The sequence below is a fragment of the Triticum aestivum genome, chromosome 7A, assembly GCF_018294505.1.
Source record: "Triticum aestivum cultivar Chinese Spring chromosome 7A, IWGSC CS RefSeq v2.1, whole genome shotgun sequence".
NCBI classification, from domain to species: Eukaryota; Viridiplantae; Streptophyta; class Magnoliopsida; order Poales; family Poaceae; genus Triticum; species Triticum aestivum.
In genome coordinates this window covers 76,995,075-77,067,163 of record NC_057812.1, presented here as the reverse complement: position 1 = coordinate 77,067,163, position 72,089 = coordinate 76,995,075, and the positions used below count along the sequence as shown (strand labels likewise).

The 72,089-nt window shown below is 45.0% G+C and overlaps 1 protein-coding gene and 2 pseudogenes across 1 annotated transcript; 1 reads left to right on the top strand and 2 right to left on the bottom strand.

Annotated features, from left to right (window-relative positions):
- Positions 1-16,602: 16,602 nt before the first annotated feature.
- LOC123147488 (very-long-chain 3-oxoacyl-CoA reductase 1-like) lies at positions 16,603-25,022 on the bottom strand (annotated as a pseudogene).
- Positions 25,023-33,088: 8,066 nt separating this feature from the next.
- LOC123148310 (wax ester synthase/diacylglycerol acyltransferase 11-like) lies at positions 33,089-38,087 on the top strand (annotated as a pseudogene).
- Positions 38,088-55,775: 17,688 nt separating this feature from the next.
- On the bottom strand, positions 55,776-56,488 carry LOC123149979 (uncharacterized). The gene has a single exon (XM_044569770.1). It carries the CDS (start codon positions 56,381-56,383, stop codon positions 56,024-56,026), a length of 360 nt encoding a protein of 119 aa, XP_044425705.1. The 5' UTR covers positions 56,384-56,488; the 3' UTR covers positions 55,776-56,023.
- Positions 56,489-72,089: the final 15,601 nt, after the last annotated feature.

Sequence of the window (72,089 nt, the reverse complement as noted above, 5' to 3'; positions counted from 1 at the left end):
TGACGAGAGGCTTCCCGTACTGGTCTCTTTGTATCTGCACCTCCATGAAATCATAATGTACATCGTCGGGCAGGTAATCTCCAAGATTTCCATAACCGGGCACCATCCTCGGATCATTAGCGACGATGTCACTAGGAACCTCGAGCGGGGGGCACAATTGCTTCGCTTGTTCGCCGAGCTGGGCAATTTTTTCCCAGCTCGTCGTTCTTTCAGCCTTTGATCACTGACAGTACTTCCCGACCGCTCTGCTTCGGCAAATGCCTTTCCAATAATGCGTTCATAGTTGCCTTTTGGCGGAGACTTGGGTGGTTTTGTCAGGGCAGCCAGAGTGCGCTTCGCTTTCACCGGATCTACCTTCTCCTCCGGTGGTGGATGTTTCTTTGCTTTCACCCCTTCAAAGAAGTTCCTTACTTATTCTCGCGCGATCTCGGCGTTCTCCTCCGGGGTCCTCTCGTATGGTAACTTCTCTGGAGTCTTCAGAGAAGGACTGAATCTGTATGTCCTCCCGCCTTTGGCTATACTGCTAGACACCGGCAGAGCAGACGGAGCGGCTGTCTTCTTTACTTGCTTACGAGGCAGAGGATAAGGACTATGATGCCGGAGCAGCCAGAGCGGCGGCGGGTCTCTTCCGCCCTTGCTGACGAGGCGGAGAAGGAGGAGGCTGGCTGCTCGGGCGCGCCGGCGCAGGCGGAGAAGGAGGCGGAGTGCCGCCACGCGCCGGAGAAGGAGTCGGCCGAGTGCCCTGATCGTCACTCGCCGGAGGAGGAGGCGGTGGAGGACGCGGAGTGCCCTGACTCGCTGGAGGAGGAGGAGGAGGCGGAGGCGTCCAGTTCGGAAGGTTGATGAGCTCCTTCCGCCATAGGCATGGAGTCTTCAGAGCAGAACCAAGCCGAGTCTCCCCTTCACTGGTAGGGTGGTCAAGCTGGAGGTCCTCAAATCCCTCCATTATTTCATCGACCATCACCCTAGCATATCCTTCTGGAATCGGCCGGCAGTGAAAAGTTGCACCGGGTTCAGTAGGAAAAACAGAGCCAACAGCCGCCTTGACCTTCATATTAATCCATTGCATCATAAGGTGGAAATTTTGAGACACCGTGATAGCATCCACGGGATAGCTGGCAGGAGCCGTCAAGACATGCTCCGGCTGAAGCAGCTCGGTGGAAGCCATGCTGGTTCTCCGCTGAGATGGCGGGGTAGCTTCAGGGGAAGCTTTGGCAGTTTGCTTGCTGCGATTTGCTTCTCGTTCGTCTATCGCTTGTACCCTAGCGTGCAGCGCCTGCAGTTGGGTCTGCTCCACTTTCTTCCTCCTCTCGTGGCATTTGTAACCACCGGCGTTCGGAAACCCAGCCTTCCACGGAATGGAGCCTGGCATGCCTCGTGTCCGTCCAGGGTGCTCAGGATTCCCGAGGGCCATTGTGAGCTCGTCGTTCTCTCTGTCTGGAACGAATGTCCCTTGCTGTGCTGCTTCGATATAGTGCTTAAGCCTCTTGAATGGTATTTCCATTTGCTCGTCCGTCCAAATGCACTTCCCTGATACAGGGTCCAAGATTCCGCCAGCCCCGAATAACCAAGTCCGGCAACGGTCTGGCCAGTTAATTATCTCTGGTTCGATCCCTTTATCAACCAGATCATTCTCAGTCTTGGCCCACTTAGGCCGGGCTACGAGGTAGCCACCTGACCCCGTGCGATGGTGATGCTTCTTCTTCGCAGCATTTTGCTTGTTTGTCGCCGACATCTTCTTACTCTTTTCCGATGTCTTGTGGGCCACAAATGCGGGCCAGTGATCTCTGATCTTCTCATATCTGCCCTTGAATTCTGGTGTCTCTTTTTTATCGACAAACTTATTCAGCTCTTTCTTCCACCTCCTGAATAGTTCTGCCATCCTCTTAAGAGCAAAAGACTTGATTAATTGATCTTTAACTGGCTACTCCGGATCATCCTCTGGCGGTAGGGTGAAATTTGACTTCAGCTCAGTCCAAAGATCATTTTTCTACATATCATTGACATAAGACACCTCAGGGTCTTCTGTAGCCGGCTTTAACCATTGCTGGATGCTGATCGGGATCTTGTCCCTAACCAGAACCCCGCACTGAGCAACAAATGCGCTCTTTGTCCGGATGTGTTCAATCGGTTGGCCGTCAGGCGCGATTGCTATGATCTCAAACCTTTCATCCGAGCTTAACTTTTTCTTCGGGCCTTGTCTCTTTACCAAAGTTGTGCTCGATCCGGAGGGCTAGAAAAAAGAACAAAGACTTAATTAAGATGTGTACATACCAAAATAATGAATGCATCAATTAGCTAGTCAGCACAGGCTTAACTAATATATATACCTGGCCCGACTCGGTTCGGTCACCGGAGACGTCATCACGGTCTCCTTCTTGCACCGGCATTGGGTCACCGGAGCCATCCTCACGGTCTCCTTCTTGCACCGGCATTGGGTCACCGAAGCCATCATAATCATAGCAAGCTGCTTCCAGACCATCGGTGTCGTTGAGAAACAATGAGCAAACAGCATCACTTCCTCGTGCGATTATGGCCCCAACAACTCTTCTTGTACTTCGTCTCGGGTTGTGTCCATAGTTTCTACAAATATTTACAACATGGCAATTATTATTCAAACATGACAGATGGATATATTAGTGGCAAACGTAGAACTAATATTAATTAGTGGCCTCGACGCTGCTTCTCTAGGGTTTGGGGTGGCCTCGACAATGCTTCAAGGATAAAAAAAGAGTAAGAAGAAGAAAAAAAGAGGAGAAGAAAGAATAGAGGAGCCCACGTCACTTGTGGGACGTGGATATAGTGTCCGACACCGACGGCCACATGTATCTCACACCGACGATACTTGCTATTTAGGGTTTCCTCTACCGCTCGACGACCCTCTATTCTTTCTTCTCCTTTTTTCCTCTTCCTCTTCTTTTTTTATCCTCTTCTTCCTCTCAATGTTCGACGACCCTCGACCCCTCGGCGACCCTAAACCCCCTCTCGACCCTCGACCCCTCGGCGACCGTCGACCCCCTCTCGACCCTCATATATAAAACCTTTTCTTCCTTCTTCTTCCTTCCATTCCTTCTTCTTAAATATATAAAACTTTTTATAAAATGAAACTAACCTAAAATGTACTAAATCAGAGAACATATATAGATAAAACTTTTCTAATTAAAAATCTAACTTTTGCATATATGTATTTTTAAAACATCATTACAATTGAAAAAATACATACATACATACAAAAAACATGTAAAAAATACATACATACATATATGAACATACATCAAAAAATACATATATCTAAAAAATACATACATACATATATATATGAAAATGTAAAAACATGTGAAAACAGCATGTATAATTTAAAAAATTGCACGGCGGCGGCGGCAGACGCGTAGTGCTCGCAGAGGGCGCGGGCAACGGCCGGCGAGGGCGCGGGCGATGGCGACCGCGGGGGCGAGGGCGCGGGCGACGGCCGGCGAGGGCGCGGGCGACGGCGATGGCGGGCGCGGGCGACGACGGGCGCGGGGGACGGCGATGGCGGGGGCGAGGGCGCGGGCGATGGCCAGCGAGGGTGCGGGCGACAGCGACGACGGGCGCGGGCGACGGGGGCGGCGGGGGCGGCGGGCGGCTTCGGGGTAGCCTGGCGGCGTCGATGTGCTCGGCGTCGTCGGGGGCAACTGCGAGGGAAATGTGAAAACTTCCTAAGTGTTGGCTTATATAGCAAAGGCATTGGTCCCGGTTCGTGGCTCAAACCGGGACCAATGCCCCCTTCAGTCCCGGTTGGTGGCACCAACCGGGACTAAAGGGGGCCATTGGTCCCGGTTTGTGCCACGAACCGGGACCAATGCCCCCTTTAGTCCCGGTTGCTGGCACCAACTGGGACCAAAGGCCTTGTGCTGCCCCGCGCCAAAACTTTAGTCCCACCTCGCTAGCTGAGAGAGCTCGAGAGTGGTTTATAAGTGCTGCTGCGCCTTCCCTCTCGAGCTCCTCTCAAATGCAGGCTTTTGGGCCTAACCCTGCGCTGTGTGCCTGTGGGCCTACTGGGCCTCCTGCGGGTCTGAATCCTGGCCCATGGTAGGGTTTCTAGTCGTATTCAGGCCGTGGGGGCCCAGTAGGTGGCACTTTTTTTCTTTGTTGCTTTATTTATTTTATTTTGTTTCTACTTACAACAAAATACTTATTGTTGCTATTTTTTCTAGTTTTTTGTTTTGTTTTATACGTTATTTATTTTCTTTTGTTTTTTACTTTATTTTTAAATTCTTTTTTGCTTTTAGTTTTAGAAAAATTATGAACTTTCTGTTAGTGCCATTAGTTTTCAAATTTGAAAACACTTTTTTTGTTTTTTTCTTTGTTGCTTTATTTATTTTATTTTGTTTCTACTTGCAACAAAATACTTATTGTTGCTATTTTTTCCAGTTTTTTTGTTTTGTTTTCTGCATTATTTATTTTCTTTTATTTTTTGCTTTATTTTTTAATTCTTTTTTCTTTTAGTTTTAGAAAAATTATAAACTTTCTGTTAGTGCCATTAGTTTTCAAATTTGAAAACACTTTTTTAGTTTTTTTGTTTTCTTTGTTGCTTTATTTATTTTATTTTGTTTCTATTTACAAAAAATACTTATTGTTGCTATTTTTATTTTTTTCCAGATTTTTTATTTTGTTTTCTGCATTATTTATTTTCTTTTGTTTTTTGCTTTATTTTTTATTTCTTTTTGCTTTTAGGTCAGCAAAATTATAAATTTTCTATTAGTGTCATTAGTTTTAGAAAAATTATAAACTTTCTATTAGTGCCATTAGTTTTCAAATTTGAATAGTTAAAATTTGAATTCTTTGAAATTTGTGTGAATCACAAGTTTGTGATTAACTTTACTAAAAAAATAAACATAGATGCACCTATAGAGAAAATTCGACCTAAATTCATAGTTTTCAAATGAAGGGAGGAATTTTATGAAACTTTTCATAATCTTCAGACATGTCTGTCTTGCCCTCCACTCCCAGGATGTCCCTTTTTCCTGAAAGAACTATGTGGCGCTTTGGCTCATCGTATGATGTATTTGCTTCCTTATCTTTTCTTTTTCTCGGTTTGATAGACATGTCCTTCACATAGATAACCTGTGCCACATCATTGGCTAGGACGAACGGTTAGTCAATGTACCCAAGATTTTTCAGATCCACTGTTTTCATTCTGTACTATGGGTCTACCTGTACCCCGCCTCCTGACAGATTGACCCATTTGCACTTAAACAAAGGGACCTTAAAATCATGTCCGTAGTCAAGTTCTCATATGTCCATTATGTAACCATAATATGTGTCCTTTCCGCTCTCGGTTGCTGCATCAAAGCGGACACCGCTGTTTTGGTTGGTGCTCTTTTGATCTTGGGCGATCGTGTAAAATGTATTCCCATTTATCTCGTATCCTTTGTAAGTCAATACAGTCAAAGATGGTCTCCTGGACAACAAGTACAGCTCATCACAAACAGTGGTGTCACCTCTGAGACGTGTTTCCAACCAACTACTGAAAGTCCTGATGTGTTCACATGTAATCTAGTCGTCGCACTGCTCCGGGTGTTTGGAGCGCAGACTGTTCTTGTGTTCATCGACATACGGGGTCACCAAGGTAGAGTTCTGTAGAACTGTGTAGTGTGCTTGAGACCAAGAATATCCGTCCCTGTATATTATTGAGTCACTTCCAAAAGTGCCTTTTCCAGTCAGTCTCCCCTCATACCGCGATTTAGGGAGACCTATCTTCTTAAGGCCAGGAATGAAGTCAATACAAAACCCGATAACATCCTCTGTTTGATGGCCCATGGAGATGCTTCCTTCTGGCCTAGCACGGTTACGGACATATTTCTTTAGGACTCCCATGAACCTCTCAAAGGGGAACATATTGTTTAGAAATATGGGCCCCAGAATGACAATCTCGTCGACTAGATGAACTAGGACGTGCGTCATGATATTGAAGAAGGATGGTGGGAACACCAGCTCGAAACTGACAAGACATTGCGCCACATCACTCCTTATCCTTGGTACGATTTCTAGATCGATCACCTTCTGAGAGATTGCATTGAGGAATGCACGTAGCTTCACAATGGATAATCGGACGTTTTCCGATAGAAGCCCCCTCAATGCAACCGGAAGCAGTTGCGTCATAATCACGTGGCAGTCATGAGACTTTAGGTTCTGAAACTTTTTCCCTGGCATATTTATTATTCCCTTTATATTCGACGAGAAGCCAGTCGTAACCTTCATACTGAGCAGGCATTCAAAGAAGATTTCTTTCTCTTCTTTCGTAAGAGCGTAGCTGGCAGGACCTTTATACTGCTTCGGAGGCATGCCGTCTTTTTCGTGCAAACGTTGCAGGTCCTCCCGTGCCTCAGGTGTATCTTTTGTCTTCCCATACATGCCCAAGAAGCCTAGCAGGTTCACGCAAAAGGTTCTTCATCACGTGCATCACGTCGATTGAAGAGCGGACCTCTAGGTCTTTCCAGTAGGGTAGGTCCCAAAATATATATTTCTCCTTCCACATGGGTGCGTGTCCCTCAGCGTCATTCGGAATAGCTAGTCCGCCGGGACCCTTTCCAAAGATTACGTGTAAATCATTGACCATAGCAAGTACGTGATCACCGGTACGCATGGCGGGCATCTTCCGGTGATCTGCCTCGCCTTTGAAATGCTTGCCTTTCTTTCGACATTGATGGTTGGTCGGAAGAAATCGATGATGGCCCAAGTACACATTCTTCCTGCATTTGTCCAAGTATATACTTTCAGTGTCATCTAAACAGTGCGTGCATGCGTGGTATCCTTTGTTTGTCTGTCCTGAAAGGTTACTGAGAGCGGGCCAATCGTTGATGGTCACGAACAGCAACGCCTTTAGGTTAAATTCTTCCTGTCTGTGCTCATCCCACGTATGTACACTGTTTCCATTCCATGACTGTAAAAGTTCTTCAACTAATGGCCTCAGGTACACATCAATGTCGTTGCCGGGTTTCTTAGGGCCTTGGATGAGAACTGGCATCATAATGAACTTCCGCTTCATGCACATCCAAGGAGGAAGGTTATACATACATAGAGTCACGGGCCAGGTGTTGTGATTGCTGCTCTGCTCCCCGAAAGGATTAATGCCATCCGCGCTTAAAGCAAACCATACGTTCCTTGGGTTCTTTGAAAACTCATCCCAGTACTTTCTCTCAATTTTTCTCCACTGCGACCCGTCAGCGGGTGCTCTCAACTTCCCGTCTTTTTTACGGTCCTCACTGCACCGTCGCATCAACTTGGCATGCTCTTCGTTTCTGAATAGACGTTTCAACTGTGGTATTATAGGAGCATACCACATCACCTTCGCAGGAACCCTCTTCCTGGGGGGCTCGCCGTCAACATCACCAGGGTCATCTCATCTGATCTTATACCGCAATGCACCGCATACCGGGCATGCGTTCAGATCCTTGTATGCACCGCGGTAGAGGATGCAGTCATTAGGGCATGCATGTATCTTCTCCACCTCCAATCCTAGAGGGCATACGACCTTCTTTGCTGTGTATGTACTGTCGGGCAATTCGTTATCCTTTGGAAGCTTCTTCTTCAATATTTTCAGTAGTTTCTCAAATCCTTTGTCAGGCACAGCATTCTCTGCCTTCCACTGCAGCAATTCCAGTACGGTACCGAGCTTTGTGTTGCCATCTTCGCAATTGGGGTACAACCCTTTTTTTTTGATCCTCTAACATGCGATCGAACTTCAGCTTCTCCTTTTGACTTTCGCATTGCGTCCTTGCATCGACAATGACCCGGCGGAGATCATCATCATCGGGCACATCGTCTGGTTCCTCTTGATCTTCAGCAGCTTCACCCGTTGCAGCATCATTGGGCACATCGTCTGGTTCCTCTTGATCTTCACCAGCTCCCCCCGTTGCAGCATCACTATATTCAGGGGGCACATAGTTGTCATCGTACTCTTCTTCTTCACCGTTTTCCATCATAACCCCTATTTCTCCGTGCCTCGTCCAAACATTATAGTGTGGCATGAAACCCTTGTAAAGCAGGTGGGAGTGAAGGATTTTCCTGTTAGAGTAAGACCTCGTATTCCCATATTCAATGCATGGACAACACATAAAACCATTCTGCTTGTTTGCCTCAGCCGCATCGAGAAACTCATGCACGCCCTTAATGTACTCGGAGGTGTGTCTGTCACCGTACATCCATTGTCGGTTCATCTGCGTGCATTATATATAATTAAGTGTCCAAATTAATAGAAGTTCATCATCACATTAAAACCAAAGTACATACATAGTTCTCATCTAACAACATATAGCTCTCCAGAGCATCTAATTAATTAAACCATACATTGAAACTATGTAAAACATTTCAATACGAAAACAAATGCGATCATAATCGCAACCAAGGTAACAATTGATCCAACGGCATAATGATACCAAGTCTTGGCATGAATGGAATATTTTCTAATCTTTCTAATCTTCAAGCGCATTGCATCCATCTTGATCTTGTGATCATCGACGACATCCGCAACATGCAACTCCAATATCATCTTCTCCTCCTCAATTTTTTTATTTTTTCCTTCAACATATTGTTTTCTTCTTCAACTAAATTTAACCTCTCGACAATAGGGTCGGTTAGAATTTCCGATTCACATACATCCTACATAAATAAAATCTATGTCACGTTGGTCGGCATAATTTTCATAAACAATAAATGAACCAATAGTTATAAAGATAATATATATACCACATCCGAATCATAGACAGGACGAGGGCCGACGGGGGCGGATACCAAAACCATCTCACTATATAAGATGCAATAATAAAAGTAAGAAAATAATACAAGTATCTATGTAAACATACAAGTAAGAATATTTTTTCATTTCAGAAAGAAGATAAGAATAAGAGGCTCACCACGGTGGTGTCGGCGATGAGCTCGGCGCGGGTGATCGACGGCGGTGAAGACGGGGACGGGGCGTGACGGACCGCTAAACCTAGACAAATATTGAGAAAAATGGAGCTTGGAGGTCGAGCTTGGAGAGGAGAAAGCTTAAGTACTGTGGCTCGGGCATTCCATCGAACACCTTGTGTGCATAGGAGGTGAGCTAGAGCACCACCAAGCCCTCTCCCCCTCGGCCAGAAAAAACAGAGCAGTGTGCTCTGCTCTTACGCGAGGGGGTATACATAGGCACCTCATTGGTCCCGGTTGGTGGCATGAACCGGGACTAAAGGGGAGCCTTTGGTCCCGGTTCAAGCCACCAATCGAGACCAATGGTGGTGGGCCAGGAGCGAGGCCCATTGGTTCCGGTTCGTCCCACCAACCGGGACCAAAAGGTCCAGATGAACCGGGACCAATGGCCCATGTGGCCCGGCCGGCCCCCTGGGCTCACGAACCGGGTCCAATGCCCCCATTGGTCCCGGTTTTAGACTGAACCGGGACTGATGGGCTGACCCGGCCTGGAGCTTTGCCCCCTTTTCTACTAGTGCTAGGCGGCAGCGGCGAGCGGGGTCGGCGGCGGCGCGGCGGGAGGCGGGCGACGGCGGCGGGCGGGCAGCGCCAGGGTTTCGAGGGCTGGGGCGACTTGGGCCTCGGGCCTCGAGGGCGCGGCTTATAAAACCCCGGGCTAAGTGTCCTAGCCGGACACGGCCCGGTAAGTCGGTTCGCACTTTTAAAAAAAAATATTTTGATGCGCAGAAAAATGATTAAAAGAAATACTAAACGGACACCAAAAATTCCGAAATAAAATTTTCCCCATCCTCTAAAAATATATCGGACAAAGTCAACATTTATTTGAGCCTCTAATACAATTTTGAAAACGCATATTTTTCCTAATCCAAGTAAAATAGCGATAAAATCCTAAATAAAAATATACAAATTGATTTTAATATTTTTCCTCCAACATTTCATTATTTTGCAGAAGTCATATTATCTCCTCTCATATAATTTTAATATGAAATATTTTCGGGGAGAAAAGAAAATTAAACCGAAGTGATCCTTGTTTCAATATTTGAGAAAAATTCAAATATGAGAACTAGGAAAATCCCCAACTCTCTCCGAGGGTCCTTGAGTTGATTAGGATTTCGAGAATCGCAAAACGAAATGCAATAAAATATGATATGCATGAATGACCTATGTATAACATTCCAAATTGAAAATTTGGGATGTTATAATAATACGACCCTAATGTATTAATTAACTCAGAAAGGTCCCTTCATAAATTGTTCAGTTTGCTCGGATGGTGTATCAGCCGTTTAGTTGAAGCTTTCAATAGTGTAGTTCGTGGTGCACCTCTGACCCTTTCCCTTCCTCTCTTTGGCTTTCTTCTCTCTTTCTTCTAATTAATTGTCAGCCGAAGAGCACCACAGGTAACTACTATTTCTTCCCTTATCTACCATTCTACCCCTGTGTTTTCAATCTCACCACAAACGCAGTAATCACCCAGCATGGCTGCTCCTCTTCTCCATCGACCCATCTCTGATTGTGTGGTGCGACGTGAGCAACACGATGCAGTCCTCGAAGAGGCCAGCGGTGTATGGGACAAAGGAGCTGACCTTCCCTGCAGTGGCGCCGCTCCTGGCCTAGGAATCCGACGAGGGAGGAGCAGTGCGGCGCCGGAATGATGGCTACAGCGCGCCAACATTTGCAGACAGCGGCACACCGAAAGAGGTCGGCAACGCCGTGCACGCGCGCAAGGATCTCCAGTACGACGTCCTCCGGCAGCCTCACCAAGTCACTAGCGTGTAGGCTTCCGGGTCCCTCACCTATCATCTCTTTCACCGCACTCCGGCAACCTCACCAGCGAGAGCACCGCGCAAGTGTGTGTGTGTGGGGGGGGTATTCTACTTGCATCACGTATGCAGGCAAGCATGATTAATTTTTTCTAATTACCCTATGTACGTAGCCAATGGATCCTAGCTAAGAGACACATCAGATCATGTTGATATCTTTTCGTCAGGATTTCTCCATGGTCATTCAGTTTGTTTTCATTTGCTTATGCTCAACTTTCTTTCTACTATTTTTTGGGGCCATTACTACTATTGAACATTTAACCCCTATAAATTTGTTGAATTTAACTTCTACCTGTGCGTGCTAACAATTTCCCGCAGCAACGCGCGGGGTGTCATCTAGTATACATATAATTGTAGGGGCCTTTGCGACACCTCTATTCCTGAAGAATCTTCTGGTCTCGATCTGTCTGCAAACAATCACAAGCAACTATAATTTAATCAATTCAGCACATATACATAACCGTTTCAGCATGCACATAGCAATGATACACATTATCCCAGTAAAACTCAACCAGATCATCTTGTGTGCATGCTGAACTTCTACTGTACAGCTAGCTTGGGCGAGTCAAAACAATTCAAGCATGCAAGTAATCTACATTCCATAATAAGAACAGAAACATATCAGGCGAAGGTACCGGAATTAAAAAAAACAAAGCAAGTGTAGACTGTTGTCTTCTGTCAAAATTAAATTGTGACAAAATATCACACAACAATTTGCACACAAAATAAGATGGATGCCGTAGTAGAACTGAAGTATGCTGATGCTCCAACAGGAAGAGTGCACTCTACATGGTAGAAACTCCTAAATAGTTGTGAATCTTTAACATAAGATATGGTATTATAGTACCAACCAGGCCAAATCGGGACGAAAACACAGTTTACAGTCCACAAATACGACTAATTAATAAAAGAAACTTAGCAACAAGAAGCTAAGCACCAAAATAAAGAGGAGTTTAGTTGCTTTTATCTATCGAAAACTAGTACACAACATTCATTTAGCACACTTATTGGTGATATCTGAATTATTGCTTTTTTTGCAGGGATATCTGAATTTTCGTTATATGGCCATAACATTTAAGTGATATGTATATACTCTCTTCCACCAAACCAAAAGTGAAGTCAAGTTGGCATCAACCACTAGCTTGAACAGTGACATAACTTTGCAGAGCTTGCGACGATTTATTTATTTTGCTAAAGTATAACTGAAAATACAAATCATTCTTCTTCCCAGCTCATCGCAAAAGAAAGGGAAACGAAAGTAGTTCGAGCCTTGCAAGCTTCGTGTCTTCTGGTATTGGATTCCCTCCGTTTAGGCCGTGGAATGATTTGTTATTCAGTTCACCAGATCCTGCAAAGAAATTATTTCAGTAAGAACAGAGTTGATGGAAGCAGCGATTAGGAGCCCAGTGCATTTGCAGCTAGGCGTGAACAGTACATTCAATTAAAATTGCAAAAAAAAACTTTTTTTCATCAAAGACGCTCTAAGCTGCATGCAAAAATTCATAGTGAAAATGTGAAATGATTCGAGGAGCTTTCATCAAAAGTAAATTAGGTTGTGAAAGAAACTTTCAAAAAGAACGCCACTGAACCCAGTTTTTTTGCTAAAAGCTCCTCAAATGTTATTTAACCACAAAATTTTGCACGCACTTAGCACACTTGAGCATATTGAATGCCAAAAACTTTCTGATACGTATTTCTGATTGTTTTGGTATTTATTCTAAATTTACTGTTCATCAAGAGGATATGAGCTTCGACTCATATAGCAATTACCGAGAGTTGGCTCATTATAGTACTCCTCATTATTTATTATAGCAAAGGAAGGGGAGTACTATATGTTTGTGTGACCATACAAACGCGTATACTATATATACTCCTACTCCCTCTTTTCCTAAATATAAGTCTTTTTAGAGATTTTAATGCATACTATAGACGAAGCAAAATGAGTGAATCTATCCTCTAAAATATGTTTATATACATCTGTAGTTCTTGTTGCAATCTCTATAAAAAGCTTATATTTAGAAATACGTAGAAACCCTCTCGCAAAAAAAAAGAAATACGTAGAAACCCCTCGCAAAAAAAATGTACTAGAAACGGAGGGAGTAGATATATAGCGACTATATGTACTAGAGACGAACACGTACCGGGAGCAGCGGTAGTTGTAGGAGGGGGATGGGAGGAAGTTGGCCCTGATGCCGCACCCGGCGCCGGTGCTGAGCATCGCGGCGTGGCGGGGGTTCACGTTGCCGGCGGCGACCATGACCGAGCGCACGCACTCGCAGAGCTCCCGCCGCTGTTCCCTGGTGCTGGTGGTTGCCAAGTCGCTGATGGTCCGGAGCCCCTCGCAGCAGCGGGGCTGGGGGAAGACCAGGACCGGCCCGTCCTCGAAGCTCGTGACGTAGTCGGTGCATTCGCCGAACGCGATCTGCGCGACGCGGCAGTCGCTCGTGTCCGCCCCCGCCTCGGCGCCCCGGCCGCCGGCGAGCAGGAGGAGCGCCACGACGGCGGCGGCGTCGCCGTCGCGAGGTGGCAGGCAGGCGCCATGCGTGGTTGGGTTGCACCTGTGCAGGGATCGCTGAATGGATGTAGAGATGTGAGCGAGCGAGTGTGCATGCGTGTGTGTGTGTGGCGACGAGACGAGAGGCGTGCGAAGTATTTGTAGGGAGGAGAGACGCTCCGGTGGAGATGGGAAACGTTCTTCTCCGCGTAAACGTACGTGCCCATGGATTAATTTTTACGTTGGCACTTGGCAGACGGTTATGGAGCGGGAAGATTAACTAGATACCGGCTCTAGTAATGGGAGTTTACAGCCTCGTTTCTTTTCTTTTTTTCATTTCTGCAGAATGCGTTTCCAACCAGCAGTGAATTCTCAGCTCTGTGTCATGCATTGTGTTTTGCAGCAGCAAAATATAAAATGATTAACTGAATTCAAATAGAATTTAAGTTCTTCAAACAGTTTGTTGGTGGATGAGTAATGTTTATATTATTTTTAGATACTGTATGAGTACTGTTATTTTGTAACATGAAAAAAATAATAGTACTGTTATTCTGTACTAACTCCTCAGGATTGCTTTTTTTATGGAATGACAGTAGGTACTCACACATGTAGGGTGAAACTAGCAGAGGCCTCCTATTTGACACTCTTTGCGTCACTCGAGCATTTTCTTTCACTGCAATTTTTCCCCTTAGAATTTACAGCCGGGTTTCCTCCAAAAACAATGTTTCTAGATTTTTTCTATATATTAAAAATATAGTACCGTAGGATTAAAAAACTATTAAGGAATTATAAAATGCGCACACAATTTTAAAATGTGCATGAATATTAAAGAATAAATATCCACAAAATTAGGGGCAAAGTTAGAGAATTAGAGGATTTTCTACAAGTGCTTGCCACAGAACTAGTTAAGGGTTTCAACGGTGCAAAAGTTCTCAAAAATTCTGAAAAAAAATACTGAACCAACACACCTATAATATAACATGATCCAACGGAGGGATTAAAAAAATATGACTGTATGTGTCCTGGACAAAAAACAAATAGTTCAGTATATATTTATATCGCAGTGAGCTGAAATGCTTATTATTTTTGCCGAGGACACATAGATCCATATTTTGACAATCCCTCCATTGGATCATCTTATTACATTAGATGCTCCCATATTTATTTCATATTTTTTGATAACTTTTAAACCATTAAAAGTTTAGTGACCCTTCACTAGTTCTGTGGCAAGCTATGGTAGACACAGTTTTACCTATATATATTTTCACGAATTATTGAAATATTTTCTTCTAATTTAATAAAATTTCTTACAAATGTTCACGAATTATTGAAATATTTTCTTCTAATTTAATAAATTTTCATGCATTTTAGAAAACAATGAGAAAGTTTTAAAATATTGATGATTCTTTGAAATAAGTCACGAATCTTGCAATTTTTCTTTATATCTTGTCAGTTTCAAAAGTATTTACAAATATTTAAAAAAGCAAAAAAATAAAATAAAAGTGTTCATCATATATCGTTAAAAATGCTAATGTATTTTTGAGGGGAAAACTAAAAAAATAAAAGGATATAAAAGTAAATAAAACAGAATATTAGATAAAAATAAAGTAAAACAGGAAAATTAAAAGTGGAAAAGGAAGTAAAAAACTAAAATGGAAATGAAAAAAGAAAGAAAAAGAAATAAATGTGGAGAAGAAGGAAACCCTATTTGAAGGAACCCCGAAAATTGTTTGAAGAAGGAAACCCTAGCCGAAGGAGCTTAGAAAATTGTTTGAACAAAGACCTCTAGTGAAAAAGCAAGGAAAAAACATATTCCGCCTTGCTTGGGCTCTCCTACGGTGGGTCGCGGGTGCGAATCTTCAACATCTTGATGCAGTGCCTGCCATATATTTTGTCCTGGGCACCAAGGGCAGCCAAGGATGTAGCCAGGTTTGGCTCATGTTGTATAAGGTACTTATATAGTAATTTATTGAACAAAATAGAGTCCATGCTATTCATATTCTGCTAGCCCCGATACTGCGATGCCTGGCGTTATGATGTTGGGATGGAAGAGCCCGTTTGGCCTTTCCCACTTCCATTTGATCGCACCCCTCCGTAGTTACTGGGCAAGCACACCATTGTGTTCCTCCTCAGTAGCTTGACCATGCCAACACATCGCCGCTTGCCAGGCACTGGAGTTCCATGGTCAACTGCCTTGGTTTTTCCTATTGCTCTTTGTTCCTAATCCTAACTGTTTTGGGCACCATGTTCACGTCCCTTGCGTTCATGTCATGTGTTGTATCACCTTCTGTACTCATTCAATCTTCTTTCTATCAATGCAATGATACACAAGCTTTGCGTATTCGAGAAAAAAATGTTCATTTTTTGTATTGTTGTTTCTTGGTGTCTTAATATCCAATTCAATCTTTTCTCTTTCGTATTTTTCTCATCAGCTCAAATCAGAGTGATGATGACACCAATGCAACACAAAAGACCACAAATTTGAGTTTGTTGGAAAAAACTGAAAGATTTGTATTCGTGCTTTAGTGCATACCAGAATTCTAGAAAAGGACTAATGATCTATCGTAATGCTTGCAATGAAAGGATTAAAACATTGTGCGTGATGTAGGCCTTAACGATACCACATAGAAAACAATTGAGGAAAAAGGAAAACAGGGTATTTTCGAGGAGGCAGAGGGCTTTTGTCTTTTTTTTATGGGAAAGCCTTCACAGCTGCTTTATTATCTCAAATCAAACTTACATCGTTTGCTAAAGCATTGAGAATAAAACTATGAGGTGTATCCGACCACACCGTCGGTGGATTACCCCTCCCATAGCTAGCTAAATCATGGGCAACCATATTTGTCTCTTTAAAACAATGTTCAATAGTGACCTTTCCGAAATCTTGTAGTAGACTACGACAATCGTCTAGAATTGGTGCAGCCACCAGTGTGTACGCTTCATTCAACTTCAGAGCATCCATGACGATCAAACTGTCGGATTGAATCATGATTTTTTTGTTATGCCAATTATGGAAGATGAAACGCCAGTTATAGATTAGAGGGGTCATGGCAGCCAGTTAGTAGCTTACTATGATAATTTCCATCTTGAAATATTTAATGGGGCGCTTGATCAAATTATTGTTGAGTTGAATAATCATTTTGCTAAGAGATCTACTCAGCAGAGGTGCGTATCCGAAAAATCTTTTGCCAACTATGACAATGACAAGTTAATTAAACTTGCAAGAATGTATGCTGATGACTTCTTCCAACTAACTTATTGAGAAGGGCGTTAGAGTTCAGCCATGCTCATCATTCCTAAATCCTGGGTCCGCCACTGCACGCAGCCATTCAGCACTCAGCTGAGGCAGCCGCTTGTGCCTGTGTAGCTTACTAGGTCCCGAGTCTCAGCTGGGGCACGAGGCAACGGCCTCATCATCTGAAGCTCCTTCCTCTGCCACAGGTGCTCACGCAGGAGGAGCTCCTCGAGCAACCAGTCGGGCACGACGTAGGCTATGAACCACGCGATCTGGTGCCGCAAGTTGGGCACGCAGAGCGCGCCATGGCCGATCCAGCGCGCCGCTGCGCGCGCGTAGTCGTCGGGCGTCGGCGTCAACGGCGCGAATAGCTTGGCCTCCGAGAAGCCCGACGCCATGGCTCCGGTCACGAAGAACGGTGCCTACACATAGGATTGTTGTCAGCGGCACCGTGGCAGTGCATATAGAATTATAGATTATGCATGGGAGGTGAATTTACTGTACCTGGCATTGCACGTCGATTCCTTTGCTTCTATACTCGACGTGAAGGCACTTGGAGAACCAAGCAACATAGCTGCATGGAAGGAATCGGTGAAACAAATTAAGTCGCCTCATGATTGCTCGCTAGTTCTACTTGGCAGTTGGCACGCCGGCCGTACTGTTTAGTGGTGGCGTACATGGTGTAGATGGGCAAGGAGGGGAGGACCACTGTGACGAGCCCCATCGCGTCTCGAATGGAACTGGAATTTTGAAATGAGCGGACCATTGGGCGCTTCCCAAGGCGACGGACTGCGCTCCCCGCCTCGGTCGCCTCCGGCCTCGGCCTCAGGGGGCTGGGAGGTGGTCAGGCGCGGCGCTTGGCCCTCTCCGGCGGGGACGGGGCAGACCGTGAGGGATAGCGCGATGCTGGCTCCGGTAGGCGGTCGGTTTTGGGCGCTGGCTGCGGACGAGTCGGAGGTCGAGGAGGACTCGGATCCGGCGACTAGGGAGGGGTTCCTGGTGCCGACGAGGCCGTCACTCGGCGACTTTGTGGCCTGTGCGCTTTCGTCGGGGCCCGGAGTCGTGAGAGCGCGTCGCCGCTTCGCTCCGGGAGGCCGGGGCTCGCGCGCAGTCGAGATCAGAGCTTGGCGTCCCTCCACGTCGGCGGGCAGGGGCTCGCCGTCCTCTGGGGGTGCCGCGAGGGACATCCGTGTTAGGACGGCGGCGACGCTTCTCGCTCCGGTGGACTCGGAGGTGGAGTGGCCGTGCCTTACGTCGTCGGCGGGGGCCGGACGGGCGGCGGAGGAGGAGGCGGCGGCGCCGCAGGCTGCGGAGGGTGGCGCGGCGTCTCCGAGGCCTAGGGTTGGCAGCGTCGGGCCCGGGGCCGAGGTGGGCCAGCGGGGTCGCGGGCCGGCCCAGGAATCAGGTTCGGCAGGCGGTGAAGGGCCGCGCTCTGGAGGAGACAGCGAGTCCCGGGGGAAGGGAGGCCTGGCGATCAGTGGGCCGGTGGGTTCCGTCCAGCCCATGGCGGGCCTGCCTCGGCCTTGGCCCAACCCCGGCTCCTATTTATGGGTGCGCCGCGGCTGCCTTGACCCCTCGCTAGGGTTTCCTGCATCTAGATCGGAGGTGCGGCGCTGGGCTCGCCGTGCCAGATCCATCCAACTCATTTCCCCACCCCCCCCTCTCTCCATTTCTTTTGCGGCGGTGGTGATGAACGGGCGGCGCGCGGAGAAGAGGCCTATGGAGCCCCCGATCTCAGATGGGGAGCGGCGCCGGGAGCGCGAGCTGCGGGAAAAGGCGAAGAAGGAGCAGCGAGCTAGGAATGGTGGCAGATCTGAGAGGAGCTATGAGCCGGAGGGGCGCGAGGGGGAGTGGGGTCCCCCTCCCCCATGGTGGATCCAGCAGCAGGAAAGAAGGAAGAAGAAGAAGGAGATGGCTCGGCGTCGGGAGCTGGAACGCAAGCCCGCGGATCTCCCCAGATATGGTGGTGGCCACGGAGATCCGCTGGCCAAGAAGGCCCGGGCATCGTCCGATCCCTTGGCTGTGTCCCTCCCCCCGGGCGCGAAGGGCACCGTGGGCGAGCCCATTCCGGTGGAGGACGGGTCGGAGGTTATGGAAGTGGAATGTTTCAAGTGCGGGAGGCTTGGTCATTTCCAGTCCAAATGCAAATTCCAGCCTTTGTGTGTGCTCTGCAAGGAGGAGGGACATGCTTCCGCTCATTGCCCGACGAGGGGTCGGCAGCCTAGCCTACAGATTATGGGCAGTGCAATTTCAGGGGAGGGCTTTTTCTGCTTGCAGTTTGAAGAGGAGGAAGAGCTGGAGGGCCCTCGGCTCCCCTCGGTTGGAAACGCGGCAATCCTTTCCGCGGAGCCAGGCAGCCTCAACCTGCGGGTTCTCATTCAGGAGCTCAAACACATGGTCACGGGGGACTGGGACTGGCAAGTCACGCAAGTAGGCGAAGACGATTTCATGGTGGTGTTTCCCTCCGCGGACCTTCTTCACATGGCCCGGACCAGTGGCAAACTCTTCCTCTCCATTAACGACATCACTGCTAGGGTGCGGGATGTGGTCCATGAGGTGCTTCCACCAATGGTGATGCCAGAAGCTTGGGTGCGGCTCCATGGGATTCCTGAGAAGCATCGCAAGATTGAGCGCATCAAGGAGGCCTTTAAGATGCTGGGCCGACCTATTCTGGTTGATGAACTTTCCCTCATTAAGTTGGGTCCGGTGAGGATGAAATTGGCTTGCAAGTCGCCGGCAAAGCTGAATGGCACGGTGGAGGTCTGGTTTAATCACGAAGGATATCAGATCAAGGTGGAGCTAGAACGGATGCCCAGAAGGTTGGGTGAGGGCGGTGGAGCCTCGGGGGCGGGCCCATCCGCTCCCCCGCCAGACAGCCAGCAGGGAAAGGGCGACCCTAGCAAGCAAGGGCCTTCCGCGGGCAAAGCCCCCAAGGCAGCTGCCATTGGGGCGCCCATACCTGGGACGGGGGCGTCTCAGAAGGAGGCAGCCGGTTCCGGCGCGAAGGTGGGGGGCCAAGATGTGGTGATGGGCGAGATGGCGGACGACCCCGAAGACAGCATCCAAGACACTTCTATCGACACCGAGACATGGGAAAAACTGGGTGTGATCGCGACTCAAGACACGGCTGTCAGCCTTCCCCCCCTCGCCCGCTCTCTGGATCCGTCTTTCGAGGTCCTGGGCTCCAGCCTGACAGCTCCATGTGCGCCTCTCCCTCTGGTGGCAAGGGGGTACGGGGCCATGCCGGGCTCCCCACCCCGAGGGGGGGGGAGGGCTCGGGGCTGGAATGCGTCCTCATGGACTCGGACCCAACTCCGGCCTCTGACAGGCGCCTGTCGAGTGGCTCTGGCCGACAGGCCAAGAAGACTGCGGGGAGGAAGGCGGGGAGCAAGACGGTGGTCTCGGAGGTTGCGGGGTCGGTTTCGGCGCTGGGAGGCGATTTGGGCGCGGCTCTGGTGGCGTCAGGGCCGGCAGTCAAGGCCAAGCGTACTAGGGCAACTCCGGTGTCGTCTCGGGCTCCTAGCGCTCGCGCCAAGGCCAAGCTCGGAGACATGACCTCTCTGGAAAGTGCAAAGCTTCGTGCTGCTGACAAGAACATGGACACGACAGGTAACCTCCTCCCCTCCTTTAAGATTTTGAATGCTTTCTCTGATGAGCATCTCGCCGAGATTCTGCATGATAGTGGCGTAGCGCTAGACTCCTCGTCTCTGGATTTGATTTCTTTATTGCGTGCGCGCGAAGAGGCCCAGGCTGCCCTCGCGGAAGCAGCTGCCAGGTGTGCGGCTGCTCAGGCGGTCGAAGCCACGGACGCAGCATCAGTAGGGGCTGATGTTGTCGACATGCCCATGGAGGGAGCTGAGGCCGAGGCGGCCTCGGTCTTGCCTTCTTCCAGTCGAAAGCCGGCTAGGAAGCGTGTGGCCAAGGCGGTCTCCTCCCGTGGAGTCCGCTTGCGTAACAGGATTATCTAATGCGTTATTTCTTCTGGAATATCCGCGGATGCGGGCACGTGGGGCGTCGCACGCAGCTCCGCGAGTACATGTCCAAAGAACTCATTGACTTTGTGGCGCTCCAGGAGACTATTAAAGCCGATTTCTCCTTTAGAGACCTTTTGGCGTATGATCCGCTCCAGCGTTTTGATTGGTTCTGGATTCCGTCTGTCGGCCTCTCTGGGGGTCAACTGATGGGTTGCAACAAGGATGTGTGTGAGGTTATATCGTGGGAGGGCGGCACGTTCTATATAGCTGCCACTATCCGTCACCGGGTCTCCCAAGCTTCTTGGGTGATCGCGAGTGTTTATGGGCCGGCGGATCACGCGAGGTCCGCTATTTTCTTAGATGAAATCACAGCTATGGTGGGGGCCAAACAATCGTCCAACCTACCAGTGGTGGTAGGAGGTGATTTCAACTTGATCCGCTCGGGGGCGGACAAAAGCAACAACAATATTGACTGGGCTAGGGTGTCCATGTTCAATAATGCCATTGCGTACGCTGCCCTTCGGGAGATCGCGCGTACTGGGGCCAGATACACTTGGACTAACAAGCAACGTGAGCCAATCAGATGTGTCCTGGACCGTGTCTTTTGCACTAGTGACTGGGAGGCGCTGTTTCCTCTCTGTACTTTAGTGGCGGAAACGCGCATAGGATCCGATCACGTCCCGCTGATTTTGTCCTCAGGGGAGGACAACGTGCGCCGTAGCCATAGATTCTTCTTTGAGACAGCTTGGTTCGAACATGAGGGTTTCAGCCAGCTAGTCACAAATCGCTGGTCCCAGATCGGCAACCAGTTGGGGCGTCAACGAGGACCAGTTGAGTTCTGGTCCTCAGCGGCTGCGGCTTTGCGTGCTTTCCTTAGGGGCTGGGGAGCTAACCATGGTAGCGAGTCCAAAAGGGAGAGGGAGCGCATTACGGCAGATATAGCCCTCCTCGACTCGCAGGCCGATATTAGAACCTTCTCTGGTGACGAATGGGAGCTTAGATACTCTCTTGAACATCAGGTCCTGGCGATTCTCAGGGCGGAGGAGGAATACTGGCGCCGTAGGGGTGGTGTCAAGTGGGTAGTGAAAGGCGATGCAAACACAGGATACTTTCACGCTTACGCTAATGGTCGCAAACGGAAGAGCACTATCCTTAGGCTCCAATCAGAACGTGGGACGCTGATATCTCAGAACGATATAGCGAAGTACATCTATAGCTTCTTCGTTGAGCTGTTGGGAACAGCTGAGGTGAAAAACCTAAGTCTTAGGGCAGACTTTTGGGGCATGCACGAACGAGTCTCGCAGCAGGAAAACGACGCCCTTATGGTGTCCTTTTCGGCCCAGGAGATTGATTGCGCGCTTGCGGGTATGAAGAACGACACGGCCCCAGGGCCTGACGGCTGGCCGGTGGAGTTTTTCAAGCGCTTCTGGCCGCTGCTTAGGGACTTATTCCAAGCGATCATAAACGGCTTCGCCCTAGGTACGGTTGACCTGTCTCGTCTGAATTACGGGGCCATCTGCCTAATCCCCAAGGTCAAAGGGGCAGAAGCTATTACACAGTTTCGGCCGATTACGCTCATCAATGTTCCCTTTTAAATTGTGCGCCAAAGCTTATGCTTCTAGGCTAGCGACGGTCGCCCAACAAGTCATTAGTTCGAGCCAAACTGCTTTCCTGAAGGGTAGGAACATCCTGGAAGGGCCCATTGCTCTTACGGAGATTGTCCACGAGTTAAAACGAACACAGGAGCAGGGTGTCATCATTAAGTTAGATTTCGAAAAAGCTTATGACCGCGTAAATTGGGAGTTTATTCGCGAGGTCTTCCTCAAAAAGGGTTTTGAGGCAGGGTTTGTTCACCGGATCATGAGCCTGATCTCGAGTGGCAACACCTCGGTCATTGTTAATGGCGAGATGGGGAAATATTTCCGTAACAGGAAAGGGCTTAGACAGGGCGATCCCATATCCCCACTTGTCTTTAATTTTGTGGCAGATGCAATGGCAGCCATGTTGACCAAGGCCAGGGAGGCCGGTCACATCAAGGGGTTAGTCTCACACCTCATCCCGGGTGGAGTGACTCACTTACAATACGCAGACGACACCCTGCTGTTGTTTAAGCCAGATGATCACAGTATCGCTTCGATTAAACTTTTGCTACTAGCCTTCGAGCTCCTCTCCGGACTCAAAATCAACTTTACAAAGAGCGAGGTCATAACCATGGGGATGGACGACCAGCAAAGCTTACGTACCGCAAACCTCCTTAATTGCAAGCTAGGGAGCTTTCCAATTAAGTACCTAGGGCTTCCAATTTCCAACCGCAAACTTTCGATACTAGAATGGGAGCCCCTGTACGGGAAAGTGGCCAATAGGGTAAGCCCGTGGCGAGGGCGCTTCATGTCCTCCGCTGCAAGGCTCATTCTCACAAACTCGAGCCTCTCTTCCCTTCCCCTCTTCACTATGGGGATGTTTTTGCTTGCCGATGGGGTACATGCCAAGCTAGACACGCCTAGATCCAGGTTCTTCTGGGAAGGAACTGGCATCAAAAGGAAGTACCACCTCGTCAAGTGGGCGGCGGTTTGTAGGCCTAAGAAATTTGGGGGATTGGGAATCCTAAATTCCAAACTTATGAATGTTGCCCTTCTAGCCAAATGGTGGTGGCGGTTGACCCAAGATGAGTCGGGGCTCTGGGCAAAGCTGCTTAAAGCCAAGTACTTCCCGCATGGGAACCCATTCACAGCCTCGGCCAACGGATCCGTGTTTTGGAGAGGGATTCAAGCGGTGCGGCCTGCTTTCGATTTAGGGGCCAATTTCCAGACCAACAACGGACTATCCACTAGGTTTTGGCTTGATCACTGGCTGGGCGATTCCCCCCTTTGGCAAAGCCATCCCTCCTTATTCAGGATCGCCACAGATACTAACATCCTAGTTGGGGAGGTGTTACAAGTAGACCCGCCGGCGATCCACTTTATGAGGGCCCTAACAAACGAAGAGCGCATCTCTTGGGACGGGCTGTCCCAGCAATTAGGCGGCCATCGCCTTCGGGCGGGGGCTGACACTGTCAAGTGGAGTTTGACAGCATCCGGGAAATTTACAGTGAAGTCCTTATATAACAAGCTAACTGGAGGGCCAGTGCTTGACATAGCAAAGGGTCTGTGGAAGGCAGGCCTGCCCCTGAAGATCAAGATCTTTATGTGGCAAATGCTCAGGAATAGGCTGCCTACTTCGGACAACATAGCCAAACGGAACGGTCCGACCGACGGCACATGCGTGATCTGTGGGCAAGGGGAAGACGCGAATCATGTTTTCTTCCGGTGCCACCTGGCCAGGTTTATGTGGAGTGCAGTTCGGGAGGCCTTCCACATAGACTGGAACCCCGTTTCGGGGACACAATTGGTATCGATTCTAAAATCCACTAAGGGGACCTCTAGCAGAATCGCCTGGCGTTGCGTAGGGGCGTTACTATGGGCACTTTGGACGACGCGAAACAAAATTACGATTGAAAAGAAATTTCCTAACCACCCTGCAGACATGATCTTCAAATGCCACCTATTTTTGCAGATGTGGACACCGCTGGGGAAGGAGCGCGATGCTGAGCGCATGTCAGAAGCCATGGAGCATATCAAGTCAATTCAGACGAGGGCAAGACAAAACATGACGAGTTGATGATGCTTTTGGAACCTCCTGCGGTGTTTAGTAGTTTAGGTCATTGCTCTTGCTGATCCGTCATGGTGATTATGTAGCGATGAACCTTGCTTTTGCTGCCCTGAGGGGTGTGTTGCTGAACCTGTTACTGTGTAACCGTTAAACCTGGATGCCTTTCGGGCTTTATTAATTTAAAGCCGGACGCTTCTAGCGTCTTCGTTCCAAAAAAAAAAAAAGGAGGGGAGGACCTCCGATGCATTGAGCCGAAGTTCACCACAGCTCCCCTCCCGCGCTCCACCATCCCCGGAATCACCGCCGCCGTCACCTCGGTCAGCGCCAGCAAGTTCACCCGTATCATGTCCACCCACGCCTCCACGCCGGCCTCGTGCAGGAACGCCGTGGGGGCCTCGAGCACCCCGGCGTTGTTCACCAGCACGCCGACGTCCAGCCCCTCCACGGTCCGCCGCAGCTGCCGCATCGCCTCGTCCCCTGCCGGATATCCATTTGAGGAGCTTAAATGGATGGATGCATGCGTGCTTGTGTGCGTAGTGTGCAGTGTTCTGCGTGATAATTTCTCACCCTGAGCGGTGGAGACGAGCGACAGGTCGAACACGACGGTCTTGGTCTGGACTCTGGACGGCCGGAGCGGCCTTGGATATCGCCGCGGAGACTTCCCGGAGCTTGGCCGGGTTGCGGCCGACGAGGACCAGATTCAGCCCCCTACGCGCGAGCTCCAGGGCCGTGGACCGCCCCATGCCGGATGTTGGCCCGGTGACGACGGCCCACGCGCCGTAGCGGCGTCGGAGGTCCTTGTGCCGGTGCAGGCAGAGGGCGAGGTGGGAGAGGAGGGGGAACACCAAGGCGGCTACGTGGAGGGCGCCCAGAAGGGCCAGTGAGGCGAACCATGCCATCCTCTTCTCGACTCTCGAGTGTGTGTTGGTGCTCAACTCCTCGTCTCAAGTGGAGACGCAGCACCTGCCTTATAGTACGTCCCCAACAAGCCATGGTACTCCTACAAGTAATAAAAATAAATAACAGTTTCGCTAAATCACATCTAGATATGACATAAGTATTGCACATGTAAATACTATGTCATTGATTTTACACGAAGATTCATGTTGGTATTTTCTTTTTTTTCTTTTTCTTTCCTTTGTCGCTTGATTAAGTTACTTAGAGCAACTCCAACGCGGCGATCCATTTCATCCGGCGCCATCCATTTAGGTTGCCGCGGAAAAATGCTTGCCCAATGTGTCGGCTCATTCCCAAAACGCGTCCGCGTGGACCCATTTCGGGCCCAAATTTACGCCTGAGATGCGTCGGCGCGAACGCGCCACGCGTCCGCTCGGTGTTTGTCCTGTCCCCACATGGCGGTCGGCCAGCTGCCTCCCGCGTCTTAATTAATGAAGACCATGGACCACGGGCCCACGCGTCAGTGAAGGCGAGCGTCTTTTTTAAATCCGAGCGTGTGTGGGGGGGGGGGGGGGGCTCGTCCTCTTCCAGCCTCCCGTCCCTGTTGCTCCCCCGCCGGCGACAAACCTTAGCTAGCTCCAAGATCCAAGAGAAAGTCGTAGCAGAAAAACTGTGTTGTGAGCCTCGGAACAGGCGCTGCCGCAAACGGCGTCGCACTTGTCGCTATGAATTGTTGGCCGGAGCACATCTCCACTCGTCCTGGATCACGATTCTGAAGTACTCATGCGGCAACATCGCTGAGGGACTTCAGAACCGGCAACCATCTTCTACCTTTGAAGAAACTCTCGTGCACCATACCTTGGATGAGACTACCACCACAGTGCCAGCCACCTCCAACACCAACACTTCCGGCTTCACGGCAGCGCCAGAGGAACCGCTGACGCAATGTGGACGAAGCCAAAGAAACAGGATCCTTGGCAAGACCTCCACCGCCGACTTGAAGGCCTTGCCTGAACACACATCCACGGCTCCTCGACGCTGTCATAGAACGCCGTCAAGACGGTGGCCCGGAAACTACAAGCGGAGGTAAGGGGAGCCAGCGGCTGTGCCGGCGTGGGAAACAAGACTTCCTCATGTATCGCCTCGAGAGGGAAAGAGGAAACAGAACTTCGTCTTCAGTTTTCTTAGGGCACCTACAATGCGAGTGCTTAGGCAAGGGCACTAGGGATTAAATGCTGGCCGTTTTGGCAGTTTTCGTGTCGTACCGACCCATACTAAGGAGTCAAAGGTTAGGAAACACATACAAAATATAGCTGTTAGCACCAGACGGTTGTGCATGCTGACTTGCTCAGGATTCTAATCACCCTTGTGTTGGAGATGGCCTGAAGAGCATACCTCCCGCAGGGCCAATGTCGTTGCTCATGACTTGCCTAGTATGGCAAAATTTATGAATCTGAATGTATGATTAGATAACCCACCTCCTAGCACCTACTAAATTCGATTGGTAATGAATAAAGAGATAGTTTAAGCTATAAAAAAGGCCAAGCAAATGCCTCTTCTTTATTGTATAACTTAATTATAACTCCCACCAATAAGTAAGACCTATTAACTCGATGGCATTATTAACTGACATTAGTTAAAGTCTAGTACAGTCGGACCTTTATTAAGAGCATGGTTAATAATATAGCCAGCTGCTGGCTACAAGCCAGTGCCATGTCATCTGCAGCCCATCTTATAGCCAACATGTACAATAGTAGATTAAAAGAATGTACTACTTTTTTATTATGTGGCCCACCTTTCATTCTCACAAAGTGCCTAGAAGCACGTGCTAGAGTTGGCTCTTCACAAAGAGCCCGCTTATCTTCTCTCTCCTCTTCTCTTTCCTCCAACTAAGCAGAAATATATTAATTTAATCCTTATAGCCTGCTGACTCAGCTCTATTGTACTTGCTCTAAGGTCTTCAATTTTCTTACGGTACCTACAATGTGGGCGCTTAGGCCGGGGCGCTAGGGATTAAATCCTGGCTGTTTTGGCGGTCTTTACATTGTTGGAGGATGCTTTTCTGGCATCCGCATACAAAGGAGTCAGATGTTTAAAAAAACACATACAAAATATATCCGTTAGCGCCAAACACACATGCATGCTGATTTGCTGAAGATTTTAAGCGACTGGCCTTATGAGCATACCTTTCGCGAGGCCAATGATGTTGCACACCTGGCTAATATGGCAAAAAATATGAACCTGAATGTATGGCTAGAAAACCCACCCCTTGCACCTACTAACTTTGATTGGTAATGAATTGTGACGGAAGATTCCTCGCCCACATCATCTTACTTATTGATTGTGACATAGTTCTCTATCTCCGCATTTCCAAATGGTTAGCGACCGGTCTTTTTTATTCCGGGCGAGCTACAGAGGTACTTTAATTAAGTTGTAAACAAGGCTTTAGTTACCAATCTGAAACCGAGCATAGTTCTCAATTTTCACCACAACCTGTCGGTGTCATGCGAGGGCATCATGTCAAGTTTCATACTTTTCGGACTTCATTTGCATCTTTCGAAATGAAAAAAAATCAATAAACTCCATGTTCTGGATCAAGTTTTGAGATCGTCATGTTTGAAATTCCTTTCCTTTTCTTGGATAAGGCCTAAACATGGACTCAAGAACACAAATATGATTTATCAACTCAAATTTACCAATTTTTTCTTGCATTTGTAGTTAAAATTATTATTATATTCACTAACTATCTAGACATACAATTAATGTCTTATAAATAAATAAAAGGACCATGAAAAATGCCAAATTTTGACATGGATCATGTAATGATGTATCTTGAGTGTAATTTTTCTTTTCTTTTTTTGCAGGAATGAGTGTAATTTTTCTAAGGCCAACTGATCAAGTATTGGTCATATGGACTTGAAACCTGACTCATTCCCTCTTGAAACCATGTCTCTTACTTGTAGATGGTCTGATTTGGCTGATACGTCACTAATAGAATATGTGGTTAAGTCATGTACTCTGTCTATTGTACCCATCATTTGTGGTCTTTTGTTTTTGTTTTTGTCGTGTTAGTTGTTAGTTGATACTTTGTACTTTTCAGACCTATTTGTTTTCATTTAATAAATATGGTTGTGTGGATCATGATGATGCAGAGGCTAGATCTTCCCCCTTTTCAATTACTTTTTGTTATAAAGGCATAAACAGGTACTCCCTCCGTTCCATAATATAAGATGTCTTTTTGACAAAACGTCTTACATTATGAGACGAAGGGAGTAGTTGCTAGATAATATACGTTGTTTTCAATTTGATAGATGTTCAAGGCCTCACGTATGAGATATGCGGTTGTATCAACCAAGAGGGTTTTGTGCACCACCTTCACGTACTATCTTATAAATAATGGCACAACCATATACTCTAGTTGCTAAATCATATCCGTTGCTTTCAACTGGATCGATGGCCAGGGCATCTAATCTACGGATTGTACTACCAATTAAGAGGCTTTTGTAGCCCATTAGGCTAGTCATACTAGGAGTAACTTAACATAGCACACTTTAAAAAAAATTGCTTATGTGGCAAATAGTTAATGATAAGTAGTAACATAATATGTTACTGTAACATAGCGCTTTTCAATACAAGATGAGTCTACAAACTAATAAATGAAGCCATCTATGACACTACTACTATGTTATTTTGCATTATGAAGATAGTAATTTAGACTAGTGTCATATACATGACACTAGTATAAGAGGGTGCTTGGATATGTTTTAGTCCCATGACTAAAAGTAGTGGGACTAAAACTTGCTAGCCTCACTCATGCTTGGATCCAAATACTAAAGAGACTAAAATCAAGTTATTGAGCATTTATTATCCTCCAAACCCTCCAACTCAGAACTTGCATGTGTTAAAGGAGAGAAATTAAATGAGGAGAGAGAGGGCTAATACATATTTTAGTAGGTTTCATATGACTAAAAAAATTTAGACTCAAGACTAGTCCTAGCCTCTCTTTAGTCAGGGGTGCTTGAAACTTTAGCCTCTAAAAGAGACTGTTTTTAATCAGACTAAAAATAGTCCCTTGAATCCAAGCACCCTCTAAATTACTCCCCCACTATGACCAGCCTTATTGTCCGTTGACGCTGTGGCAGCATCAACGGCTAACTGACTGAACCGCTAGCTAGCTACTTCAACGTACTCACCTCATCATGGAGTCAAACGCGTGCCACAGCCGATCGACCTGTCGAACCAGCTTCCTGTTAGAACAAGCAACTGCAAGACCGTGCCTTTGTACTACCACCTGCCGTCCTTCTGACATTGACATTTGGATGATCGGTACGTACCAAGCATTGAAAATATATAATGGCGATTTATTTTGATGAGTCGTGCCATCTGATGTCCTTCTGGGATCTGACTTTACTTAATCTCCGTCCAATCTGATCATTAGATCATTGAGATGGCAATGCTAAGCTCTCATGTGAGTACTCGGTCGGTGATTTCCTCAACTAGTGGTATTTTTTTCTGAGGAGGGAGTGAATAGCATAAAACTACTACTTTTCATAATAGGATTTCAAAAAATTAGTATCAAAAATTTATTTGTCACTAATAGCTACCAAAACCATGGTCGGCTATTTAAAAAAACCCAAACAGCCCTTGCTTAGTTTTAAACCGTTTTTTGACAAACCTGGCCCACCAGCCACGCGCGTAGGGGCAGACCGGTGCGGTCGGTCTAAACCAAACCGCTCAGTCAAAAATAGACCGTGGCGTAACTCTCTTCCTCACTCATGTGCTCTCACTCCTCTCGCTCTCACTCTTCTCTTTGGCTGCCTAGCTCGCCGACAGCGACAGCAATGGTCGCCTTCCTTCAGACATGCCTGGGTAATCGAGCTCACATGATGACTGCGACATCACCAACATGGACCTGGGGCAATGGGTATATGTAATTTCCTTGTTCACCGCTAGGGTTAGGGTTCTTGCTGAGGTAGGGTTACGGTTCTTGTTGAGCTAGCCAACTAGGGTTAGTGCAATTGGGAATTGATCTGTTTCATTTAGGTGAGATTGGGGATTAAAAGTATTGTTGGTGTTCTGGATGCAGGAGACCCCTGACATCATTGTAGAGCCCCATTTATGTGGCTAATTTGAGGATTCTGAACCCAAATGCATGCTATATACATCACATGAGGCCTATTAAGTGCGTGGGTTTTGAAGGAATTTGCTCTGAAAGGCGTTTTTATGGTTGTCTAGTGCCGGTTCTATACGATATTTTCCTCTCAATTTAGCACTAGATCTATTAATTACATCTATGCATTTTCTAAACCCATGCATTAGGGCATCTGCAAAGGAGACCTGCAAAGTTCCAGTATATGTTCGCAGAGTGCTCCAGATGTCCGCTTTCCGGTAAATCGAAGACAGATGAGGGGAGCTATGCGGGAGGTCCGGACATGCACTTGACCAATACAAAGCCTCCACTTCTCTCTCTCTTCACATGCATGGTATCAGTGGCGAATCTAGAAAATAATGGAGGGGAGGCTGGGCTGCCTGGGTCATGCAGATATGTGTTGGATTGGGCCTGCAACTAGCTGGGCTGGGCCTTAAAACTAGTAGTAAATACAAATTTTACAGCACTGGAGGGGGGGGGGGCTTGAGCCTGTTAAACCCCCCCCCCCCAGTAGATTCGCCCCTGCATGGTATCCCTCTTCTCTTTATCCTTACGATCGGACACCAAACCATAATATTCCACCACATGCATGGTCCTCCTCTACTTTCTCTCTCCTCCCAAACAGATTAATTTGTAAATAGCATCAGATGGCCTTCTCCGGTATCATGCCCACGGACCACGTCTTGACATAAAGATGGACATTTGTGGTGTCCATTTGCGGGTCAACGTTAGAGATGCCCTTAGGTAGCTAATTGTACTGAATATGCCTTGTAGTATAAATCTAGTGCCGTGTTTTGAATGTGAAGAATTTGTATAAGAAGGATATGCATTAGTAGAACTAGTCATCAACTTGTGCACCCGCATGGCCTAGCTATTATAAGGATATATAATTACTAATAAAAATCTATTAAGATGTAAATCGGAAGAGTTAAATTGCAGATATCACACAATTGGGCAGATGTAAAGTTATTCAAAAAATGATAACACATAATAAACACATGTATTATAATCTTAATTGTTGGATCCAGTGCGTCCGTTTTCCCACTTATGTTGCACAAAGCACAATCATTGGCCTCAAGGAGGCATTCATGTCATAGTAGCAAGATACACATCTTTGTGAATTTTACGTCACCAATGAAGGGATGGAGAGACTGTGAATTAATTCGATCCATATGGCAAGATACATATTTTCCTGGCTTATTTCATATATATATTAGCATATGTAACACAACGCAACAGAAGTTAGGAGAAAGATACACTACACACATCGACTACTAAAAAACAAAATTTAAGTGTGAGAAACATATCCCGCATAGTCTAGTTTTGTGTTTTTAAAAATTATTGATGTGTGATTTTTTTGCACAGACTCGTAATACTTGATACGATTATTTTACCCCTCAAAAACTTAATTTTAGTTGATGTGGTTATGAAATATCCCTATTCGAAAATACACAACTATTTGCCTTGCCAACCCCTACCAAACAAAAGAAAAAACTAACAGTTTCCCCTCCACTTGTAATGAATTTTGAGGACAGTTTCAACCAACAAGTAGCCGAATAACACAAACAATATGCACATGTGACACATGATTTAACGTGAAAAAACCTCCTCAACTTGAGGAGTAAAAAAAACACAGTTGTTGACCCACTGGTCCACACAACTTCACTATGAGAATGGTGAGTACAAAATCTTCTCTAGAACCTCTAGAGAGATTTACAACACACTCTCCACGTTCCCAACCAACAGCAGCAACAACAACCACAAGAGGTCAGATTTTAGCAAAGCAAAGTTTGCACAACTTCTCTCCTCTTTCGTATTTTACAAACTGCTCTTAAACCGCTGAACCAAACAGCACCAAATTTGACAGACAAATATACATATGAGTTCCTAAGATTCCCTCAAAATTTCAGCTCAATCGAACACCATTTGCCTACTCAAACTGTCCGTCTCCCAAAATTGTAGAATAGTTATTGCATATTACTGATTTGTTTGGTGGAAATCAAATCGGAAAAAGTGATGTTTATGGAAAGCAAGAAATTATCGTATTTTTAATAGAAGATGCTCTAGTCCTGCCCATGTTTTTCCTTTTTCAAATGCTATCATGCAGGAATTAAAACTTGAGGTTGATGGCTGCTCCAAAAATCAATAGAAACTACAGCAGGCTCAACATTCGCGCCAATGGTTCAAATTCCTTCAAAGTTTACAGGTGAAGCCATATTCTGTGACGCAGCTTGGAAGTTGCAGCAAGGTATGCTCTCATCTCCAGCAGGCATAGGCATCTACATTCGAATGGAGCATAACCAGCATTGCAAGCAGACATATGATTCGGCGATGTCTCCCCCGGCGTTGTCGCCACTTCAGGCTGAAACTTTTGGACTTCTTCTCGCCACCAAGATTGCTGACATACTTCAACTTCAAGAACCTCGCTTCTACACAGATAACTCTGTTTTGGCATCTGCATCTGCCGCAACTAACATTGTAGCTGCTTCAGGTCACTGGATGATTAGGCCCCACATTGCAGCTATTCAATCTAGCAAGTCCTTCCAGGCAAACATGATCAATCATTTGCCAAGGAGCTCCAATGTAAAAGCCCATCATGAGGCTCATTTAGCAATTAAGATTCAGAACAGATCTTTAGTATTCAGGTGTTTATGTTCAAATGCAGGTCAATGTCCAGTTAGGGACATACTTTCTGTTCATAGCATGAATCCATTCATGCTCCTCTCTGTAAAATGTGCTTAATTAATAAAAAAAACTTTCTGTTCAAAAAAACACATCGGAAATAGTTGCAGAATAGATGGAATGGAACCGGTACGTTGTGCCATCACCTTCGGGAGTCCTATATATAACAGCTAGGGAACAGAGCCTTTGCACATACGACCGATCGAGTAGCTAGCGTTCATGCATAGGGAAGCAGAAATGGACCCTGTGAGTGGTAGTCCATGGGCGTCAGTTCCAGGAAACCGACTGCTCCCGATCCGCGTGTCAACAGAACCTGCCGGTGCTGAGTGGACGCCGGAGAACCCCGCGGAGGAGCCCGTGAGCCCTACTGCAAGAGCCATGGAAGATATAGGTATTTATATCGTCGTCACCATCGGCCTCGACACGCGGATAAACCTGAGCATCTTCCGAGCCGGCATCGAATCTCTACTTGCCCGATGCCCGCGCTTGGGATGCATTCAAGTGCGTACACTTTTTTAAGGTCTTCAAGTCCGTGCTCTTGTCACTGTCTACGACTGCTTAACCGGGGAAGAACATGTACTCCTAGTACGTACTATATTTCATGCATGGGACACACGTACAGGTGGCGGATGGGTCAAACAATGGAGGGGCGCGATGGGCGCGCATGGCTGTGAACGTCGAGGATCATATGATCGTCCCCAGGCTGGATGGTGCCGCCGTGGCCGCCGACCCAGACAAGGTCATGGAGGACTACGTCGCCTCGCTGTCCGCGCTGCCCACGGACCGCTCCCGCGCGCTTCCGGAGTTCCATCTCCTCGACTTCCCGACCTCCGAGGCGGCCTCCACCGTGGCGATCCGCGTGCAGCACGCCTACGGCGCCGGCATGTCTCTAATGGCGCTTCTCATGATGTCCACGGGCAGCGCCTCCGCCGACACCAAGGCTCGGCCAGCCACGCCTCCGCGTCGTCCTACCCGCACGGGCGCCATCTACGCGTCGCAGCGCCGGCCCCCGCTTTCCGCGGGCGCCCTGGCGCTCGTCGCGTGGGTCTGGTCGTACCTTGTGGTCGCGTGGAACACCGCGGCGGACCTTGCCTACTTCGCCGCCACGATTCTGTTCTTGAGTGACCGCGCACGCTGTTCAAGCGTGCCGACGACGATGAGTTCCACGCCAAGCGCTTTGTTCACCGGAGTCTTAGCCTTGATGACGTAAGTTCCTCAAGAGCTCCATGAACTGCGTACGTATAATTAAGCTAAGCTAGCAGTTTAATTTGTTCATCAAATTCTTTTTTTCCCCACAGTCTGTTAATTTTCTTTCTTTTTTGCTGGGAACCACAGACTGTCAATGATGTGCTGGTTGCAGTGACTTCTGCTGCCCTATCAAGATATTACTTCCGCAAGTCCGGTAAGTACCTCAAGGGTAACAACTAACAAGCAAGTGTTTAATGGTACAATTGTTTTTACTAAACGCTTCCTTACTTAACTTCAATGTCAGGTGACACTAACACTAGCAAAATCTGTTTGCGATCACTCCTTCCTGTCAACACAAGGCCAGCCACTAGCCTACAGTTAAGATGCACTTACTTTTTCACAAACTACTCCTATATGCAATGGATGCTAAATGCCATGCATCATCGATTTTCTAAATATATGTACTACCTCTGTACCAACATATAAGACATTTTTGTAGGCTAAACTAGCCTAAAAAATGCCTTATATTTTGATACAGAGGGAGTATCTCTGAACATGGTCCGATGATATCACCATCATATTTCGTAGATTATCAGTATTTTAATTTATTTTTCTTATTTTACCACTATGAACAGACATATGTTATTGTGATAGAATCTGATAAGAGGAACGAGGTGACATGGGGAAATAAACTGGGCCACATTATTCTTCCATTTTATCTGGCCATGCACGATGATCCACTTGCATATATTCGCAAGGCAAAGAAGGTTCTTGATAGGAAAAAGAGGTCACTCGAAGTGATATTCACATATAAGATTGGTCTAATTTTCACGAAAGTTTTTGGTGTCAAGGTATACTGCTTTGTTTCCCTTCGCTCAATCTAAAATTAAATTACAAAAAACTTAATCTAGAAAATTAAGTAACAGCTCATAATTCTTCTTCTTCGTTTTAATGCTTCAAATTGCATTACGTCGTGATGATCGAACTAGGTAGGAACTTCAATCTTTCGGTGTCTATTCACACGTACAACAATAGTTTTCTCAAACATGGTTGGACCAGCTGAACAAGTAGAGTTATGTGGACACCCGGTGGCTTTCCTTGCGCCTAGCGTCTATGGGATTCCAGAGGTAGTGAACCCATGATCTTGCATACATCCAGTTTTTTCATAAGTTACTTAATTTCAATAAGAATGCAACTGATTAGGCCTGTACTTTTGTTAAACACAATCATCCACTAATAAACTGATAACACAAAGATATCTTAAACTTTGAACGGGTATATTGATTTAATTTGCTTTAGATTGTGAACACTATTATGTCCTTCTTAGGAAAAGTTGTGCACTGGAAAAAGTTCATCGTATATTTTAAAAATGTTTACGTGTGTTTAAAAAATATTCATTGTGTACTTAAAAAATGTTCATTTTGTGTTTAGAATGCTTAATTGTATTTTTAAAAATCTTAGAGTATATAAAAATGGTTACCATATACTTTTGAAAAAATCCAGTGTCTATTTAAAAAATATTCACCATATATACAAAAAAATCATCGTATATCCAAATATATTCTCCATCTATTAAAAATATTCAGAGTATATTGAGAAAAGTTCACTCTGTTTTGAATAAATGTTCACATTATATTAAAAAAATGTGTGTGTAAAAAATATATGCATACTTAAAAATAAAATAAATATTTCCAAAAGAAGGCAATAAAAAAAGAAACAGAAGGACCAAAAAGAACCAAAGCAAAACTGGAAATAAAATAAATAAACAGATAACCAGGAAAGATAAACAGAAAAGAAAAGGGAAAATAAAAAAGGAAAGAAAAAATAAATAAATAAGGGAGAGGGAGAAACCAACCCAGAAAACCACAAAAAAGCGAAATAGCAGAAGCAGCACAGTGAACCTTGATCTAAGCTGGCCCAACTAGCTTTGCAGGTGGGCGTCACAACATCCATTTGACGCCCGCGGGCATCGTATAGCTATAAGGATTCGCCGACAAATTGTTTAAATGTGTATAATAAGCAAATTAACGGAAATTATTCATGTGGAGCCCTGGGCGTTCGGTTAGACCGAACTGTTCAGTTCGGCGCTTCAGTTTATTTGGAATTTCAGTTTGTGATCTTGTTAACCGAACGGTTTTCTAAGAAACCAATAACCGGTGCTTCGGTCCACTGAGATTTTGGTTCGGTGCTCGGTTACAACCGAGGAGAGCCGATATGTGTTCAGGGGGAAGAAATTAGGTGCCAAATCTTGAGTAACAAACATAAGAAAAACTAAATAGGAATGATGTGAAAGAAACAAATAGGAATCAATCAGATATGCATAGCATAAAGGATGGGGACGAAGGAGCTCCGATGAAAATCATTGTTCACAGGTTGCCGTCCATGATGGTTGAGCGACGGGAGTCACCGCGGCCAGGAGGGAGCCATCACCAAAGTCGTTTGGGCGCATAAACATCGACGACCACCAGGGAGCCATGGCCGAAGCCGTGTAGGTGCATGAACGTCGACGACCGCCAGGGAGCCATCGTCGAAGCCGTGTGGGTGCATGAATGTCGACGGCTGCCGTCTACCGCACGGACAACAAGATGGGTAGCTGAAAGCGGCTGCACTGCGTGATTGTGGCCAGGGACGCACCAGGGTTGCCACTGGAGGGGCTGCTGGCTCGGCAATTCCTATTTGGTGCTGTAGGCGTCCGTTACTACTGTTTCTGCAAATGGGCGCCTACACGCACATTAGTTGAGCTCAACCCATTATTTTTGTTCACAACCAGTCTGCATGTTTCGTTGTTTTTCTTCTTCGCCTGCTTGTTCATTTAATTTTCCTACTGTTTCTGCAAATGGGCGCCTACACGCACATTAGTTGAGCTCAACCCATTATTTTTGTTCACAACCAGTCTGCATGTTTCGTTGTTTTTCTTCTTCGCCTGCTTGTTCATTTAATTTTCCAAAAAAAGGTGTGGGGCAAAGGATCAAACTCACGACCCGATCGTTCGAATGGATGCGCTACAACCACCGGGCCAAAAACCCGCTTCTGCACTATTTCTTCATTTTTCTCTTTTATTTGTTTGTCAGTTCGTTTTGTTCTTTTTCTTTTTCTTTTTTCTACTTCTTTTCCTTTTCCTTTTATTTTTTCCTAAATGCGCAGTTTTTTAGCTCGCGAACTTTTTCTCAAAATCTATGAACTTTTTCAAATTAGATGAACTTTTTTTCAAATATGATGAACTTTTTTCAAGTTTGATGACTTTTTTTTCAAAATCGAATGAACTTTTTTCCAAATTGATGTTTTTTTCAAAATCAATGAACTTTTTTTCAAAATTTGTGAACTTTTTTTATATCCAACGAACTTTTTTTAAATTCAATGAACTTTTTTCAATTATATATATATATATATATTAAAATCGATGAACTTTTTCCAAAATTTAAAGAACTGTTTTGCATTAAAAATATACATTTTCAAAAAAAATCAAATAACTCAAAAATCTCAGTGATATTGTAAATGGCCAAGTAATAAATACCGCAACTGCATTAGTTCTAAAACAATTTGCGTTGCTTTTGTTCACTAGCGTTCTGAAGCTCTAGTGGTTAAGCTAAGCAATTAAAAAAATTGAGGGCGAGCTAAGCAATTACATGGATGTTGCTTGATAACCACGCATATGTGATGTACAATGGACAACGGGACATTTTGTTCTGGGTCCGCCCCTGATTCGGGCTGGTAGAGTAATTGGTTGAGGGATGCTTTAGCTCAATTTTCTTCAATTTTGCACTAGAACAATTTTAAAATTAGTAAACCCTTTTTTTTGGAAAAAATTAGTAAACCCCTAGGGTAATTCATTTCTTTCTTTACCACGATGGGCGATTAATTGCCAGGATTGCTTTTGTAGGCTCTGATTATTCACTACCAAAGCTACAGAAGCACTATCAAGATAATCCTATCAATAGACGAGGACAAGTTTCCAGATTATCATCAACTTTTGGATGACTTTGACCAGACCCTCACGGTCATGAAGGACGCGGCTTCAAGACTTTCAACGTCAACTAAGAATGACTAAGCAATGGACAGCTAAATCAGGACCCTACCTCAACTTCTACACGTATATGCGCCAAATAAATTTGTGTGTGTGTGTGTGTGTGTGTGTGTGTGTGTGTGCAGGGGCGGACCCACGTGGTCGTTGCCGGTGTCACAGGACACCGGGTAAAATTTCTCGTTACGTACTATATAAGGCACATATACTCCTGTGACATCGGTAAAGTTAGTCGATGGACACCGGCCAGAGCCAGCAAAACGGTGTACGAGCAAAGCCCATCTAATAGCCCAGGCACACGACAAGATAGAGTTTGATCGATCTGGTTTGGTTTGTGTACGTGGGCCTCCAGCCTGCTGGCTTCTCGCATCTTCGCGTTGATTCCTCACAAAGCTCACGCTAGCCCTATCGCCGCCCACCTGTCTGCCCGCCATCGAAACATCGCGGCGCGCCAGTGTCGCCCCGCCTGACTCCGTGACTCGCCCAGATCACCGGAAAGAAAAAGGTACGGCAAGAGAACCCCTCGATCTATTTCAAGTGCGTATCTCTATTTCTCACAATTTTTGTTTCTCAAACACCAAACTAGGGCTTCAAATCTTAAGGATGTTACAATTACATATTGGATTATTGCATTTTTTTTGGGACCTATGCACGTGTATTTGAGAACAAGGATTAGCGGGATTTTTCAATATGTATGCCGCTACGAATTTGTTTGAGAATTGAATTATTGTGAATTTCCAAATTTTGGGAGTGCTTATCATTTTTGCCGATCATCCTTGTTTCCATTGCTTGGAGTTTTTATGCTTTACTATTTTTTAACTTCATATATAATCAGCTAGTAATTGCTAAGGCTCTGTTTGGGAGTAATTTGTTTGAGACTACAGTTTTTAACCCCATGATGACAACGAATATTTTAGCTTATGAAACCATCAGTTTCTAAAACTACTGCGAAAATGGTGCCGTGTTTGGCAAGCAACATACTATGTAGTATTGTATTTGACCACCACTAGTGTCCTTTGTTGTTTTCCTCGGTTTTTAAAATAGAGGTCCCGATCTTTTTTTTTCATACAGCAAAAATACCATAGTTTTGTGGATACTTTCAAATACTGCAATTTTTTAAAGTATTTTTGCAGTATTTGAAAGCAAAAAATAATAATGCACTAATGTATTTTTGCTGCAGTAATGTATTTGACTACAAGAAATTGCACTGATTGTTTTTGCGGGGAAATACTGCAATCTTAATTAGAGGCAAACATCTCAAAGTATTTGAAACGGTACTTTGTCAAAATAGTATTCTTGAAATACATTGTAACCAAACGCACCCTAAGTATGTTATTTTTATGTATAGCATTGTATGTTCCTATGTATATGTGATGTACATGTGGACACGGGGTCATTTTTGTTCTGGGTTCGCCCCTGTGTGTGTGTGTGTACAACTCCTAGTGTTTAGTTAAAGTAAGTACTACCACCTCTCGATTTTTTCATGCGATAAATAAAATTAGTGTGGATGAAAAGAATTCCTTATTATATGCATCCTTTTGAATGTATTTCATCTTTGAGTTTACACTCACGATAGAGCAGTGAGCGCGCATATGACAAACGACTGCGCTAAGCCATAGCGTGCTGACATTCAGCCGCTACTAAACCCGTAACAGATAAAGCTCGCGACGATCTTCCACTATAAAAGAAGAATCATTCAACAAGATTGTCATTCATATTTTCCAAGAGATAATCATTCTGCCAACTCCTAGGTAGCTAAGCAAAGCGAAGGGAGAACCAACAAATCTGCCAACTGGAAGCTCCGTGCTTCTTCTTATCTGTGCTCTTCGATCCTTAGGCCAGCGATAGAGTGAGCAGCTGATGGAAGGACGAACTTAAGAAAGTATTCAGTATTCAGGGGACCCTGCAAGGAAATTCAGTATTTCGTTCAGTGACGCAAAACTTGAGAAATCAGCTGATGGAAGGACGAACAAAACAAGGGGGAAGCAGAAATACGTACTGGGAGCAGTCAAAGTCGGGGCTGGTTGGGAGGAACCTGACGCTGAGGCCGCACGCGGACGGGAGGCCGGCGGCGCGGCCGGAGTCGACATTGCCGTTGCCGGCGGCGAGCATCTCCGACAGGAGGCACGCGCAGAGGTCCCGGCGCTGGTCCGCGCCCGGCGCCAGGTCCTTGACGTCGCCCAGCCCCAAGCAGCACTGCGGCGGGACCTCGTCGTCCAGGCCGGCCACGTACCCGGTGCACTCGCTGAAGGCCGTCTGCGCCACGCTGCAGTCGCTCTCGTCGCCCCCCGCCTCGGCGGCCAGGACGGCGAGGAGGAGCGCGACGGCCACCGCGGCCGGCGAGTGGCGGGTCGGCGTCATGGTGGAAGACCGGGATGAAGGTGGTTGCGCCGCAACGGTCTGGTCTTTGGACGAGGGTGATCGGTGGTGGGATGCGTGCTGCCTCGGATGGATTCTTGGAAGGTACGTATATGTAGTACGTGGCGCGCGTCAGTCTCGCGACTGCATGATGAGTAAGGAATGTCGGGGCCGACATGGAAAAACGTAGGAAGTCTCTTGCGTTTGCGTAGGCGATGGTAATTTGTCTCCGGCAGTCTTTTTGGGAAGCAATGGTTAATCACGTAATTTTGTGCTTCGTTTTGGAAAGGGTGGATTAAATTTCATAATTGTCTGCTTCGTTTGGGAGAGCAAAGATTAATCCTACGTGATTTTCTTGCTTAGTCCTGGAAACCGGAGATTAATCACGTCCTGATTTTGTGCTTCGTTTTGGGCAGCAATGATTTGTTACGTGATTATACGGTACGGCGTAATAGCCGTCCACCTTCCCACTTAGTTCCCATAAACTTTCCCAGTCAAAGCTTTCCAATACATTCACACAGGCTTTCCAGTTCATTCAGAGAGGCTTCTGGTTTTCTTCACAAAATATTCCCTGCGAGAGCCTGAACTTCCTAGTACAAAAATTCCAACTTCCAACTAGTAGATTCAGTCAACTTTCTGCTACTCTAAAAAGAGCTTTCAACTAGTACACATCTATATCTATATCTATACTCTATACCTACTATTAAAGGGAGGTGATATTTTTACTTTCGTCCCGCTTCGTTTGGTCCCGATTCAATTAATTTCACGTACGCTATTTGGTTTCGTTACTTGCCATCCGTTTTGACCCAACGAAGGAAGCCCATCTGGCGGCGCACTGTGGCCATGTCCGAAGAAAAATAAAATTACCGATGGGAGTGTTCGATCTCATAACCTGCCAACCGGCCACGCATGATTTATCCAACTGACCCAGCTAGAGATATGAGTGGATTTTTTTCCCGTTGCAACGCACGGGCCTTTTTGCTAGTTTCTCTAAAGATATTTCGCCTTGAACCTAAATCTCAAAAACACATCCTCGGATATGAGACTTTTACCTCACACACATTTATGATTTAAAACTGCCTAGAAATGCATCCGCGTGTGTCTATTTGGGTTGAATAGAAACGCCAACCCAACATGCACATGCGTCTGTTTTTCTGTCTGTCGCGACCCATTTTCAGTCCAAATTTGGGCCAAGTTCACGTTGGCGCGGAGCGCGTGATGTCCCCTCGTGTCCCCCTGGCCTGCATCAGTTACACAAACAGCCATTCTTCCCCTCCCCACTCCACACTCAACTCCCCCGCCCTCGTCGCCATCATCGTCGCCTCTCACTTCTGACCGCTTGGACACCACTCAGGCTGCCGCCGCATCCACCCACTTCCCCACCTCCACACCACGCACATTCACCGAGGCCGACCTCCTCGCCTTCTGCGTCCGCTTCTCGCCACCATCGGAGCACGAGCCGGCATTGTCCTTCACCGCCCTCGCCTCCAGGTCACCGCCGATGTTGCGGACTTGGACATGCCTGCTGCCGACATGGGGAGAGGACAATGCCCTTGTCCGCCCGCTACTCCACCGCGCCCGCAAGCTTCAATGCCCGCAAGGTGTTCGGTCTTTTGCCCACAAGATAACATGGACAAGCAGGTGAGTTCTTTTACAATAATGTCGTACGCTCGCCAGATGATTCATCATCCGACGATGATGATCTTGTGGTTGCTACTTTGGTCGTCAATGATCACATTTCTAGGCAGTGACCGAGGTTTAGGGGGGTCGATCTCGGGCCATGCTACGACGTTAAATCGCAACAGAGAGAGCAGCCATTGCCTACTCTTTAGCGATTATTTTAAGTGCACGTCCCCACTCTACAATCCCATGCTTTTCTGGCACCATTTTCCAGATGGCTAGTCATGTATTTAACCGTATTCGGGAGGGAGTGTTGGTGTATGATGATTACTTTAGATGCAAGAATGATGCCCTTGGAAAGGTTGGCTTCCCCTCTTATCAGAAATGCATTGCGGCTATTCAGATGCTTGCATACAAAATTCTTGGTGATCTTGTGGATGAGTATGTCTGCGTGAGTGAGTCCACATGCCTTGCATCATTGTGCAAATTTTGTCGAGCTATGGTTGCAGTATTTGGCCCGGAGTACTTGAGAGAACCAAATGTTGCGCTTGAGAGAACCAAATGCTGCGGATACAGCCCGGTTGTTGGCGATCAATGAATCGAGAGGTTTTCCAAGAATGCTTGGTAGCATAGATTGTATGCACTGAAAGCAGAAGAACTGTCCATTTACTTGCCAGGGGCAATACAAGGGGCATGTCAAAGCTTGCACGGTCATACTTGAAGCTGTGGCATTACAAGATATATGGATTTGGCACTCCTTTTTTGGCATGGCAAGTTCACACAGGGACATCAACATGCTTCAGCGGTCTCCGGTGTTCGAAGGGCAACTGCTCGGAGGTCAACTTTGAGATCAATAGCCACCACTACAACAAGGAATACTACCTAGCTGATGGTATCTATCCTCATTAGTCAACCTTGTGAAGACAATCTCCAAGCCGGTAGGGGAAAAGAGGGATAGCTTTGCCCAATCTCGATGGGCTGTCGTTCGGCACCCTGCTAGAATATGGTGAAGGAAATATGCCCTAGAGGCAATAATAAAGTTATTATTTATCTCCTTATAATCATGATAAATGTTTATTATTCATGCTAGAATTGTATTTTCCGGAAACATAATACATGTGTGAATACATAGACAAACAGAGTGTCACTAGTATGCCTCTACTTGACTAGCTCGTTAATCAAAGATGGTTATGTTTCCTAACCATGAACAATGAGTTGTTATTTGATTAACGAGGTCACATCATTAGTAGAATGATCTGATTGACATGACCCATTCCATTAGCTTAGCACCTGATCGTTTAGTATGTTGCTATTGCTTTCTTCATGACTTATACATGTTCCTATGACTATGAGATTATGCAACTCCCGTTTACCGGAGGAACACTTTGGGTACTACCAAACGTCACAACGTAAATGGGTGATTATAAAGGAGTACTACAGGTGTCTCCAATGGTCGATGTTGGGTTGGCGTATTTCGAGATTAGGATTTGTCACTCCGATTGTCGGAGAGGTATCTCTGGGCCCTCTCGGTAATACACATCACATAAGCCTTGCAAGCATTACAATTAATATGTTAGTTGTGAGATGATGTATTACGGAATGAGTAAAGAGACTTGCCGGTAACGAGATTGAACTAGGTATTGGATACCGACGATCGAATCTCGGGCAAGTAACATACCGATGACAAAGGGAACGACGTATGTTGTTATGCGGTCTGACCGATAAAGATCTTCGTAGAATATGTAGGAGCCAATATGGGCATCCAGGTCCCGCTATTGGTTATTGACCAGAGACATGTCTCGGTCATGTCTACATTGTTCTCGAACCCGTAGGGTCCGCACGCTTAAGGTTACGATGACAGTTATATTATGAGTTTATGCATTTTGATGTACCGAAGGTTGTTCGGAGTCCCGGATGTGATCACGGACATGACGAGGAGTCTCGAAATGGTCGAGACGTAAAGATTGATATATTGGAAGCCTATGTTTGGACATCGGAAGTGTTCCGGGTGAAATCGGGATTTTACCGGGTTACCGGGAGGTTACCGGAACCCCCGGGAGCCATATGGGCCTTCATGGGCCTTAGTGGAAAGGAGAAAGGGGCAGCCCAAGGTGGCTGCGCCTCTTCCCCCTCCCCTAGTCCTATTAGGACTAGGAGAAGGTGGCCGGCCCCCCTCTCTCCCTTCCCCTCCGAGGAATCCTAGTTGGACTAGGATTGGGGGGAGGAATCCTACTCCTAGAGGGAGTAGGACTCTCCTGCGCCTCCCTCTATGGCCGGCCAGCCTCCCCCTCTCTACTCCTTTATATACGGAGGCAGGGGCACCTCTAAACACACAAGTTGACACAAGTTGATCCACGTGATCGATTCCTTAGCCGTGTGCGGTGCCCCCTGCCACCATATTCCTCGATAATACTGTAGCGGAGTTTAGGCGAAGCCCTGCTGCTGTAGTTCATCAAGATCGTCACCACGCCGTCGTGCTGACGAAACTCTTCCCCGACACTTTGCTGGATCGGAGTCCGGGGATCGTCATCGAGCTGAACGTGTGCTCGAACTCGGAGGTGCCGTAGTTTCGGTGCTTGATCGGTTGGATCGTGAAGACGTACGACTACTTCCTCTACATCGTGTCATTGCTTCCGCAGTCGGTCTGCCTTGGGTACGTAGACAACACTCTCTTCTCGTTGCTATGCATCACATGATCCTGTGTGCGCGTAGGAAAATTTTTGAAATTACTACGAAACCCTACAGTGGTATCAGAGCCTAGGTTAATGATGTTGATGTTATATGCACGAGTAGAACACAAGTAAGTTGTGGACGATACAAGTCATACTGCCTACCAGCATGTCATACTTTGGTTCGGCGGTATTGTTGGACGAGACGACCCGGACCAACCTTACGCGTACGCTTACGCGAGACCGGTTCCCTCGACGTGCTTTGCACAGAGATGGCTTGCGGGCGACTGCCTCTCCAACTTTAGTTGAACCAAGTATGGCTACGCCCGGTCCTTGCGAAGGTTAAAACGGAGTCTATTTGACAAACTATCGTTGTGGTTTTGATGCGTAGGTGAGATTGGTTCTTACTTAAGCCCGTAGCAGCCACGTAAAACATGCAACAACAAAGTAGAGGACGTCTAACTTGTTTTTGCAGGGCATGTTGTGATGTGATATGGTCAAGGCATGATGCTGAATTTTATTGTATGAGATGATCATGTTTTGTAACCAAGTTATCGGCAACTGGCAGGAGCCATATGGTTGTCGCTTTATTGTATGCAATGCAATCGCGATGTAATGCTTTACTTTATTACTAAACGGTAGTGATAGTCGTGGAAGCATAAGATTGGCGAGACGACAACGATGCTACGATGGAGATCAAGGTGTCGCGCCGGTGACGATGGTGATCATGACGGTGCTTCGGAGATGGAGATCACAAGCACAAGATGATGATGGCCATATCATATCACTTATATTGATTGCATGTGATGTTTATCTTTTTATGCATATTATCTTGCTTTGATTGACGGTAGCATTATAAGATGATCTCTCACTAAATTATCAAGAAGTGTTCTCCCTGAGTATGCACCGTTGCAAAAGTTCTTCGTGCTGAGACACCACGTGATGATCGGGTGTGATAGGCTCTACGTTCAAATACAACGGGTGCAAAACAGTTGCGCACGCAGAATACTCAGGTTAAACTTGACGAGCCTAGCATATGCAGATATGGACTCGGAACACGGAGACCGAAAGGTCGAGCGTGAATCATATAGTAGATATGATCAACATAATGATGTTCACCGATTGAAACTACTCCATCTCACGTGATGATCGGACATGGTTTAGTTGATTTGGATCACGTGATCACTTAGAGGATTAGAGGGATGTCTATCTAAGTGGGAGTTCTTTAATATGATTAATTGAACTTAAATTTATCATGAACTTAGTCCCTGATAGTATCTTGCTTGTTTATGTTGATTGTAGATAGATGGCTCGTGCTGTTGTTCCGTTGAATTTTAATGCGTTCCTTGAGAAAGCAAAGTTGAAAGATGATGGTAGCAATTACACGGACTGGGTCCGTAACTTGAGGATTATCCTCATTGCTGCACAGAAGAATTACGTCCTGGAAGCACCGCTAGGTGCCAGGCCTGCTGCTGGAGCAACGCCAGATGTTATGAACGTCTGGCAGAGCAAAGCTGATGACTACTCGATAGTTCAGTGTGCCATGCTTTACGGCTTAGAATCGGGACTTCAACGACGTTTTGAACGTCATGGAGCATATGAGATGTTCCAGGAGTTGAAGTTAATATTTCAAGCAAATGCCCGGATTGAGAGATATGAAGTCTCCAATAAGTTCTATAGCTGCAAGATGGAGGAGAACAGTTCTGTCAGTGAGCATATACTCAAAATGTCTGGGTATAATAATCACTTGATTCAATTGGGAGTTAATCTTCCAGATGATTGCATCATTGACAGAATTCTCCAATCACTGCCACCAAGCTACAAGAGCTTCGTGATGAACTATAATATGCAAGGGATGAACAAGACTATTCCCGAGCTCTTCGCAATGCTGAAAGCTGCGGAGGTAGAAATCAAGAAGGAGCATCAAGTGTTGATGGTCAACAAGACCACTAGTTTCAAGAAATGGCAAAGGGAAGAAGAAGGGGAACTTCAAAAAGAACAGCAAGCAAGTTGCTGCTCAAGAGAAGAAACCCAAGTCTGGACCTAAGCCTGAAACTGAGTGCTTCTACCGCAAGCAGACTGGTCACTGGAAGCGGAACTGCCCCAAGTATTTGGCGGATAAGAAGGATGGCAAGGTGAACAAAGGTATATGTGATATACATGTTATTGATGTGTACCTTACTAATGCTCGCAGTAGCACCTGGGTATTTGATACTGGTTCTGTTGCTAATATTTGCAACTCGAAACAGGGACTACAGAATAAGCGGGCACTGGCAAAGGACGAGGTGACGATGCGCGTGGGAAACGGTTCCAAAGTCGATGTGATCGCGGTCGGCACGCTACCTCTACATCTACCTTCGGGATTAATATTAGACCTAAATAATTGTTATTTGGTGCCAGCGTTGAGCATGAACATTATATCTGGATCTTGTTTAATGCGAGACGGTTATTCATTTAAATCAGAGAATAATGGTTGTTCTATTTATATGAGTAATATCTTTTATGGTCATGCACCCTTGAAGAGTGGTCTATTCTTACTAAATCTCGATAGTAGAAATACACATATTCATAATGTTGAAACCAAAAGATACATAGTTGATAATGAAAGTGCAACTTATTTGTGGCACTGTCGTTTAGGTCATATCGGTGTAAAACGCATGAAGAAACTCCATACTAATGGACTTTTGGAACCACTTGATTATGAATCACTTGGTACTTGCGAACCGTGCCTCATGGGCAAGATGACTAAAACACCGTTCTCCGGTACTATGGAGAGAGCAACAGATTTGTTGGAAATCATACATACCGATGTATGTGGTCCGATGAATATTGAGGCTCGTGGCGGATATCGTTATTTTCTCACCTTCACAGATGATTTGAGCAGATATGGATATATCTACTTAATGAAGCATAAGTCTGAAACATTTGAAAAGTTCAAAGAATTTCAGAGTGAAGTTGAAAATCATCGTAACAAGAAAATAAAGTTTCTACGATCTGATCGTGGAGGAGAATATTTGAGTTACGAGTTTGGTGTACATTTGAAAAACTGTGGAATAGTTTCGCAACTCACGCCACCCGGAACACCACAGCGTAATGGTGTGTCCGAACGTCGTAATCGTACTTTATTAGATATGGTACGATCTATGATGTCTCTTACTGATTTACCGCTATCATTTTGGGGTTATGCTTTAGAGACGGCCGCATTCACGTTAAATAGGGCACCATCAAAATCCGTTGAGACGACGCCTTATGAACTGTGGTTTGGCAAGAAACCAAAGTTGTCGTTTCTTAAAGTTTGGGGCTGCGATGCTTATGTGAAAAAGCTTCAACCTGATAAGCTCGAACCCAAATCGGAGAAATGTGTATTCATAGGATACCCAAAGGAAACTGTTGGGTACACCTTCTATCACAGATCCGAAGGCAAAACATTTGTTGCTAAGAATGGATCATTTCTAGAGAAGGAGTTTCTCTCGAAAGAAGTGAGTGGGAGGAAAGTAAAACTTGACGAGGTAACTGTACCTGCTCCCTTACTGGAAAGTAGTTCATCACAGAAAACTGTTTCAGTGACACCTACACCAGTTAGTGAGGAAGCCAATGATAATGATCATGAAACTTCAGATCAAGATACTACTGAACTTCGTAGATCAACCAGAGTAAGATCCGCACCAGAGTGGTACGGTAATCCTGTTCTGGAGGTCATGCTACTAGATCATGATGAACCTACGAACTATGAAGAAGCGATGGTGAGCCCAGATTCCGCAAAGTGGCTAGAAGCCATGAAATCTGAGATGGGATCCATGTATGAGAACAAAGTATGGACTTTGGTTGACTTGCCCGATGATTGGCAAGCGATTGAGAATAAATGGATCTTTAAGAAGAAGACTGACGCTGATGGTAATGTTACTGTCTACAAAGCTCGACTTGTCGCAAAAGGTTTTCGGCAAGTTCAAGGAATTGACTACGATGAGACCTTCTCACCCGTAGCGATGCTTAAGTCCGTCTGAATCATGTTAGCAATTGCCGCATTTTATGATTATAAAATTTGGCAAATGGATGTCAAAACTGCATTCCTGAATGGATTCCTGGAAGAAGAGTTGTATATGATGCAACCAGAAGGTTTTGTCGATCCAAAGGGAGCTAACAAAGTGTGCAAGCTCCAGCGATCCATTTATGGACTGGTGCAAGCCTCTCGGAGTTGGAATAAACGTTTTGATAGTGTGATCAAAGCATTTGGTTTTATACAGACTTTTGGAGAGCCTGTATTTACAAGAAAGTGAGTGGGAGCTCTGTAGCATTTCTGATATTATATGTGGATGACATATTACTGATTGGAAATGATATAGAATTTCTGGATAGCATAAAGGGATACTTGAATAAAAGTTTTTCAATGAAAGACCTCGGTGAAGCTGCTTACATATTAGGCATTAAGATCTATAGAGACATATCAAGACGCTTAATTGGACTTTCACAAAGCACATACCTTGACAAAATTTTGAAGAAATTCAAAATGGATCAAGCAAAGAAAGGGTTCTTGCCTGTGTTACAAGGTGTGAAATTGAGTAAGACTCAATGCCCGACCACTGCAGAAGATAGAGAGAATATGAAAGATGTTCCCTATGCATCAGCCATAGGCTCTATCATGTATGCAATGCTGTGTACCAGACCTGATGTGTGCCTTGCTATAAGTTTAGCAGGGAGGTACCAAAGTAATCCAGGAATGGATCACTGGACAGCGGTCAAGAACATCCTGAAATACCTGAAAAGGACTAAGGATATGTTTCTCGTATATGGAAGTGACAAAGAGCTCATCGTAAAAGGTTACGTTGATGCAAGCTTTGACACTGATCCGGACGATTCTAAATCGCAAACCGGATACGTGTTTACATTAAACGGTGGAGCTGTCAGTTGGTGCAGTTCTAAACAAAGCGTCGTAGTGGGATCTACATGCGAAGCGGAATACATAGCTGCTTCGGAAGCAGCAAATGAAGGAGTCTGGATGAAGGAGTTCATATCCGATCTAGGTGTCATACCTAGTACATCGGGTCCAATGAAAATCTTTTGTGACAATACTGGTGCAATTGCCTTGGCAAAGGAATCCAGATTTCACAAAAGGACCAAACACATCAAGAGACGCTTCAACTCCATCCGGGATCTAGTCCAGGTGGGAGACATAGAGATTTGCAAGATACATACGGATCTGAATGTTGCAGACCCGTTGACTAAGCCTCTTCCACGAGCAAAACATGATCAGCACCAAAGCTCCATGGGTGTTAGATTCATTACAGTGTAATCTAGATTATTGACTCTAGTGCAAGTGGGAGACTGAAGGAAATATGCCCTAGAGGCAATAATAAAGTTATTATTTATCTCCTTATAATCATGATAAATGTTTATTATTCATGCTAGAATTGTATTTTCCGGAAACATAATACATGTGTGAATACATAGACAAACAGAGTGTCACTAGTATGCCTCTACTTGACTAGCTCGTTAATCAAAGATGGTTATGTTTCCTAACCATGAACAATGAGTTGTTATTTGATTAACGAGGTCACATCATTAGTAGAATGATCTGATTGACATGACCCATTCCATTAGCTTAGCACCTGATCGTTTAGTATGTTGCTATTGCTTTCTTCATGACTTATACATGTTCCTATGACTATGAGATTATGCAACTCCCGTTTACCGGAGGAACACTTTGGGTACTACCAAACGTCACAACGTAAATGGGTGATTATAAAGGAGTACTACAGGTGTCTCCAATGGTCGATGTTGGGTTGGCGTATTTCGAGATTAGGATTTGTCACTCCGATTGTCGGAGAGGTATCTCTGGGCCCTCTCGGTAATACACATCACATAAGCCTTGCAAGCATTACAACTAATATGTTAGTTGTGAGATGATGTATTACGGAACGAGTAAAGAGACTTGCCGGTAACGAGATTGAACTAGGTATTGGATACCGACGATCGAATCTCGGGCAAGTAACATACCGATGACAAAGGGAACGACGTATGTTGTTATGCGGTCTGACCGATAAAGATCTTCGTAGAATATGTAGGAGCCAATATGGGCATCCAGGTCCCGCTATTGGTTATTGACCAGAGACATGTCTCGGTCATGTCTACATTGTTCTCGAACCCGTAGGGTCCGCACGCTTAAGGTTACGATGACAGTTATATTATGAGTTTATGCATTTTGATGTACCGAAGGTTGTTCGGAGTCCCGGATGTGATCACGGACATGACGAGGAGTCTCGAAATGGTCGAGACGTAAAGATTGATATATTGGAAGCCTATGTTTGGACATCGGAAGTGTTCCGGGTGAAATCGGGATTTTACCGGGTTACCGGGAGGTTACCGGAACCCCCCGGGAGCCATATGGGCCTTCATGGGCCTTAGTGGAAAGGAGAAAGGGGCAGCCCAAGGTGGCTGCGCCTCTTCCCCCTCCCCTAGTCCTATTAGGACTAGGAGAAGGTGGCCGGCCCCCCTCTCTCCCTTCCCCTCCGAGGAATCCTAGTTGGACTAGGATTGGGGGGAGGAATCCTACTCCCAGAGGGAGTAGGACTCTCCTGCGCCTCCCTCTATGGCCGGCCAGCCTCCCCCTCTCTACTCCTTTATATACGGAGGCAGGGGCACCTCTAAACACACAAGTTGACACAAGTTGATCCACGTGATCGATTCCTTAGCCGTGTGCGGTGCCCCCTGCCACCATATTCCTCGATAATACTGTAGCGGAGTTTAGGCGAAGCCCTGCTGCTGTAGTTCATCAAGATCGTCACCACGCCGTCGTGCTGACGAAACTCTTCCCCGACACTTTGCTGGATCGGAGTCCGGGGATCGTCATCGAGCTGAACGTGTGCTCGAACTCGGAGGTGCCGTAGTTTCGGTGCTTGATCGGTTGGATCGTGAAGACGTACGACTACTTCCTCTACGTCGTGTCATTGCTTCAGCAGTCGGTCTGCGTTGGGTACGTAGACAACACTCTCTTCTCGTTGGTATGCATCACATGATCCTGTGTGCGCGTAGGAAATTTTTTGAAATTACTACGAAACCCTACATATGGATCACAAAGAAGATGTGGGAGATGATGACAACTTGTGTAATCATGCACAACATGATCATGGAGGATGAGCGTGATGACAACATCTTCGTCCAAGGGTTTGATTTTCAGGGTGAAAATGTTGAGCCTGAGCATGGACTCGCAACATTTGCACAGTTCATCCAATATCATACAAAAATGCGTGATTGGACAACTCACATTAACTTCAAGTAAAAAAATTTTTGAGTATGTGGACTCATCTTGGCAACTAATAAATATACCATTTATTTTTTATCAATGTATTTCTGACAATTTAAATTTCATTTGGTTGTAAACTACTCCCTCCGTAAACTAATATAAGAGCATTTAGATCACTAAAGTAGTGATCTAAATGCTCTTATATTAGTTTACAGATGGAGTATGTGTTATGATGTTAAAAACTATGTGATTTTATTTGGTTGTAATGTTTCTTTTTATTTGGATTTATATGCATAGAATGTCTAATTGTGAAAATTTGGCCTTCCAATAGTCGGGTGGACCAAACAGGTCGGCCGGTTGGACGCAACGGCCAGATTTGCACGGACGTAGCTGGACAATGTGTCTCTAGCCGACACAATGGACAAAAAGCAGACCCAAATCCGCGTCCAATTGGTTCGGCGCAATGGTGGAGTTGGCCTTAGTCTTCTTTTTCGACGGTTCTACCAAGAAACAACGGCCCGAATAAACTTTCTTGTGAGGGGATTGTCCCAGTCATTGTGTGATAAGTGGTCTAACGATTATCACCTATTGGAGGTGGACGACCCACGTGGTTCTTCAAAACATTTGAGGTTTATCTATACCTATTACCTTATCTATTTGTGGAGTACTAAAGTAAGGTGCGTTTCTTCATTTTTTTCATCCGTTCATCATTGAATTTTTTTTCTATCCGAGGTAGTACTATTTTTTTTTTTGCGTTCGTCTGCTAGAAAAAAAAACAGTTTGTCCAGAATTTCATAGGTGGCATCCGCTCTATGGCCCAACAAAGCCAGTCCACTTATTTTCCTTCCTATGCAGCTATTAAATCCTATTTTCCGCACATGGTGAGAAATAGTCGCCGCTTGCACAGGGCACGCAATATTGGGCCGACTTGTTTTCCTTTTTCTGTGTTCTTTGTCCTTTTCTTTTTCTGTTCCTTTCTCCTTTTTTTCATGTTTATTTTTTCTCTTCCAACTTTATTTTTCTCGTAAGTTAATTTTTTTTCAGAAAAGCATTCAGAATTTGAAAAAATATCAAATTTTAAAAAACAATGTTCAGAATTTCAAATTTTTGTTCTCATTTTGAAAAATGTTCGGAACTTTAATTTTTTTGTTCACTTTCCGAAATTTGCTCAAAAATAAAAAAATGTTACCATTTTCGAAAATTTATTTTGTGTTTTAAATAATACTTAGAGATTTAAAAAATGCATTCTAATTTTTTTCTTCTAAATTTGAAAAATATTCTTGTTTTAGTTGAATGTTCACAAATTTAAGGCTTTTTAAAAATAGTCTCACATTGCTCCTTTACATATAGTCGTACCGATTTATATATGTGTGCATGACTACTTGTAGTAAGCTGAATGAAGGGTGGATGAATTAAGTTGGACGAAGGATGTATGGATTTGTGCATGAGCTAGCTGGAAAAGTAACCTGAATTTTCTTTAAAAATGGAATACTAGCCGGAAAAGGAACCTGAATTTCTCCAAAAAAAATGGAATTAACTCCAGTACGTGAGCTAGATGGATGGATTGCTACGTGAACTCGGTGCAAAAGGATCATGAGCTAGATGCATGGAAAAGAGAAGACCCGGCTCAAAAGAGAATACCCTAATATTATGGAAGTTTATACCTTAAAATCCCTTTGAATGGATTGGAAAAATAAATTGGATAACTCACGAGCCTTCTCTGGCGTGCGAAGACCTAACAAAACCCTTAAAACCCATAAATCAATGAAAGGAAAAATAGCGGATTGATTACTTCACACAGGGCGAAACCCAGAACCTAAATGTTCCTTCTCGACATGCATATAGGGTTTTGTTTGCACATATAATTCTCACTAACTTTAAATGCACACTATTTTTTCTTCCATTGCAATGCACGGGCATATGTTCTAGTTCTAGCCTATGTAGATTTGGTCCTTTGGGGTTTTCTGCAAAGCTTTGGAGGAAGTTGAGATACAAAGGCTACAAGTGGAGACGACAACTTCAAGGGACTAAATATAATGTTTGTTTCTATCGATCATTCTTTTATAATAAATTGTATTGCTCTCAAAATCATCATGGTTTTTGCTAATAAAAAAATATAACTCACTAGGACTGTAGGGTGGCCTTCCTTAAAAGGGAGAACTACGGTGAGAAACAAGCCGATAAAATATTGAAATGCGTCCTTAGAAACCTGTACATTTGATATTATCTTACCCATAATTTAGAAACCAACACAAAACTTGAGCTAAACCAGACAAGCAAAACCAAGATGTAACCAAAATTTATTTAAAATGAATGTTAATCTAATTAACAAATTAATAGAAGAACTTTTGAACAGAGACGACGAACCGGTTAACTCGTTCCAAGATTTCATAGTATAATCTACTTAAATAAATGTGTCCTATCTGATCACACAGCAAAGCTCAGAGCAAACAGAAAGGGGGGAACCGGGAAATCATGATCATGTTATTTTCCTTAAGCCCTTGTAAGCAGGGCAGAATACTACACCCATGAACACCTACCGATCCCTATGTAACTTCAACACAATTCTACAAGAAATGTTCACTTTCATCAATTAGCGAGGTTGTTCTGACAAGAAAAGATGATTCGATGTTTTTCTGAAAATAGATGGCTGAAGGTTACTGTTGTTATCTGAAGTTCAACGTTACTGCCGTTTTTCATAATCATCCAATATAGAAACTGTCCTGATGCTGAATAAAATGCATTTGAACCCATCATGTAATGCTCTCCTGCTCGGTACCAATCCCACTAGATGACTGATCTCAGTAGCAACATCAAATCACGAAAATATAATGCTCTCCTACTCGGTGTTCACTCTATAGTTGCCAACCCGTAATCGAAAGCATGACTAATTCAAGATACAACAGCTAGTCACCCCATCAAAGTTCCAACTTCCTCTCCTGCCTGACCAATTTCTCGAAGGCTAAAAAGTAAAAACAACTGAGAGCAACATAACCAGAAATGCTAGTCAGGGAGACACCAAGGTTTAGGAAGCAACCATGAGAAGCGTTCAGAAATTATCTTCTGAACTGAGACCATAAATCGTAAGTATTCAGAAATTTCATATACCCCACTTAAATAAATGTGTCCTATCTGATCATATGGCAAGCTCAAGGCAAACAGAGCAAAATATTTTACCCATGAAGGCTAGATATAAATTCAATACCGTTCTACTAGAGATATTTATTTTTATTTAAGATGGCCCAAGGTAGTTCTGAAAATAAGATGGCTCAAGGTTACTGCTGTTATCTGAAGTTTCAGGTTACTGCTGTTATCTGAAGTTTCAGGTTACTGTTGTTATCTGAAGTTTCAGGTTACTGTCGTTTCATATTAAATCATCCTATATAGAAAGTGTCATCATGATAAACAAAATGTATTTCACTGCAACCGGCAATCCCAGTAGATGCCTGGCTTCAATAGCAACATCAGATCACCAACGCTCTCCTACTTGGTGTTCACTCTGATTTCCACCCCAAAACTTGAAGCATGCCAAATTCCAGCAACAACCGCCCGTCACCCCAACCCAAGTTTCAACTTCCTGTCCAGCCTGATCAATTTCTCCAAGGCTAAAAAAAAACTTGGGGACAACATAACCAGAAGCGCTAGCTAAGGAGACACCAAGTTTTAGGAAGGAAGAACAAGAAGCACGTAATACCGTATACACCTGCTACGGGTAACCTCGGTAGGTACCAAGGAATCACTCGCTCATGTGAAATTGCAAGGACTCGCGATGTGGCATTGCTGTGAATCAATCATACTAATTCAATTTCATCATGGAGCTTAAGGGGGAAAATCAAACTAAACAAACAATCAGTTACCACTCAACAGAATTCATACAGAGAACTTAGAAAGCTTAGATACATGCTAAGATGGTACAGTACTCTGAAACTTCAGAACCATGTTCAGTATAACAACAAGATTTATTCCCCCAACAGAGTAAAACAGAATCACCATGCCATGCCATGCCATATCCTTGTGATTACAACTTAGAACGAATCGGAGAGCAAGTTTTTACCCTCCCAGTTGGTAGCGGTTGCTCAGAAGTCGGAGCAGCGGCCGCCGCGCTCCCAGTCGCCGTAGCGGGTGGGCTCCGGCCCGTGCGGGCCGCCGATCTCGCCCGTGGCCTCGTTTATGTCCAGGCCGCCGTCATCCTCGTCCTCCTCCCCCGCCTTCCTCGCGCCAGCATCAGCGCCCTGCGCCCCGCCCGCCTCCTTCACGGCGCCCTGGGCCTCGCCCTTCTCGGCTGCAGCGGCCCCCGCCGCCGCCAGCTGATCCGCGGGGGAGGCGGAGCTGGAGAACGCGGGGCGGAGGAGCGGCGAAGCAGGGGGTTTGGAGAGGCGGGAGAGAGCGGGGGCGGACGCGGAGGCGAGGCGGCGGAGGTGGTGGTTGGCCGCCATGGTTTGGTCTCGTCTCGCTGCCTTGCTTGAGTCGAGATCGCGGCGTGTGCTCGCGGGATCAGAAGACGGCTCGTGCGCTCGGAGGCGGTGCGTCCGTGCGCGGTGCTCACGCTGACCACGTCGCGCACTGGTCGGTCTCGTGCATACACCAGTTAGGCCCAGCTAAAGATATGCTGGCCCAGGTATCGTGGCGGGAGGTAAGAATATCGCTTATTGCGAGACGTAACTTTGTCACTACTGGGCCGGCCCAGTATTTTATCTATCGCGCGAGTTTTTCTCTCTCTGGTTTTCTTATCAGGTTTTCACTATGTTACATAGGTTTTCATCTGTTTTCTCTGGTTTTTTTGGTTTCTTACTTTCTTCAGATTTCATAGGTTTCTTCGGTTTCTTTCTTATTTTTATTTTTCAGTACATATCTAGAATTTTATTACATAACAGAAACATTTTATTTATACATGTCTAACATTTTCAAATACATGATTAACATTTATTTCAAATATATATTTGGATGTCTATTTTTTCATACACATTGTACATTGTTGGTTTACATCTAAAACATTTTTTGTACAAGTTTAACATTTTCGAAATTCATGATTGATATTTTTAAATATGTGTTAAACAATTTTCAAATACAGACTGAAACATTCTTTTTGTTAAGTGATACAAAGTAATTCTTCTTAAAACTATGTGAACATTTTTTTATGTTGTATAGTTTTTTACATGTCACAAACATATTATAATAACTCATAAACATATTTCAAAAAATTTAATGTACATTTTCCTGAATGGTAGGAAACCTTTTTTTGAATTCCAAGACCATTGTTTTAAATTGTATAATTTTTTTTATGTCACATACATTTCTCAAAACAAGTGAAAATTTTATAAATCTCGCAAGCATATCATTTGAATGGTCTCAATTGTTTTATAATATTAAGCTAACGAAGTTTAAATACTGTGTTAACATTTTTCATACTAGCCGTATACATTTACAAATTTTTAAATACATTAACTAAATTAATATTTTTGTAATATATGTGTTTAGAATCTCATAAAATATAAAAAAACTAAAAAGGAAAAAAGATAATATATAAGAAGAAACAAAATGGTTGAACTAACTCTACTAGGGCGGCCCACATAGAGTGTCCCCTAAGGCTAAGGCAGGGCATACCTCGGGCTCGCTATTAGAGAAACGAAGACGTGCCCACACATGTTCATAGATAATTGTGTGCCGGCGGGCTTTCGCACTTGCGGCTGACCTATCTTTGGATCGCTTGGTAATTGCTAGTGTCTGCAGAACAATTATGAATGACATCAGAAAAGGGGTAGGAGGCCCTCGTATCACAGTTGTCAAGAAGATAAATAATAGGAGAGCACTTTTTGCTAGTTGTGATTTTACATTCGAAGATCGTGCTTCGATTCAGGAGGCTCATAATCTTGTAAAATTTTCTGCCTCGCTTGCACAGGTTGCCACTTGTGGCTTATTTCCCCTATGACCCCCTTTGTATCCCTTTGATTATTTTTCCAAATTAATAAAGTATGGGATCCCTAAAAAAATGTTCACAGACAATTTTCAGTGTGTACATTCCGTCCGGGGGTGATGCACCACAGCTCACGTCGAAGGAGATCCGGCGAAACTGCGGTACACAAGCAATCTGACGAGCGCTTTTATACACCCAAAACCCCACATATCTGGGTGGGACCCTGTCAGGGAGTGCGTCGGCTATGAGCTACTCTAGATCGATCGAACCGCCCCTATGCTGGCCAAGGTATCATCGCGGGAGATAAGTCTTGCTTACTTCGATACGTAGCTTCAGATCTAATGGGCCGGCCCAATATTTTATCTATCACGTGAGATTTTCTCTCAATGACTTTCTTATTAGGTTTACACTGTGTTACATTGGTTTTCGTTTGTCTTTCTTTGGTTTTCTTTTTTCTTATTTTCTTTAGTTTTCGTTGTTTCTTTACCAGTTTTTGTAGGTTTCTTCTGTTTCTTATTTTATTTCTCCTTTTTTCTATTTTTTAGTACATGTCCACATTTTTATACACATTCTACATTTTGCGCACGTATCAGAAATATTTTATTTATACATGTTCAACTTCTTTTTTTTCTAATATGATGTCTATATATTTTCCTATACATTATACATGTTTGGTATACATCTAAATTTTTTATAGAATTTTAACGTTTTTCATATACATTGTTAACATTTGTTAACATGTGTTAAAATACTTCAGATACATTCTTTTCAGGAATGATATAAAACATTTTCTTAATCTATTTGAACATTTGTTTATATTGTACTCCCTGTGTAAACTCATATAAGATAATTAATAAAAGATCTTATATTAGTTTACAGATAGAGTATAGTTATTTACATGTGACAAACATATTAATTGTTTTAACTCTTAAATATATGTTAAAACTCAACATAAGTGTTTTTGGATGATATGAAACCTTTTTTTTGAACTATGCAAACTTTTTTTTACATTGTAAATTTTCCAAAAATGTCACGTCCTTTTTTTCAAAACAGGTAACGTTTTATGAATCTCGCAAACATTTTTATTTGAATGCTCTCAACTATTGTTTTAATATTAGGCCAATAAGCTTTTAATAATGGGTTAACAGTTTTCATATTTTCATTAATTGTTTTAAAATATTTTAAGTAAATTAAGTAAATTCTTTTCTGGGAATATGTGTTTTTAGATTCTCTAAAAATATAAAAATAAACGAAAAATGTGAAAAAGAACAATACATAAAAAAACAAACAAGACTGCTAGACTAACTCTATGGGGCCGGCCACTTAGATTGCACCATAGGCGGGGGCGTACCTCCGCTATGGTGTTTTTTGACCTAAAAAAGTGGGTTGCATGGCAAATCCTACTTTTTTTTGAGTAAAAGCAAATCCTAGTTGACGCCTGCAAGCGTCAACAAGGCGAGGCCATGCTTGCAGCAGAGTGAGGTGAACTGGCCTTTGTTTGCGTGTGGTTGCTATTGCGGTTTTTTTTTCTGTTTTTTATTTTATGGTCTTTTATGTTTCTCCTCCAGATTTGGTTTTTCTTAGATTTGTTTTTTATTTTTCAACATTTTCCCAATAAGCGACGAATACTTTTCAAATACACACTGGATTTTTTTTCAGTGTATGGATACATTTTTTGAAATACACACTGGATTTTTTTATGTATTGTCAATTTTTTCAATGTACGGTGAACATAATTTTCGAATACATACTGAACCTTTTGATATAAATTTATTTTAATATTTAGCGAACTTTTTTCTAGTAGACACTGATATTTTTTTTGCAAAATACACACTTACTATTTTTTAAGTTACTTGTATTTTTATATAGTATTTTAATTGTGGATCGCTTAAAAAATATGACAAATGTCTTTTTCACAAAAAACCCGACGACAAAAACTGAAGAGGAAAAAACAAAGCAAACACACATCAACTGAACACACCAGAGTAGCCTGACCATTAGTGACTAGCCTCAGGCGTCACATGGCCGCTTAAATGAAATTTCGTACAAGCGCACACCCACCACGCCGCCCTTATAGGTTTAGTAGCGGGTCGACCAATATTCTTCCCGTACGGTTTTTTTCTTTGTTTTTCACCTGGGTTTTTTATTTTCCTATTTTTTTACTTTTTTATTATTTCTGTTTATTTTTTCTTTTTCTCTTTTTTTAGGTTTGTAAATTTTTTCAAAATAGACAAACCTTTATTAAATTTGTGAAATTGTTTTCAAAATAGGTTCAGTTTTGTAAAGAAGTTCATCAAATTCCCAAACATGTTATTAAATCAATGAATATTTGTGAAATTGTTTTCAAAATAGGTTCAGTCTTGATTTTTTTTAAATTTGCAAACCTATTGGGAATTTTTCCCCTTTTTTAAAAGTAAAAAATTTACTGGTTAACCGAGATGAACCAGGTGCTGCCTGGATGAGAGAGATCGGTTGTATGCTTGGCGGGCCGGCCCATTTATGCTACGATGAGATAAACCAGGTTGCATGGGTGCTATCTGGGAGGTCCTAGTCAGCGCCTTAAGCGCCGCGAAGCGAAACTGGCGCTCACAGGAGAATCTACTGGGCCGGCCCATGAACACGTAACGCACCGAAATACTGTAGCGCAAAAACATACAGAAAAAGCAGGCGTCGCCAGGGATCGAACTCATGCCACGACAATACTAGCTACCACTGTATCACTCGGGTGCTAGTGATCAAAACATGCGCGCATTTCTCAAAAACTATGGCGCACAAGTTCACTAATTTGAGAAACAATGTTCTTTTTTTTGCGGTGGAAAATGAGTTATATATTAATCAAGCAGCAGGTACATCTGCCTTACAAATGTTCAGTACATCTCCAGGTCCAGATTTAAGCCAAACGGCAGTACGTCTTTCTCTCCTGCCAAAGTTAGCCATGTAGTGGCTTACATTATTTTGCTCACGTCTAATGTGCTTGATTAAGAACTCCCTTCCAGATTGAAGACTAGTCTTGATTTCTTCTATCAGCACAGCATTCGCTGATCTGTCTAAGCTCTTGTCTTGGACGAGCTGTGTGGCCTCCAGGCTGTCCATCTCTACTACAATTGGCAACGTTGTCCATTGGAGCGCAAGCTGGATCCCCTCCCTGCATGCTTCAAGTTCTGCTTCGAGCGGCGACGTACAGGACCGCAGCTCTCTGCAAGAAGAGAATATATATGATCGCTCCTGCAGCATCCCGTAAGACCATATCAGCACCTGCCGTCTCATCGTGCACGCAGAATGAGCCGTCAACGCTCAGTGCCATCCATCCCGCCGGCGGCAGCGCCCACCGGAGTCCTGGCTCTTTGGGCTGAACCACAGTTGATGACGAGCCTCTAGAATGCTCCCCACCAATCACCATTTTGCCTTTAACGTGATCAGCATGGGGGTGTAGCCGGACTGCTTCCAAGGAATTGACATAGCTCAGCAGAAAACGTCTCGAGGACTCTACTTCTGGCGGCCGTTTATCGTGAACAATCTCGTTTCTTACATGCCATACGCGCCACAGCGTCATGAGCAGTTGCAGCCTCCCCATCTCCGAGATTTCGCCGAGGATCTGTAGCAGCCATTCAGGCCTAGTTCGCACCATCTTGTTCACAGCCGGGAGGTTCGAGTGTGTCGCCATTGCTTGCCACAAGGACACAGCACGAGGACATCTGCAAAAAGTGTGGAACGTATCCTCCGGCTCAGAAGCACAGAGTGGGCATAAGTCAGTCACCTCCAGATTTCGTCGTTTTTTATTCACCCACGTGGCAAGTGATGAAGGAAATATGCCCTAGAGGCAATAATAGAGTTATTATTTATTTCCTTATATCATGATAAATGTTTATTATTCATGCTAGAATTGTATTAACCGGAAACATAATACATGTGTGAATACATAGACAAACTTAGTGTCACTAGTATGCCTCTACTTGACTAGCTCGTTAATCAAAGATGGTTATGTTTCCTAACCATGAACAAGGTGTTGTTATTTGATTAACGAGGTCACATCATTAGTTGAATGATCTGATTGACATGACCCATTTCATTAGCTTAGCACCCGATCGTTTAGTATGTTGCTATTGCTTTCTTCATGACTTATACATGTTCCTATGACTATGAGATTATGCAACTCCCGTTTACCGGAGGAACACTTTGTGTGCTACCAATCGTCACAACGTAACTGGGTGATTATAAAGGAGCTCTACAGGTGTCTCCAAAGGTAGATGTTGGGTTGGCGTATTTCGAGATTAGGATTTGTCACTCCGATTGTCGGAGAGGTATCTCTGGGCCCTCTCGGTAATGCACATCGCATAAGGCTTGCAAGCATTGCAGCCAATGAGTTAGTTGCTAGATGATGTATTACGGAACGAGTAAAGAGACTTCCGGGTAACGAGATTGAACTAGGTATTGGATACCGACAATCGAATCTCGGGCAAGTAACATACTGATGACAAAGGGAACAACGTATGTTGTTATGCGGTCTGACCGATAAAGATCTTCGTAGAATATGTAGGAGCCAATATGGGCATCCAGGTCCCGCTATTGGTTATTGACCGGAGACGTGTCTTAGTCATGTCTACATTGTTCTCGAACCGTAGGGTCCGCACGCTTAATGTTACGATGACAGTTATTACGAGTTTATGCATTTTGATGTACCAAAGATTGTTCGGAGTCTCGAATGTGATCATGGACATGACGAGGAGTCTCGAAATGGTCGAGACATAAAGATTGATATATTGGAAGCCTATGTTTAGATATCGGAAGTGTTCTGGGTGAAATCGGGATTTTATCGGAGTACCGGGAGGTTACCGGAACCCCCCCGGGAGCTATATGGGCCTTAGTGGGCTTTAGTGGAAAGTTGAAAGGGGCAGCCCAAGGTGGGCCGCGCGCCTCCCCCCTCCCCTAGTCCTATTAGGACAAGGAGAGGTGGCCGGCTCCCTCTCTCTCTTTCCCCCCTCGAGGAATCCATTCCAACTAGGATTGGGGGGGGGGATCCTACTCCTAGAGGGAGTAGGACTCCCTTGGCGCGCCCTCCTTGGCCGGCCGCCCCCTTCCCCTTGGCTCCTTTATATACGGAGGCAGGGGGCACCCTAAGGGACACAAGTTGATCCTTGAGATCGTTCCTTAGCCGTGTGCGGTGCCCCTTGCCACCATATTCCACCTCGATCATATTGTAGCGGTGCTTAGGCGAAGCCCTGCGATAGTAGAACATCAAGATCGTCACCACGCCGCCGTGCTGACGGAACTCCTCCCCGACGCTTTGCTGGATCGGAGCCCGGGGATCGTCATCGAGCTGTACATGTGCTAAGAACTCGGAGGTGCCGGAGTAACGGTGCTTGGATCGGTCGGATCGGGAAGACGTACGACTACTTCCTCTATGTTGCGTCAACGCTTCCGCAGTCGGTCTGCGTAGGTACGTAGACAACACTCTCCCCTCTTGTTGCTATGCATCACCATGATCTTGCGTGTGCGTAGGAAAATTTTGAAATTACTACGTTCCCCAACAGTGGCATCCGAGCCTAGGTTTTATGGTTTGATGTTATATGCACGAGTAGAACACAAGTGGGTTGTGGGCGATATAAGTCATACTGCCTACCAGCATGTCATACTTTGGTTCAGCGGTATTGTTGGACGAGACGACCCGGACCGACATTACGCGTACGCTTACGCGAGACCGGTTCTCCCGACGTGCTTTGCACATAGGTGGCTTGCGGGCGACAGTCTCTCCAACTTTAGTTGAACCGAGTGTGGCTACGCCCGGTCCTTGCGAAAGTCAAAACGGAGTCTATTTGACAAACTATCGTTGTGGTTTTGATGCGTAGGTGAGATTGGTTCTTGCTTAAGCCCGTAGCAGCCACGTAAAACTTGCAACAACAAAGTAGAGGACGTCTAACTTGTTTTTGCAGGGCATGTTGTGATGTGATATGGTCAAGGCATGATGATGAATTTTATTGTATGAGATGATCATGTTTTGTAACCGAGTTATCGGCAACTGGAAGGAGCCATATGGTTGTCGCTTTATTGTATGCAATGCAATCGCGATGTAATGCTTTACTTTATCACTAAGCGGTAGCGATAGTCGTGGAAGCATAAGATTGGCGAGACGACAACGATGCTACGATGGAGATCAAGGTGTCGCGCCGGTGACGATGGTGATCATGACGGTGCTCCGGAGATGGAGATCACAAGCACAAGATGATGATGGCCATATCATATCACTTATATTGATTGCATGTGATGTTTATCTTTTTATGCATCTTATCTTACTTTGATTGACGGTAGCATTATAAGATGATCTCTCACTAAATTATCAAGAAGTGTTCTCCCTGAGTATGCACCGTTGCCAAAGTTCGTCATGCCCAGACACCACGTGATGATCGGGTGTGATAAGCTCTACGTCCATCTACAACAGGTGCAAGCCAGTTTTGCACATGCAGAATACTCAGGTTAAACTTGACGAGCCTAGCATATGCAGATATGGCCTCGGAACACAGAGACCGAAAGGTCGAGCATGAATCATATAGTAGATATGATCAACATAACAATGTTCACCATTGAAAACTACTCCATCTCACGTGATGATCGGTTATGGTTTAGTTGATTTGGATCACATGATCACTTAGAGGATTAGAGAGATGTCTATCTAAGAGGGAGTTCTTAAGTAATTTGATTAATTGAACTTAAACTTATCATGAACTTAGTACCTGATAGTATCTTGCTTGTTTATGTTGATCGTAGATAGATGGCTCGTGCTGTTGTTCCGTTGAATTTTAATGCGTTCCTTGAGAAAGCAAAGTTGAAATATGATGGTAGCAATTACACGGACTGGGTCTGTAACTTGAGGATTATCCTCATTGCTGCTCAGAAGAATTACGTCCTGAAAGCACCGCTGGGTGCCAGGCCTGCTGCTGGAGCAACACCAGATGTTATGAACGTCTGGCAGAGCAAAGCTGATGACTACTCGATAGTTCAGTGTGCCATGCTTTACGGCTTAGAATCGGGACTTCAACAATCTTTTGAACGTCATGGAGCATATGAGATGTTCCAGGAGTTGAAGTTAATATTTCAAGCAAATGCCCAGATTGAGAGATATGAAGTCTCCAATAAGTTCTATAGCTGCAAGATGGAGGAGAACAGTTCTGTCAGTGAGCATATACTCAAAATGTCTGGGTATAATAATCACTTGATTCAGATGGGAGTTAATCTTCCAGATGATTGCGTCATTGACAGAATTCTCCAATCACTGCCACCAAGCTACAAGAGCTTCGTGATGAACTATAATATGCAAGGGATGAACAAGACTATTCCCGAGCTCTTCGCAATGCTGAAAGCTGCGGAGGTAGAAATCAAGAAGGAGCATCAAGTGTTGATGGTTAACAAGACCACTAGTTTCAAGAAAAAGGGCAAAGGGAAGAAGAAGGGGAACTTTAAGAAGAACAGCAAGCTAGTTGCTGCTCAGGAGAAGAAACCCAAGTCTGGACCTAAGCCTGAAACTGAGTGCTTCTACTGCAAGCAGACTGGTCACTGGAAGCGGAACTGCCCCAAGTATTTGGCGGATAAGAAGGATGTCAAGGTGAACAAAGGTATATGTGATATACATGTTATTGACGTGTACCTTACTAGAGCTCACAGTAGCACCTGGGTATTTGATACTGGTTCTGTTGCTAATATTTGCAACTCGAAACAGGGACTACGGATTAAGCGAACACTGGCAAAGGATGAGGTGACGATGCGCGTGGGAAATGGTTCCAAACTCGATGTGATCGCGGTCGGCACGCTACCTCTACATCTACCTTCGGGATTAATATTAGACCTAAATAATCGTTATTTGGTGCCAGCGTTGAGCATGAACATTATATCTAGATCTTGTTTGATGCGAGACGGTTATTCATTTAAATTAGAGAATAATGGTTGTTCTATTTGTATGAGTAATATCTTTTATGGTCATGCACTTTTGAGAAGTGGTCTATTTTTGATGATTCTCGATAGTAGTAACACACATATTCATAATGTCGAAGCCAAAAGATGCAGAGTTGATAATGACAGTGCAACTTATTTGTGGCACTGCCGTTTAGGTCATATCGATATAAAGCGCATGAAGAAACTCCATACTGATGGACTTTTGGAACCACTTGATTATGAATCACTTGGTACTTGCGAACTGTGCCTCATGGGCAAGATGACTAAAACACCATTCTCCGGTACTATGGAGAGAGCAACAGATTTGTTGGAGATCATACATACAGATGTATGTGGTCCGATGAATATTGAGGCTCGTGGCGGATATCGTTATTTTCTCACCTTCACAGATGACTTAAGCAGATATGGGTATATCTACTTAATGAAACATAAGTCTGAAACATTTGAAAAGTTCAAAGAATTTCAGAGTGAAGTTGAAAATCATCGTAACAAGAAAATAAAGTTTCTACGATCTGATTGTGGAGGAGAATATTTGAGTTACGAGTTTGGTGTACATTTGAAAAATTATGGAATAGTTTCGCAACTCACGCCACCTGGAACACCACAGCGCAATGGTGTTTCCGAACGTCGTAATCGTACTTTACTAGATATGGTGCGATCTATGATGTCTCTTACTGATTTACCGCTATCGTTTTGGGGTTATGCTTTAGAGACGGCCGCATTCACGTTAAATAGGGCACCATCAAAATCCGTTGAGACGACGCCTTATGAACTGTGGTTTGGCAAGAAACCAAAGTTGTCGTTTCTTAAAGTTTGGGGCTGCGATGCTTATGTGAAAAAGCTTCAACCTGATAAGCTCGAACCCAAATCGGAGAAATGTGTCTTCATAGGATACCCAAAGGAGATTGTTGGGTACACCTTCTATCACAGATCCGAAGGCAAGACATTCGTTGCTAAGAATGGATCCTTTCTAGAGAAGGAGTTTCTCTCAAAAGAAGTGAGTGGGAGGAAAGTAGAACTTGACGAGGTAACTGTACCTGCTCCCTTATTGGAAAGTAGCACTTCACAGAAAACTGTTTCAGTAACACCTACACCAATTAGTGAGGAAGCTAATGATGATGATCATGAAACTTTAGATCAAGATACTACTGAACCTCGTAGATCAACCAGAGTGAGATCCGCACCAGAGTGGTACGGTAATCCTGTTCTGGAAGTCATGCTACTAGATCATGATGAACCTACGAACTATGAAGAAGCGATGGTGAGCCCAGATTCCGCAAAATGGCTTGAAGCCATGAAATCTGAGATGGGATCCATGTATGAGAACAAAGTATGGACTTTGGTTGACTTGCCCGATGATCGGCAAGCAATTGAGAATAAATGGATCTTCAAGAAGAAGACTGACGCTGATGGTAATGTTACTGTCTACAAAGCTCGACTTGTCGCAAAAGGTTTTCGACAAGTTCAAGGGATTGACTACGATGAGACCTTCTCACCCGTAGCGATGCTTAAGTCTGTCCGAATCATGTTAGCAATTGCCGCATTTTATGATTATGAAATTTGGCAGATGGATGTCAAAACTGCATTCCTGAATGGATTTCTGGAAGAAGAGTTGTATATGATGCAACCAGAAGGTTTTGTCGATCCAAAGGGAGCTAACAAAGTATGCAAGCTCCAGCGATCCATTTATGGACTGGTGCAAGCCTCTCGGAGTTGGAATAAACATTTTGATAGTATGATCAAAGCATTTGGTTTTATACAGACTTTTGGAGAAGCCTGTATTTACAAGAAAGTGAGTGGGAGCTCTGTAGCATTTCTGATATTATATGTGGATGACATATTACTAATTGGAAATGATATAGAATTTCTGGATAGCATAAAGGGATACTTGAATAAGAGTTTTTCAATGAAAGACCTCGGTGAAGCTGCTTACATATTAGGCATTAAGATCTATAGAGATAGATCACGACGCTTAATTGGACTTTCACAAAGCACATACCTTGACAAAGTTTTGAAGAAGTTCAAAATGGATCAAGCAAAGAAAGGGTTCTTGCCTGTGTTACAAGGTGTGAAGTTGAGTAAGACTCAATGCCCGACCACTACAGAAGATAGAGAGAAAATGAAAGATGTTCCCTATGCTTCAGCCATAGGCTCTATCATGTAATGCTGTGTACCAGACCTGATGTGTGCCTTGCTATAAGTTTAGCAGGGAGGTACTAAAGTAATCCAAGAGTGGATCACTGGACAGCGGTCAAGAACATCCTGAAATACCTGAAAAGGACTAAGGATATGTTTCTCGTATATGGAGGTGACAAAGAGCTCACCGTAAAAGGTTACGTTGATGCAAGCTTTGACACTGATCCGGACGATTCTAAATCGCAAACCGGATACATGTTTACATTAAACGGTGGAGCTATCAGTTAGTGCAGTTCTAAACAAAGCGTCGTAGCGGGATCTACATGTGAAGCGGAGTACATAGCTGCTTCGGAAGCAGCGAACGAAGGAGTCTAGATGAAGGAGTTCATATCCGATCTAGGTGTCATACCTAGTGCATCGGGTCCAATGAAAATCTTTTGTGACAATACTGGTGCAATTGCCTTGGCAAAGGAATCCAGATTTCACAAGAGGACCAAGCACATCAAGAGATGCTTCAATTCCATCCGGGATCTAGTCCAGGTGGGAGACATAGAGATTTGCAAGATACATACGGATCTGAATGTTGCAGACCCGTTGACTAAGCCTCTTCCACGAGCAAAACATGATCAACACCAAGGCTCCATGGGTGTTAGAATCATTACTGTGTAATCTAGATTATTGACTCTAGTGCAAGTGGGAGACTGAAGGAAATATGCCCTAGAGGCAATAATAAAGTTATTATTTATTTCCGTATATCATGATAAATGTTTATTATTCATGCTAGAATTGTATTAACCGGAAACATAATACATGTGTGAATACATAAACAAACTTAGTGTCACTAGTATGCCTCTACTTGACTAGCTCGTTAATCAAAGATGGTTATGTTTCCTAACCATGAACAAGGTGTTGTTATTTGATTAACGAGGTCACATCATTAGTTGAATGATCTGATTGACATGACCCATTTCATTAGCTTAGCACCCGATCGTTTAGTATGTTGCTATTGCTTTCTTCATGACTTATACATGTTCATATGACTATGAGATTATGCAACTCCCGTTTACCGGAGGAACACTTTGTGTGCTATCAAACGTCCCAACGTAACTGGGTGATTATAAAGGAGCTCTACAGGTGTCTCCAAAGGTAGATGTTGGGTTGGCGTATTTCGAGATTAGGATTTGTCACTCCGATTGTCGGAGAGGTATCTCTGGGCCCTCTCGGTAATGCACATCACATAAGCCTTGCAAGCATTGCAACCAATGAGTTAGTTGCGAGATGATGTATTACGGAACGAGTAAAGAGACTTGCCGGTAACGAGATTGAACTAGGTATTGGATACCGACAATTGAATCTCGGGCAAGTAACATACCGATGACAAAGGGAACAACGTATGTTGTTATGCGGTCTGACCGATAAAGATCTTCGTAGAATATGTAGGAGCCAATATGGGCATCCAGGTCCTGCTATTGGTTATTGACCGGAGACGTGTCTCGGTCATGTCTACATTGTTCTCGAACCGTAGGGTCCGCACGCTTAACGTTACGATGACAGTTATTTTGAGTTTATGCATTTTGATGTACCGAAGATTGTTCGGAGTCCCAGATGTGATCATGGACATGACGAGGAGTCTCGAAATGGTCGAGACATAAAGATTGATATATTGGAAGCCTATGTTTGGATATCGGAAGTGTTCCGGGTAAAATCGGGATTTTACCGGAGTACCGGGAGGTTACTGGAACCCCCCCGGGAGCTATATGGGCCTTATTGGGCTTTAGTGGAAAGGAGAAAGGGGCAGCCCAAGGTGGGCTGCGCGCCTCCCCCCTCCCCTAGTCCTATTAGGACAAGGAGAGGTGGTTGGCCCCCTCTCTCTCTTTCCCCCCTCGAGGAATCCTATTCCAACTAGGATTGGGGGGGGGGAATCCTACTCCCAGAGGGAGTAGGACTTCCTTGGTGCGCCCTCCTTGGCCGGCTGCCCCCTTCCCCTTGGCTCCTTTATATACGGAGGCAGGGGGCACCCTAAGGGACACAAGTTGATCCTTCAGATCATTCCTTAGCCGTGTGCGGTGCCCCCTGCCACCATATTCCACCTCGATCATATTGTAGCGGTGCTTAGGTGAAGCCCTGCGACAGAAGAACATGAAGATCGTCACCACGCCGTCGTGCCGACGGAACTCCTCCCCGACGCTTTGCTGGATCGGAGCTCGGGGATCGTCATCGAGCTGTACGTGTGCTAAGAACTCGGAGGTGCCGGAGTAACGGTGCTTGGATCGGTCGGATCGGGAAGACGTACGACTACTTCCTCTATGTTGCGTCAAAGCTTCCGCAGTCGGTCTGCGTAGGTACGTAGACAACACTCTCCCCTCTCGTTGCTATGCATCACCATGATCTTGCGTGTGCGTAGGAAAATTTTGAAATTACTACGTTCCCCAACAAGTGAATCGGTTATTAGGCGCCAGGCGAATACACGCATCTTATGAGGAGCAGGGCACCTCCATAATAAAGCCCAGACGGCTCGTCGCCTGTCCGGTGCCCTGCTCACCGCGACTGAAGAAGGACGATGGCGTTCATCTAGTGCGAGTCGGTACGCACTCCGAACCGAGAAGACACCGCTTCGTTCCGGTGCCCAAGCTAGCACATCATCACCTGCTCTCCGCGATGTTTTGATCTTTAGAATCTCTTCAACATCAACATGGTGAATATATTGCTGCAATACGTCCACACGCCATTGTCCATGCTCATCCAGCAGGTCGGCCACTCGACGCAGCCTGCATCTACCTTGGGTGGTAATCGGCAGCCCAACGCCACCCCGCATTATCCATTTGTCTCTCCAAATGCGGATGGCTTTACCATTGCCCACACGCCAAACAAGCCCTTTTTTAAGGAGCTCCAATCCATGCATAACAGCCTACCAAGTCGCCGAAGCACCACCTGAAAAAACTGTATCCTTCATATTTCCAGTTGGGAAGTATCGTGCTTTTAGAACTTGTGCACAGAGGCACTCAGGTTTTGTGAGAATGCGCCAAGCCTGCCTCGCGAGGAGTGCCTGGTTAAATAGGCGGAAATCTTTAAACCCGAGACCACCATGGGACTTTGGTTGGATCAATACATCCCAAGCTTGCCAGTGAGTCTTCCGTCTCCCCTTCTCCGCACCCCACCAATAGCTTCTGATCATGCGGGTGAGTTCATCACAAATGGAAGCGGGGAGTCTGAACACACTCATCAAGTAGGTTGGCAAGGCTTGTGCAACAGCCTTAATCAGTACTTCCCTTCCACTTTGAGCTAGCTGAGAGTCAGCCCAAAGCACCAAATGTTTGGTCAACCGCTCCAAAATGCTTTTAAACCGACCCTTGCTCATACGGCCGTGGGGCGTCGGGAGCCCTAAGTATTTTCTCCCCAAAGCTGATGTTTCTCACTTGCAGAGCCCGGACTACAAGCTCTTTATCTGTTTGCCTGCAACGTTCACCAAAGAGAATCGAGCATTTATCCGGGTTGATGAGTTGTCCTGTGGCATTAGCATAGGTGTCCAGCACTCCCTTAATTCGAGTAGCCTCCTCTTCTGTAGCCCGAAAGAAAAGGAGTGTGTCATCTGCAAAGAGTAAGTGAGATATGCCCAGAGCTCTCGCACACACCTTGAGTGGGGTGATGCTCCCCTGCTCAGCTCCCTGCTTCAACAATGCAGCCAATCCATCAGCAATAAATAAGAATAAGAACAATGAGAGAGGATCACCCTGCCGTAGCCCTCGCGACGGTGCAAATGAATCTGAGCAGGCTCCATTAACATTGACAGTATATCACACCGAGGTGACACACGACATAATCCATCGCACCCACCGGTGAGCAAAGCCCAGCTATTGCATCACTTGCTCCAGGAAAGTCCAATCAACACGATCATATGCTTTAGATATGCTAAGGCATTATCTGTTATAAGTCTGCCCGGGACAAAGGCACTTTGTTCTGGGCATATAATATCTCCAAGAATCTGCCGCAACCTATTCACCAAGCATTTTGCAATCACCTTATATATCACATTACAAAGGCTAATGGGCCGGAATTCCGTAAGTTTGGTCGGCGCGTCAACCTTGGGAATTAGCACAATGGTTGTCATGTTTACACCTTCTGGCATATGTCCTGTCTCAAAAAACAGT

Bases quoted from the DNA above. Each gene is read 5' to 3' on its own strand.
- LOC123149979 (XM_044569770.1), bottom strand. From the start codon at position 56,383: ATGGCGGCCAACCACCACCTCCGCCGCCTCGCCTCCGCGTCCGCCCCC.